This window comes from Ovis aries, chromosome 14 (assembly GCF_016772045.2).
Source record: "Ovis aries strain OAR_USU_Benz2616 breed Rambouillet chromosome 14, ARS-UI_Ramb_v3.0, whole genome shotgun sequence".
Taxonomy (NCBI): Eukaryota; Metazoa; Chordata; class Mammalia; order Artiodactyla; family Bovidae; genus Ovis; species Ovis aries.
The window spans coordinates 61941612-62005627 of record NC_056067.1 but is presented as its reverse complement, the minus strand read 5'-3'; the positions used below and the strand labels follow the sequence as shown (position 1 = coordinate 62005627).

Sequence of the window (64016 nt, the reverse complement as noted above, 5' to 3'; positions counted from 1 at the left end):
GCCGGGAGAAATATCAATAACCTCAGATATGCAGATGACACCACCCTTATGGCAGAAAGTGAAGAGAAGCTAAAATGCCTCTTGATGAAAGTGAAAGAGGAGAGTGAAAACTTTGGCTTAAAGCTCAACATTCAGAAAACGAAGATCATGGCATCCGGTCCCATTACTTCAAGGGAAATAGATGGGGAAACAGTGGAAATAGTGTCAGACTTTATTTTTGGGGCTCGAAAATCACTGCAGATGGTGACTGCAGCCATGAAATTAAAAGACGCTTACTCCTTGGAAGAAAAGTTATGACCAACCTAGATAGCATATTCAAAAGCAGAGACATTACTTTGCCGACTAAGGTCCGTCTAGTCAAGGCTATGGTTTTTCCTGTGGTCATGTATGGATGTGAGATTTGGACTGTGAAGAAGGCTGAGCGCCAAAGAATTGATGCTTTTGAACTGTGGTGCTTGAGAAGACTCTTGAGAGTCCCTTGGACTACAAGGAGATCCAACCAGTCCATTCTGAAGGAGATCAGCCCTGGGATTTCTTTGGAAGGAATGATGCTAAAGTTGAAACTCCAGTACTTTGGCCACCTCATGAGAAGAGTTGACTCACTGGAAAAATCACTGATGCTGGGAGGGATTGGGGGCAGGAGGAGAAGGGGGCAACCGAGGATGAGATGGCTGGATGGCATCACGGACTTGATGGACGTGAGTCTGAGTGAACTCCGGGAGATGGTGATGAACAGGGAGGCCTGGCGTGCTGTGATTCATGGGGTCGTAAAAAGTTGGACATGACTGAGCGACTGAACTGAATTGAACTGAACTGTGGTTCAAAAGGTGGTACGTGTTCTTCTTTTGGCTGGCATCATAATTAGACAAATGGATGAAATAGCAGAGGATATTGAGGCACAATTGTTAGAGGGGATTAATAAGTCACTGTGGTACACAGTTCTGGTTGATGAGTCTACCGATGTTGACAGCAAGGCTTGTTTATGTGCAATTTATTTTTCAGGAGGATGTGCATGAGGATATATTATGTGAACTTCTGTGGGCAACCAACACCACGGTTGCAGAAGTACTCAAGTCTTTGAGTCTTTACAGATCAGGAAAACTGAATTGGTCATTTTGTATTAATATATGCACAGGCAGAGTGGCTGCCGTGACTGTATGGATTTCAGTACTACTGAATGTGGGTCTTTGCACTGTATCCTCCATAGAGAAATGATGGCTAGCCAGAAAATGTCACCTGAACTTAACGTATTGCAGGATGTGATTAAAATCAGGAACCAATTGAATTCATGTGCTTAACTCACATCTATTCACATGGTTCTGTGAGGAGATGCAGAGAGAGCATACATCTTCTTTTATACACAGAAGTGAGAAAGCTGAGTGTAGATCACAGGCCAGCATTTCTGAGTTCTGAGAGCTGCTCCAGAGATTTTTTTTTTTTAAAGAAAAACAGTCACCACTGCTAGCACATTTCAGTGTCACAGAATGGGTCACAAAACTGCCTTACTTATATGACATACTCAATCTGCTTAATGAACTCCATCTGTCACTTCGGAGAAGAATGACAACTGTGTTGAAGTAGGCAGGTAAAGAGGCTGCCTTCAAAGCCCAACTGGAATTACAGGGGCAACTCATGAACATTGGGATTTTTGACGTTTCAAACATTAGCAGAGGTTTTGAAAGAGACTGAATCAGGGCCTTCTTTCCTCCAGCTGGTGCACAATCACCCATGTGAGCTTTCAAGAGTTTGAGCATTATTTCCCAACCACAGAAGACCCCTGAACCGGGAAGGAATGGATCCGTGACTCATTTGTGAGTAAGCCAGGTGAATAGACTTTGTCCCTGCTAGAAGAGGATCAACTGCTTGAGGACACAAATGATGGTGCCCTTAAAAGTATGTTTGAGACAACTTCAAATCTCCATTATGTTCTGGATTAAAGTCAAAGTGGAATATCCTGAGATTGCTGCAAAAGCACTGAAAAAAGTCTGCTTCCATTTCCAACACCCTATCTTTGGGAAGTAGAGTTTTCGGCAGTGACAACAACCAAAATGAGATTATGGAGTAGACTGGACATAAGCAACACACCTAGGGTGTCACTGTCTCCCATCACCCCTAGGTGAGACTGTCTAGTTGCAGGAAAACAAACTCAGGACTCCCACTGATTCTGCATTATGGTGAACTGTGTAATTATTTCATTGTGTATTGCGGTGTAATAATAGCAGAAATGAAGTGCACAGTCAGTGTAATCTCCTTGAATCTTCTCCAAACCATCCTCTCCCATGGAAAAATTGTTGTGGGGCCCTAAATGGGAAACCTTGAAAAAGAAGGGCTAGCTTTGCAGTTTAGAGCTAAGATGGCACCTGGCAGAAGAGATGAGGGGCGGCCTAAGTTGTTTGTCAAAACTTTTGATTGGCTCTCTTGATTTTCATGCAGGTGGACAGCGGGTGATCACCATAGACTCCTGGTACAAGGAAGCTCATGACAACTTGACCTTTAACGTGATTGGTGCAACTATGGTATATTAAGATTTGACCTTTAACATGATTGGTGTAACAATGGTATATTATGATTTGACTTTTAACGTGATTGGTGCAACTATGGCACATGACGATTTGACCTTTAACGTGATTGGTGCAACTATAGAAATTCCCTCGCAAAACCCCCTTGCTTGCCTATATATACCAAGAGTTTGTGGCAATAAAGCAGAACTGCTTAGATGGAACCCCTGTCGCCTGTGATTGTCTCTCACTCGCCAAGGGGCTAGGTTGGCGGACAGCAGGCTCACCTCGCCTCAGGACCCCTCGGTTTTGCTGAGGGAAGTTCCACTGCCTCTCTCTTTCTGCGGAGCACCACTGCAAATTGTCTTCCAGGAAACTGGTCCCTGGTGCCAAAAAGGTTAGGAACTGTAGCTCTAATTAATTCAGGCCAATAACAATAATTTAAAAAACTCCTTTATAACTTACCATGAGACCTACACCCCATCACTTCATGATTTTCATATGAAAGTGAGAGACCAGATTAAGGGAAGGCATTCTCACCCTACAGAAACCCTTCACCACCTTCCTCTCTTCTTCCCAATTTTTCCCTGTATTTTGTTTCTCCTGCAAAATGATCTGGCCAGAACCACTCATAGATTAGACATGGCTTTAAAGACTCATTTTCCATCCCACGTAGTTAAACCAAATATTTTTTCCCAAATAAATATTGCACACTCCCTTTGATAACATCTTGTAAATAAAATTTTCTCCTTCTTGGGATACTTGAAATATTACATATACATGACATTCTTTCATTATCTATCTCATCTAATAATACTGAGCACTTACTGTTTTCCAGACACTGTTTTGGCTACTGGGAAGAAAGTGGTAGTCAAATATTTTGTGGGCTGACTGTGTCTCCTTGCTCTCAAATTCATATGTAGATGTCACCTAGATAGAGTGAACAGTCTTTTTGTAAGTTTTCTTGTTTATCTGAATTTCACTGTTCACTCTGTCTAGGTGTCTTTTACTTCTATTTGCTAAATCTCTCTTCTTGTAACATTAGTGGCACAAGGTAGGACCTCTTCTAATGGCCTTATTTAAGCTTAATTATGTCTTTAAGGTGCTATCACCAAATACAGTCATGTTCTAAGGTCCTCAGAGTTAGGACATCTACATATGAATTTGAGAGCAAGGAGAAGAAAGCTGAGCGCCGAAGAATTGATGCTTTTGAACTGTGGTGCTGGAGAAGACTCTTGAGAGTCCCTTGGACTGCAAGGAGATCCAACCAGTCCATTCTGAAGGAGATCAGCCCTGGGATTTCTTTGGAAGGAATGATGCTAAAGCTGAAACTCCAATAATTTGGCCACCTCACGCGAAGAGTTGACTCATTGGAAAAGACTCTGATGCTGGGAGGGATTGGGGGCAGGAGAACAAGGGGACGACAGAGGATGAGATGGCTGGATGGCATCACTGACTCGATGGACGTGAGTCTGAGTGAACTCTGGGAGTTGGTGATGGACAGGGAGGCCTGGCGTGCTGCAATTCATGGGGGTCGCAAAAAGTCGGACACGACTGAGCGACTGAACTGATGTATATATTATATATGTTTTAATTATACAGTACCTATTTCATTTTATTTTTATTTTTCTGGTCATGCTGTGCAGCATGTGGGATCTTAGTTCCCTGACCTGTGCTCCCTAGATTGAACCTGTGCTCCCTGTAGTGGAAACACAGAGTCTTAACCACTGGACCACCAGAGAGGTTCCAACATATACGTATTTTAATATGCACAGACGCAGGCAAATGTACAGGCACACCTGGCTTTATTATGCTTTGCAAATACTGCATTTTTACAAATTGAAGGTTTATAGCCACATCATGTTGTCAATAGATGCTTAGTATTATTTTGGCAAAAACTTTTTTTTTAAATTAAGGCATATGCATTGCTTTTTGGATAGAATTCTAGGTACACTGAGTAGAATACAGTGTAGTGTGATCATAACTTTTATCCTCACTGGAAAACGAAAAAACCCAAATTTCCTCTTATTGCCAATTCTTTTCATTGGGGAAGTTTGGAACTAAACCAGCAATATCTCCAAGATATGCCTGTATGGGTGATTATCATTTAGTTAATGAGTTACTGTCCCGTTTAGGTCATATCATTTAATTGTTACAGGAACTGCACTACTTTTCTGTCTTGGAGAACTGTCTGTATTCTGGTTTGGCTGATTATGCTTTTAGTTAAAATGTGAATCTATCCCTCATGTCTGCTGTGAGCTGGTGGTTGATCTAGAGGCTTGATGACTTTCTAACTCAACTTTTCATCGGGGCTGTGTTCCGGGTGGTGTTCTGCGTTGCCTGTTATAGCACACTGGGTAGCACGGGATATCTGGTTGTCCCCCAGCCGTAAGGGAAGAACAGCCATCAGGTGATGTCAGCCTCCTCCATCACAGTCTCACCTGACAGTTTCAGCCTCCATTGTTTCCTAAATCTGTAATTTCACTAGGTCCTTCAAGATATTGATTTTCCTAATTCTGTTCATCCTCCTCCATCTGTTTTTTCTTTTTCTCCATCTGGTTTTAATTCATCTAATAACTTTTTATTTCAATATCTTGTCTTCCATCACTCCTTCACCCTACTTCAGGTGTTCGTTCCCACAAACAACACTCTACTCTATTATTACCAACATCTTCAATGTCCATAATCTCAACTTCAAGCATTCTGTCCGACGGTAACAGCTTTTTATATCGTCCCTTCAGTTTCACTTCTTATCTTTTAGTTCCACTCGACTAACCATTTATAACCAACTACTGCTTCCCATCCCTTACTCTTGCCTCTGGCAGTGCAGGGTGTTTCGTTTTTGTTTCTGTTTTCAATGAAGAAGTTTATCTATTCAACTCTACTGTGCAATGCTAAAGTCTGTGACAGAAAAGTAAAGAAAAATGATTATGTACCCAATGATACACTACATCTTGGTAGCCAAGGAAAAAGATAAAAATAATCTTTTCCATTTATCATTATGGAATGATCCACTTTATCTGTTATTTTCTTTTTCTTAAAGTCTACTTTGCATATTAATATGACTGTCTAGGGTTTTTTTTTTTTTTTGTTACTGTTTTCACAATGTATCTCTTACCTTTCTTCTACATCCAATATATTTGTGTCCTAATACATAAAGTGAAACTCTTGACACAATATATAGTTACCTGTGTTTTTTCCCCATGTTGCCATCTCTGTGTTTTTACTGGAAATTGGCACAAGATGCTTCTTATGTGCCAGTTAATATTTTATTTCTTCTGTTGGTTGCAGATTACATTTTTTGGACTTTCTCTGTGAAAATTCATCTTGCTGTATGCTTATGAAACATGGACTTTTCTGTACGTATATTATGCTTTGAAAAGTTTACTTTAAAACTGTATAACATTTAAGTCATTGTGTCCACTAGCAATATATACAGGATTCTAAATGCATCCCACATTCGCACTGCATAGAGGCTCAAAGTGCCCTTTGAACCAGCAGATCTTCCAGGACATGAAGGGATTCCACACAACATCGATGTCCTTTGGTTAAGATGAACCAGCACCGGGGATGTTTTTGTCAAGATTCTGGGAGGTGGAGGCTGGTGGCTGTGGCTCATTGTTCTCCAGGCTGTGTCGGATCCCATATCCTAAGTATATGACAGATCCTAGTAGGGAAATGAGACAGTGAGAAGGGAAAGTAGGTGCTCTTCCCACTTACAAATGCCCAGTAGGTCTCCTTTTATGGTATCTGACACAGTTTAGAAAAGAGGTAGTAGGGAGATGATTGGGTTCAGTCACTTAAGGGGTCTCATTTTCCAAGAAAACCACTTACCAGTCACATTCCAGACTCCAAATAGGGCCCAGGTCCCAGAGGTCATCTGCATCATCGAGTAAATGTTCACAAAGATGCTCACCAGTGGGAGGACAGGCAGAGCAGGGACCTGGTCAGTTCATCCCCGAACACAGCCCAGACGTCTGAAAGACCCTACCCCACGTGGGTGGGACAAGTTCAGTCCAATTCAGGCTGTGTGTTCAGTGCCTACTGAGATAGTGCATGTAGAGCACTGAGTGTGGATCAGGGAAGAATTAATTAGTTTTAATAACTCCCCTCATTCCTGGTCCAGCAAATGATGTTTAGAGTTTGAAGCATGCAGACTTCATTCACTCAAGGTGGACACTTTGGACACATAGGGTCACTTACCCTGAACGGAAGAGGAGAGGGGTCCTGGGGTTGCCTCCAGTTGATGACCTTGACCCCAGTGATGAGCAGCAGCAGCAGCACAGCCACTGTTGTGAGCACGGGGTCTCCAGAGAACACCTGGCTGGGCCACTGGGCCAGGATCACAATCAGGATGGTCAGCAGGAGAACTGCAAGGGTCAAGCAGGAGGAGAACAGGCTGGACCCAGAAGCCAAAGATGTCAGGACCTCGGGTCACTCCCCTCCCCAGGCTGCCCACATCAGGAAGGGACATCATGTCTCTAAGACACCTCAGCTGACAGAAAAGACACATTCCCTCCATGTATCATCAATTTCAGAAAATGACCAAAGGGAAATCAAGCAGGAATGCACATCCACAGACAATGTGGCCAGATTTCTGGGTGGGGGTGATGTGGATAGGGTCACATAGTCTCTTTGGAATCCATGAGGTTCCTGCTTCTGGTACAGGGTCCAAAGAACTTGTGTCATGTTCACAAATCTCAATTTCATTTTTTGCTTTCTCATTCTTGCTTAAGTTCTGGTCTGGCTGGTATCTGAATTAGAGGTATGAAGGCAGTGATAATAGTAGCCCCTACTCATCCAACATCAGACAGTCTAGTCCATCTCTTTCTCAACTTAACCATAGTGGAAAATTCAGAAGGCAGTATGAAGGCAGAAGAGAATTACCTTCCCATCAATCCCCTCAATGTCAGGACCCCCAGTCAAGGTATTGTGGGGTCTCACCTGAGAACAAGAACAGAAAAAGCCACCATGATGTAAGCGAGCAGGATCCCAATTGATGAGAGCTCCACAAGATCACTGAACTCAAAGAGTAAAAACACAGTAAAAAAGAGTAAAAACATAGGGCAAAAACACAGCGAAGAAAGAGTGAGAAACCAGTGGGAATATCCAAGCTAAGAAAACTGATCAAAGAAGGAATGAGCATTATTTACTTACCTGCAAGAATTCCAGAAGCCAAGGTGGCTGTGATGGGGGTACGGGTGCGGGCGTGGGTGCGGGCGTGGATGCGGGCAAGTCCCGGAAAAGGAGCCCGTCATCTGCCATTGAGTAGATCACATGGGGCATGGGGATCAAGGCCCCCACCAGGCTGGAAGAGAAAATGGAAACACGTGGGGACGTGGACCCTGTTCCCTAGTCTTCACACCATTCCCTCTTGTCTCTCAATCCTTAGGGCTAAGATACTTTTTAATTTGGCAGTATATTGAGACAAAGTTTTGGCACTGACCTGGATGAAAGAGCACAGAGGGTGCCAACAGCCACAGCATATCTGGCAGGGCCCCACCCAACATGGAAAAAAGCCTGCGGCAAGGGGCTCACGGGGTGAATCAGGTAGTAGGGCACCATGAGGGTGAGCGCAGCTGAGACTCCAGAGTACGCCAGAAAGCAGATGAAGATGGTGATCAAGATGCTCCAGGGGATGGAACGATGAAGGTTTAGGGCTTCTGCCCCTGCAACAGTGGTGGAGGTCAGTAAAAGCACCGGGGTGAAAACAAAAAATCAATATCTTCTTTCATCTCCAAAAGCTGACTGACCTACTACTAGCCCCTGGGCTCAAGGGCAGCCCACACTATACCCACATCCCTCATGGGACACACAGTGACATGTTACCTGTAGTGGCACTGATGTCAAAACCAAGAAAAGCATAGACACATGTTGCTGCTCCATGGAGAATCCATTCAAAGCCAAAAGGCAGAAACCCTCCAGAACCCAGAGAGTCCAAGCTATGGTGAGAGAAGGAATGAGGAAAAATTTTAGCTGAAGTGTGTCAGCCATCTGTATTGGAATCTTTACTTAATTTTACAGCTTTATTGAGATGTATTTCACGTTTCATTAAATTTATCTTTTCAAAGTGTAAAAAAAATACTAAGGATTATTAATATTAATAATAATAATGATACTTAGTTAATACTAAGTCCTGGGCTCCAGGCCCTCCTTCACAGGATCTGTTATCCCAGGTCTCTTTAGTCCCCATCATAGTCTCAGCTCTGTGTTACCCCCACAAGCACTACTATGGACAAGAGGAACCTCCTAGCCTATAGGTGTCATCGGATCCAGATGTGTTCGATCTGTAGTCCTGTTCTGTGAGCTTCCAGTTGTGCAGGTCTCCCTTAATGAAGCCAGAGATGATGATGAAGCTGAGAACCAAAATGTTGATGCCTGTGAACGGGTTAGTAACCAGGGCTGACTGACGAGCTCCCAGAATCGGTACTCCTGTGGAAAGATGGACTATGAGACACCCAAAATAACCAAATCCATAGACACGGAAAGAAAACTAGTAGTCTTCAGAGGCTTGAGTTTGCGTAGGTGAGAGATGGACAGAGGTTGCTCAGTGGTTACTGCGTTTCCTTTGGTTGTGATGAAAATGTTTGGACCAGAGGGAGATGACGGTTGCGCAAGACTGTGAATGTGGTAAGTGCCACTGAGTTGTGCACTTCCAGATGGTTAATTTCCTACTGTGGCCATCATCTCACAACAAACACATCAATCAAATCATCTCTTTGTACATCTTAAAATTATATAATATTGTATGTCAAAAATAGCTCAATACACTTGGGGGAATATAGTAAAATGGTTCATTTTATTTTGTGTGAATTTCAAACAAACATCTTCAGTCTCAGGACAAGAAAGGAATTTGCAAGTCTAAGTAAAAGATTGCCAGGTGGGGGTGATTTTGTTTCCCAAGAGACATTTGGCAATGTCCGGAGACATTCTGATTGTTGCAGTTTGTGGGGGTCATTATTATCCTGTGAGCAAAGGGCAGGGATGTTATTCAAAATCTGACAATGATTAAAAACCAAACCTAAAATGAACAGGACAGCTCGCTCCCACCAAAGAATGATCCAGCCCAAACTGCTGATATTGCCAAGGGTGGGAAACAACAGTCTGAGTTGTGCCTTCCTTCTTGTCTTCATTCCAGTCCTAATTCCCCCACTAGTCTGGAGCCCCAAGCCTTCTGCAGCCAAGTTCCCAGCTCCCCCCGTTCCACATTCCGCTCTTCCCATCCTACCTCTGACCCCTGTCTCACCCATAAGCAGCAGCACCAGGGCCAATGCCCAAAAGTCTGGGTACGTGGCCAGGTAGGCAGGCATATACTGAGAGGAAACTCTCTATAATGCCTGAGAGATGTGGTTCCCACTGAGGCTGTCCAAGTCCTAGCTCCAGGCCCTGGAAACACTGGCAGGGCCTGCAGTGCTAGAAGAGCGAACATTCATTAACAGATATAAGTTGGACCTTCAGTTTGCATCATGGGATGTATTTTGAGGGAAAAAGTATACAAAATACCAAATCTCAGAGTTTCTTTTCAAGAGTGGGGAGAGTAGACCGAGATGATTCACAAAGTGGATCAACTAGTTAACATGTTGTGCTTCAGTTCAATTTAGTTCAGTCGCTCAGTCATGTCCGACTTTTTGTGACCCCATGAACCACAGCACGCCAGGCCTCCCTGTCCATCACCAGCTCCTGGAGTTTACCCAAACTCATGTCCATTGAGTCGGTGATGCCATCCAACCATCTCATTCTCTGTTCCCTTCTCCTCCTGCCTTCAATCTTTCCCAGCATCAGGGTCTTTTCAAATGAGTCAGTACTTCACATCAGATGGCCAAAATATTGGCGTTTCTGCTTCACCATCAGTCCTTCCAGTGAATATTCAGGTCTGATTTCCTTCAGAATGGACTGGTTGGATCTCCTTGCAGTCCAAGGGACTCTCAAGAGTCTTCTCCAACAGTTCAAAAGCATCAATTCTTCGGTGCTCAGCTTTCTTTATAATCCAACTCTCACATCCATACATGACTACTGGAAAAGTTGTAGCCTTAACTAGATGGACCTTTGTTGGCAAAATAATGTCTCTGCTTTTGAATATGCTATCTTGGTTGGTCATGACTTTTCTTCCAAGGAGTAAGCATCTTTTAATTTTATGGCTGCAATCACCATCTGCAGTGATTTTGGAGCCCCCAAAATAAAAAGTCTGACACTGTTTCCCCATCTATTGCCACGAAGTGATGGGACCAGATGCCATGATCTTAGTTTTCTGAATGTTGAGCTTTTTTCACTCTCCTCTTTCACTTTCATCAAGAGGCTCTTTAGCTCTTCTTCACTTTCTGCCATAAGGGTGGTGTCATCTGCATATCTGAGGTTATTGATATTTCTCCCGGCAATCTTGATTCCAGCTTGTGCTTGATCTAGTCCAGCATTTCTTGTGATGTACTCTGCATATAAGTTAAATAAGCAGGGTGACAATATACAGCCTTGACATACTCCTTTTCCTATTTGGAACCAGTCTGTTGTTCCATGTCCAGTTCTAACTGTTGCTTCCTGACCTGCATACAGATTTCTCAAGAGGAAATGTGCTTGCTTTATAGCTAAGTCGTGTCCAACTCTTTGCCGTGCCATGGACTGTAGCCCACCAGGTTCCTCTGTCCGTGGGATTATCCAGGGAAGAATATTGGAGTGAGTTGCTATTTCTTTCTCCAAGTTAATATGTAAAGAGGAAATTAATGTTGGGCCAGAAAATATAACAGGCAAGTTGAACCAGGAGAGCTGGGAGATGAGGGTTGCAATTTATATCTAGCAATAAAGGAAAATTGCAAGAAGGCAACAGCCTGAGGGGAGGAGCCTGTGGGACACTCCTCCCTCTCACCCATTCAGATTCCTACACCAAAGATCCTGAAACCCGGTAGCTTTCTGTTTCCTTACTCACAGAGTGGCAAAGAATAAGCACTCTGATTTGGGGCAGAATGGGAAGAAATTTGTGGGGAGGGACAGGTTCTAGCCCAGCTCAGTCAAAGTATCAAACCAGAGTGGTCTCCCAGCTGCCTGGAGGGAGGGGGGAACTAACCTTCATTTTGAACCAGAAATGACAGGATTCTGTTTCCTGCTCCTTTGAGGGCGTGAAATGTCTCCTCCCTATACTGCTCTGCAGGGCTAGGCTGGACCCAGAGATTACAAGTCACTATCAGGGGGCTTCCACCCTGGATATGCCAAAGTCACATTTAACATTTTGGTTAAGAACAAGGGGAAAACCCCAGGAAACTATGATTAAAATCTTGGCTCCATCATCACCCCTATGACCCTGAAGAAGTCATTCACTGCCTTGGATCTCTGTTTTCCTCTTGCTCAAATGCTGCTGACGACCACTTGTGCACTGTTAGTAGGAATGTAAAATGTTGCAGCTGCTATAGATAAATTACAGTTGTTCCTCCAAAACTTCAAAGTAAAACTACAATATGATCCAGCAATTCCACTTCTGGGTGTGCACCCAAAAGAACTGAAAATAGAATCTCAAAGAGAAATTTGTACACCCATGTTCATAGCAGCATTATTCATAGTAGCCGAAAGATGGAAGCAAAGCAAATGCTCATCCACAAAGGAATGGGTAAATACAATGTGGTCTAAAGGTGCATCGGAAAATTATTCAGTTTTAAAAAGACAGAAATTCTGACACATGGTACAACGTGGAAGAATCCTGAGAAATTATACTAAGTGTCATAAGCCAGTCACGAAAAGACAAATACTGGATGATTCCACTTCTGTGAAACACCTAAATAGTCAAATTCACAGAGACAGAAAGTAGAATGGTGGCTTCCAGGGGTTGAGGTGAGGTGGACATGGGGACTTACTGTTTAATGGGTCATAGGTTTAGGAGAAGAAAAGTATTCAGAAGACTGATTGTCCAACAATGTAAGCATACTTAACACTACTGAACTGCACACTTAAAAGTGTTAAGCTGGCACGTTCTGTGTCATGTTTTATCACTATTTAAAAAAGTTGCTGCAAATGATGAATAATAGAGCTAGCTTCACCAAATTGCCGGATGTAACAAACCCCAAGATAATTTAATAAAAATCACTATACTGTCATCCTTTGTGGATACTAAAATCCATGGATACTCAAGTCTGTTACAGTCACCCCCCATATCTACAGAGGAGAAACCCCCAAATACAAAGGATTAACAGTAAACAGGAGACTCAAGTCAGTGGTCCACATATCATAAACCCTATATAAGAACTATTTACTATTGTTAGAACACCAATCAAGAAAAGGTATTTCAGTGCTTCTGGGCATGGATGCAATATCCCCAGTCAGTTCAATTCAGTCAGTTCAGCCGCTCAGTTGTGTCTGACTCTTTGCGATCCCATGAATCGCAGCACGCCAGGCTTCCCTGTCCATCACCAACTCCTGGAGTTTACTCAAACTCATGTCCATCGAGGCAGTGATGCCATCCAGCCATCTCATCCTCGGTCATCCCCTTCTCCTCCTGCCCCCAATCCCTCCCAGCATCAAAGTCTTTTCCAATGAGTCAACTCTTCACATGAGGTGGCCAAAGTACTAGAGTTTCAGCTTCAGCATCAGTCCATCTAATGAACACCCAGGACTGATCTTTAGAATGGACTGGTTGGATCTCCTTGCAGTCCAAGGGACTCTCAAGAGTCTTCTCCAACACCACAGTTCAAAAGCATCAATTCTTCGGTGCTCAGCTATCTTCACAGTCCAACTCTTACATTCATACATGACCACTGGAAAAACCATAGCCTTGACTAGATGGACCTTTGTTGGCAAACTAATGTCTCTGCTTTTGAATATACTATCTAGGTTGGTCATAACTTTCATACTCCAAGGAGTAAGCGTCTTTTAATTTATCCCCATCCCCCACCTTTTCTCACAAAATCCTATGTATAACTCCCAGCTCTTTTTGTTTTCATCTGAAAACTGACTCTCTCCATCCTCAGGCTGGAGCTGGGCTGATCCCTGCACTCTGGGATTGCAGAGGTCTCTTTGGGAGGATGTGAACTCAGCTCCCAGTCTCCTACAGGAGAGGGTGACCCGAGACTTACTGGATCCTTGGAGCAGAGACTGGAGCACTGGGTCAGTCAGGGAGGCTGAGGGTAAGTCGTGTGGGGCTGGAGCTGGACATGAATTGAGCAAACTCCTGGAGATGGTGAAGGACGGGGGAGGCTGATGTGCTGCAGTCCATGGGGTCACAAGGAGGTTGGACACAACTTAGTGAGTGAAAAACAAGGGCTGGAGCAATACATCTCTAAAAACTAAAGCAGAAAGTCCCTGTTCACCAAAGACAACTCTTAAGTTAGGGTGGGGATGGATTTGGGTGGGTGGGAAGCCACTGTAGAGTCATTATCAGTCCTTGACTCTTCTGTGGTTACACTTGGAGGGTGTGTCTGGAATGCTTTTTTTTTTTTAAAAATTATGATAAAGTATGGAAAACATAAAATTTACCACTTGAACCATTTTCAAGTTTGCAGTTCCATAGTGCTAAATACATTCATATTTATACAACCAAAGTCCAGACCTTTTTTCATATGACAAAACATCAACTCTGTGCCCACGATCAACAATTTCCCTTTTCTCCTTTCCCAGTTCCTGGCAATTGCCATCGTACTTTAAGTTTCTATTAACCTGACCATTCTAGGTACTTCATGTAAGTGGAATCATATATAGTCTAAAGTCTCTTCCAGTGAGACTTGTTTCACTTAGTAAATGTCCACAAGCTCATCCATGTAGTAGCATGTGTTAGAAATCCTTTCCTTTTAAATGCTGAAGAATACTCTATTATATATAATGTTGGGCTGCAACCCCAGGCCTGCAAGCCTTGTATTTTCTCATCCTCAAGACTGAAGAAAGAGCCCAGAATCATGTTTTAATGAAAAGGGGGAGTCTTACATGTGTGAAGCAAAGTCCTGGAGAGACACCTCAACCATGTTTACCTAGGGTAGGCAGGACATGGTGGTAGTCTTCACTACTGGGGGTAGGGGAGGTGACTAGTTATAGGGGGAATTAACATCAGGTTGGTTCATCGGTTACCAGGGAAACCAGCAGAGGAACAAACCCTTCACTATCTCTTTGATAAGCTATTCAGGTGGACAATTTACAGTTTAGAACAGTTATTCAGTTCAGTTCAGTCGCTCAGTCATGACCAACTCTTTGCAACCCCATGTGGACTTCAGCATGCCAGGCCTCCCTGTCCATCGCCAACTCCTGGAGCCTACTAAAACTCATGTCCATTGAGTCGGTGATGCTATCCAACCGTCTCATCCTCTGTCATCCCCTTCTCCTCCTACCCTCAATCTTTCCCCAAATCAGAGTCTTTTCAAATGAGTCAGTCCTTTGCATCAGGTGGCCAAAGTATTGGAGTTTCAGTTTCAACATCAGTCCTTCCAAAGAATATTCAAGACTGATTTCCTTCAGGATGGACTGTTGGATCTCCTTGCAGTCTAAGGGACTCTCAAGAGTTTTCTCCAACACCACCACTCAAAACATCTATTCTTCAGTGCTCAGCTTTCTTTATAGTTCAACTCTCACATCCACACATGACCACTGGCAAAACCATAGCTTTGACTAGACAGACCTTTGTTGGCAAAGTAATGTCTCTGCTTCTTAATATGCTGTCTAAGTTGGTCATAGCTTTTCTTCTGAGGAGCAAATATCTTTTAATTTCATGGCTGCAATCACTATCTGCAGTGATTTTGGAGCCCAAGAAAATAAAGTATGGATAAAGTATGTAAAGTATGTAGGCATTTACTGATTAGACCATATGATTTAGAGTGAAGTCATACGAGTAGAGTGTAGGTGTACCAGGAATGGGTTGAGTAGGGGTTGTACAGAGAGCAAGAGAACAGCCATCTTGGGTGGCCTGAATCTTACATATACACACCACTATTGGCTTATCCACTTGTTCATCAGTGGGCACTTGGGTTGCTTTCATGTTTTAGCTATTGTGAACAAATGCTGCTGAGAACATGGCTGTACAAACGTCTATTCCAGAGTGTGCTTTCAATTTTGGGATATAGCCTCAGAAATAAATTGCTGGATCACATGGTTCTAAGATTTTTATCTGCTTCTGACAGAGAAAATGTTCACATGTTGAGGAATGGGGAAGTCATTTTGGCTCATCCATGGTTCAGCCTGAACTTTGTGTGAATGAAGACAGCCTGTCCAACTCTCACAGCTCATCTGCTTTAACCAATGAGGTTAAAGTGTGTCTGTTTTGAAAATAAGGATGAGTAACTCCCTTTTCATGGTGTCCTTGTTAGCACTTCCTGGGAGATAAGGTTCCCTCCCCAGACACCAGGGTGCTACTCTGTTGTTGTCTATGTACTGAGTCTGTCTCTTTTGAAACCTTGAAGGAATGCACCCTGTCACATTTGATGTGTGTGCTTTATTTGAATAAGTCATGAGACATGGTAAAAACCATGCTTCAACCGAGCAGTTCCTCAGAGTTATCTGAGAGACTGCCATCAGAGCTATCATCCTATTTGGCTCAAATAAAACTCTCTTCTATTTCAATTATGCACTTCTCTTTTGATAATTTCTGTGGACACTTGAATTTATTCCATCATTAAGGACCCTGAGATGTAGGGGCTGTAAAACTGGAGACCCAACTCACAACCATCCTCACACCCAGTTTCTTTTTTTTTTTTTTAACACTACTTGACTGCACACTCTGCACCTGACCTGAGACACTCCAGTGTGGGTAACCCCCAAGGACAGCTGGATCCCAACCAGAAGAAGGGGAGTTTAACATCTTTGATGTTAATTCAAGCAGCACAAGCATGCAAGAAACACTGTGGCTGTGCCCAGCCTTGCACACGAGGAGGGAAGAGGATAAAGGTGACTTGGTCCTCTTCTTCAAGGAGCTCTGTTTTCTGGGAGACCTGAGCACACAGCCCGAGAAGGGAAAGAGAATGGGAGGGTAATGAGCACTACTCTTCAGAGAAGGAAAAGCCCTGAAGCAAGAATCAGAGTTGGGTGGTTGGGGCGCCAGCTGGTGATGAGTTGGCATGATTACAACACGCATCAAGTGACACACACACTAAAACATTGGACATAAACCACCAACATGGGATCAAAATGTACTAGCTGACTCTTCAGTTCAGTTCAGTCGATCAGTCGTATCCAACTCTTTGCGACCGCATGGATTGTAGCACACCAGGCCTCCCTGTCCATCACCAGCTCCCAGAGTTTACTCAAACTCATGTCCATTGAGTCAGTGATGCCATCCAACCATCTCTTCCTCTGTTGTACCCTTCTCCTCCTGCCTTCAATCTTTCCCAGCATCAGGGTCTTTTCAAGTGAATTAGCTCTTTGCATGAGGTGGCCAAAGTATTGGAGTTTCAGCTTCGCCATCAGTCCTTCCAATGAATATTCAGGACTGATTTCCTTTAGGATGGACTGGTTGGATCTCCTTGCAGTCCAAGGGACTCTCAAGAGTCTTCTCCAACACCACAGCTCAAAAGCTTCAATTCTTCAGCACTTAGCTTTCTTTATAGTCCAGCTCTCACATCCATACATGACTTTTGGAAAAACCAAAGCTTTGACTAGGCAGACCTTTGTTGGCAAAGTAATGTCTCTGCTTTTTAATATTACCACCATCTCTTCCCTAATTTCCCTGACTCATGACCTCTATCTCTCAAATATTGCATGCGTGCATTCATGCTAAGTAGCTTCAGTTATGTCCGAATCTTTGTGACCCCGCAGGCTGTAGCCCACCAGGCTCCTCTCTCCATGGGATTTCCTAGGCAAGAATACTGGAGTGGGTTGCCATTTTCTTCTTCAGGGGATCTTCCACATCCATAAGTTGAACCTGCAACTCCTATGTCTCCTGCATCTATTTTTCGTGTACATCCTCAAGCGTATGAATTTATTACTTAATTTTATAACCATAGTTGAATTTGGGTGCTTTGTATATACATTATATGTGAATATTTTAAATTGACTTGAGATGATTGTGACCTGTGATTCACGATCAGAAGTCTTTCCCAAGTTTTAAGTATTTTAGTCCTTCCAACTTCGCCATCCTTCCTGAGCGTTTTCTGTCTTGAAACACTTCTTTGCCTTCTCTCTGTTTCTCTCTGTGTCTCTATTACTTCATGCCTCTCCCTATACATCCTACTTGTGACACTAACTGGTTTCTGTGCCTTGGATTTGTGGGTACAATGTCCATGTACTGGTTGCATATAGTAAATTGTCCAAATCTCTGAAACCAAGTCAACTCGGCAGAACTGACACTATATCAGAGGGGAGCTGAGGGAAAGACATGTGACAGAGAAGGAGAATAAATATACTCCAAGCCAAGATGAAACAAAAAATTCTTCCACTTACCGGGATACACTGGTAGGGACCCACACGGACACAAAGAATTTTCTACCGTACCTTATCAAATGAAGCATTCAAGAAATAATCAGCTTTGCTGTGTGTGTTATAATCCTTAGTTTATAAACCCTTAATAGTTTTTTTTGTTTTTGATGGTGAACACATTTGGGTACATAAAGGTAGAAATATAATGTTATTTAATGAAACTCATATGTTATAAAACAATGTTGCCTCAATAAAAAAGATCTAAAAATGTTTTTTTGAGTATGACATAAAAAGAAAAAATGCACATGCCATAGTATAGAGATTGATGAGTTTTCACAAATAAACATACTTATATTAAGGCAAAGAGAAAATACTACCAGTATCCCATTACCTACCCTCCCCACGTGCTCCTATCCAGTCCCTATTACTCCAAAAATAATCTCTGTCCTGATTTCCAGTAGCATTTACTGACTTCGTCTCATATAATATAAGGGCTTCCCTGGTAGCTTAGCTGGTAAAGAATCCACCTGCAATGAGGGAGACCCTTGTTTGATTCCTGGGTAGAGAAGATCCCCTGGAGAAGGGATAGGCTACCCACTGCAGGATTCTTGGGCTTCCCTGGTGGCTCAGCTGGTAAGGAATCCACAGTAACCTCATACTATGTGCTCTTTTAGTCTGGCTCTTTCAACTCAGTGTTGTGTTCAGACATACTGTGTAAGGTTGTTGCATATAGCTGAGATGGTCCATACTCATCATCATATTCTACATTTTAAACTCAACCAGAGTTATTTGTGAATTCTATCTCATTAGAGCTGATGCTGAAGCTGAAACTCCAATACTTCGGCCATCTGATGAACAGAGTTGACTCACTGGAAAATACTCTGATGCTGGGAAAGATTGAGGGCAGGAGGAGAAGGGGGTGACAGAGGATGAGATGGTTGGATGGCATCATTGACTCAACGGACATGAATTTGAGCAAATTCCTGGAGATAGTGGAGGACAGGGATGTCTGGTATGCTGGAGTACGTGGGGTCGCAAAGAGTCGGACACAGATGAGGGACTGAACAACAACGAAGCTGGAAAACATCATGTGACTATGTCACAAAGTATTTATCCATTCTAATTTCAATGGGCAACATCACTCTTAGGTGAGACTTGGCTTTAAAGTCCCATTTTCCATTTCAGTTAGTTTCACAAATATTTTTCCCAAAATTAATTCCCCTTGATAACATTTGCTAAATAAAAATTTCTCTATCTTGGGGCACACAAAATATTACTTATGCATGTGATTCTTTTATCATATATATCTTTTATCAGATATAAGTGAACACTTTCTGTATTCCAGGCACTGTTTCAGTTGCTGGGAAGAAAATGGTGTCAAAGTGTTATGAGTTGAATGTATCTCTCTGATGTCAAAGTCATATGTTGACGTCCTACCCCCCAGAACCTCAGAATGTAACTGTATTTGGTGATGGGGAGTCTTAAAGAGGTAATTAAACTTAAATAAGGTCACTAGGGTGGGTCCTAACTCAATATGACTAATGTTCTCATAAGAAAGGTGATTAGATTGTAGAGAGCATACAGAGACAAAGCGGTGAGAGATTTATGAAATAAAAAACAAGACACCTAAATGTAGTGACTTTCATAGAAACAGTGAACATTTAAAAATATATATTTAATACGTATATCTTCAGTTCAGTTCAGTTCAGTCACTCAGTCGTGTCTGACTCTTTGCGACCCCATGAACTGCAGCACACCAGGCCTCCCTGTCCATCACCAACTCCCAGAGTCCACCCAAACCCATGTCCACTGGGTCGGTGATGCCATCCAACCATCTCATCCTCTGTCACCCACTTCTCCTCCTGCCTTCAGTCTTTCCCAGCTTCATGGTCTTTTCAGATGAGTCAGCTCTTCACATAAGGTGGCCGAAGTATTGGAGTTTCAGCTTCAACATCAGTCCTTCCAATGTACACTCAGGACTGAAATCCTTTAGGATGGACTGGTTGGACCTCCTTGCAGTCCAAGGGACTCTGAAGAGCCTTCTCCAACACCACAGTTCAAAAGCATCTTAGATACATATTTTACGCATGTTGATTATACATATATACATATCTTATAATGTACAGATACTTTTACAAGTACACCTGTACCTTACATTTTTGTACTTCAAATATAATGTACTTTTTATAAATTGAAAATTTATGCCCACTGAAGTCATTTTTACCACATTTTAGAAAAATATTTTAAAATCAAATTATGTACATTATTTTTTTACAGAATGCTCTTTCACACTGAGCAGAGTGTTCAGTTCAGTTCAGTCGCTCAGTCGTGTCTGACTCTGCGACCCCATGAATCGCAGCACGCCAGGCCTCTCTGTTCATCACCATCTCCTGGAGTTCACTCAGACTCACGTGCATCGAGTCAATGATGCCATCCAGCCATCTCATCCTCGGTCGTCCCCTTCTCCTCCTGCCCCCAATCCCTCCCAGCATCAGAGTCTTTTCCAATGAGTCAACTCTTCGCATGAGGTGGCCAAAGTACTGGAGCTTCAGCTTTAGCATCATTCCTTCCAAAGTAATCCCCTTCAGAATGGACTGGTTGGATCTTCTTGCAGTCCAAGGGACTCTCAAGAGTCTTCTCCAACATCACAGTTCAAAAGCATCAATTCTTCGGTGCTCAGCCTTCTTCACAGTCCAACTTTCACATCCATACATGGCCATAGAAAAAACCACAGCCTTCACTATACGGACCTTAGTTGGCAAAGTAATGTCTCTGCTTTTGAATATACTATCTAGGCTGGTCATAACTTTTCTTCCAAGGAGTAAGCGTCTTTTAATTTCATGGCTGCAGTCACCATCTGCAGTGATTTTGGAGCCCCCCAAAATAAAGTCTGACATTGTTTCTACTATTTCCCCATCTATTTCCCAGGAAGTGATGGAACCGGATGCCATGATCTTCGTTTTCTGAATGTTGAGCTTTAAGCCAACGTTTTCACTCTCCTCTTTCACTTTCATCAAGAGGCTTTTTAGCACATCTTCACTTTCTGTCATAAGGGTGGTGTCATCTGCATATCTGAGGTTATTGATATTTCTCCCGGCAATCTTGATTCCAGCTTGTGTTTCTTCCAGTCCAGCGTTTCTCATGATGTACTCTGCATAGAAGTTAAATAAGCAGGGTGACAATATACAGCCTTGATGTCCTCCTTTTCCTATTTGGAACCAGTCTGTTGTTCCATGTCCAGTTCTAACTGTTGCTTCCCGATCTGCATACAGATTTCTCAAGAGGCAGGTCAGGTGGTCTGGTATTCCCATCTCTTTCAGAATTTTCCACAGTTGATTGTGATCCACACAGTCAAAGGCTTTGGCCTAGTCAATAAAGCAGAAATAGATGTTTTTCTGGAACACTCTTGCTTTTCCATGATCCAGCGGATGTTGACAATTTGATCTCTGGTTCCTCTGCCTTTTCTAAAACCAGCTTGAACTTCAGGGAGTTCACAGTTCATGTATTGCTGAAGCCTGGCTTGTAGAATTTTGAGCATTACTTTACTAGCATGTGAGATGAGTGCAATTGTGCAGTAGTTTGAGCATTCTTTGGCATTGCCTTTCTTTGGGATTGGAATGAAAACTGACCTTATCCAGTCCTGTGGCCACTGCTGAGTTTTCCAAATTTGCTGGCATATTGAGTGCAGCACTTTCACAGCATCATCTTTCAGGATTTGAAACAGCTCAACTGGAATTCTATCACCTCCACTAGCTTTGTTCATAGTGATGCATTCTAAGGCCCACTTGACTTCACATTTCAAGATGTCTGGCTCTAGATTGGTGATCACATCATCATGATTATCTGGGTCGTGAAGATCTTTTTTGTACAGTTCTTCTGTGTATTCTTGCCACCTCTTCTTAATATCTTCTGGTTCTGTTAGGTCCAGACCATTTCTGTTCTTTATCGAGCCCATCTTTGCATGAAATGTTCCCTTGGTATCTCTAATTTTCTTGAAGAGATCTCTAGTCTTTCCCATTCTGTTGTTTTCCTCTATTTCTTTGCATTGATCGCTGAAGAAGGCTTTCTTATCTCTTCTTGCTATTCTTTGGAACTCTGCATTCAGATGCTTATATCCTTCCTTTTTTCCTTGGCTTTTTGCTTCTCTTCTTTTCACAGCTATTTGTCAGGCCTCCCCAGACAGCCATTTTGCTTTTTTGTATTTCTTTTCCATGGGGATGGTCTTGATCTCTGTCTCCTGTACAATGTCACGAACCTCATTCCATAGTTCATCAGGCACTCTATCTATCAGATCTAGACCCTTAAATCTAATTCTCACTTCCACTGTATAATCATAAGGGATTTGATTTAGGTCATACCTGAATGGTCTAGCGGTTTTTCCTGCTTTCTTCAATTTCAGTCTGAATTTGGTAATGAGGAGTTCATGATCTGAGCCACAGTCTGCTCCTGGTCTTGTTCTTGTTGACTGTGTAGAGCTTCTCCATCTTTTGCTGCAAAGAATGTAACCAATGTGATTTTGGTGTTAACCATCTGGTGATGCTGATGTGTAGAGTCTTCTCTTGTTGGAAGAGGGTGTTTGCTATGATCAGTGCACTATCTTGGCAAAACTCTATTAGTCTTTGCCCTGCTTTATTCTGCATTCCAAGGCCAAATTTGCCTGTTACTCTAGGTGTTTCTTGACTTCCTACTTTTGCATTCCAGTCCCCTATAATGAAAACGACATCTTTTTTGGGTGTTAATTCTAAAAGGTCTTGTAGGTCTTCATAAAACCATTCAACTTCAGCTTCTTCAGCGTTACTGGTTGGGGCATAGACTTGGATAACTGTGATTTTGAATGCTTTGTCTTGGAGATGAATAGAGATCATTCTGTCGTTTTTGAGATTGCATCCAAGTACTGCCTTTAGAACTCTTTTGTTGACCATGATGGCTACTCCATTTCTTCTGAGGGATTCCTGCCCACAGTAGTAGATATAATGGTCATCTGAGTTAAATTCACCCATTCCAGTCCATTTTAGTTTGCTGATTCCTAGAATGTCGACGTTCACCCTTGCCATCTCTTGTTTGACCACTTCCAATTTGCCTTGATTCATGGACCTGAAATTCCAGGTTCCTATGCAATATTGCTCTTTCCAACATCGGATCTTGCTTCTATCACCAGTGACATCCACAGCTGGGTATTGTTTTTGCTTCGGCTCCATCCCTTCATTCTTTCTGGAGTTATTTCTCCACTGATCTCCAGTAGCATATGGGGCACCTAATGAGCTGGGGAGTTCCTCTTTTGGTATCCTATCATTTTGCCTTTTCATAGTGTTCATGGGGTTCTCAAGGCAAGAATACTGAAGTGGCTTGCCATTCCCAGCCAAGAAATTAAAAGATGCTTACTCCTTGGAAGAAAAGTTATGAGCAACCTAGATAGTATATTCAAAAGCAGAGACATTACTTTGCTGACTAAGGTCCATCTAGTCAAGGCTATGGGTTTTCCTTGGCCATGTATGGATGTGAGAGTTGGACTGTGAAGAAGGCTGAGTGCCAAAGAATTGATGCTTTTGAACTGTGGTGTTGGAGAAGACTCTTGAGAGTCCCTTGGACTGCAAGGAGATCCAACCAGTCCATTCTGAAGGAGATCAGCCCTGGGATTTCTTTGGAAGGAATGATGCTAAAGCTGAAACTCCAATCCTTTGACCACCTCATGCGAAGTGTTGACTCACTGGAAAAGACTCTGATGCTGGGAGGGATTGTGGGCAGGAGGAGAAGGGGACGATTGAGGGTGAGATGGCTGGATGGCATCACAGGCTCAATGGACGTGAGTCTGAGTGAACTCCGGTAGATGGTGATGTACAGGGAGGCCTGCCATGCTACGATTCATGGGGTCGCAAAGAGTCGGATATGATTGAGCGACTGAACTAAAGTGAACTTGCCATTCCCTTCTCCAGTGGACCACATTCTGTCAGACCTCTCCACCACGATCCCCCCATCTTGGGTTGCCCTGCAGGCATGGCTTGGTTTCATTAAGTTAGACATGGCTGTGGTCCTAGTGTGATTACATTGACTAGTTTTCTGTGAGTATGGTTTCAGTGCGTCTGCCCTCTGATGCCCTCTTGCAACACCTACCATCTAACTTGGGTTTCTCTTACCTTGGGTGTGGGGTATCTCTTCACGGCTGCTGCAGCAAAGCACAGCCACTGCTCCTTACCTGGGATAAGGGGTATCTCCTTACCGCCGCCATTCCTGACCTTCAATGTGGGATAGCTCCTCTAGACCCTCCTGTGCCTGCGCAGCCACCGCTCCTCGGGATGCTCCTCCCAGCCACTGGCCCTGGCCTCGGGCGTGGGTGGCTCCTCCCAGCTGCCGCCCCTGCCTCGTGCTCCGGATGGCTCCTGAGGGTCACCGCTCCTGGCCTTGGGTGCGAGGTGGCTTCTCCCGGCCGCCCCTGACCTCGGACACGGGGTGTCTCTTCCTGGCTGCCACTGGCCTAGGACGCGGGGTAGCTCCTCTAGGCTGCCGCCCCTGACTTCGGACGTGTAGTATGACATAACTTTTACGTGCACAAGAAAACTAAAAATTTGTGTATGACTCTTATTATTGCCAATTATTTTTATTGGGTCATCTGGACCCAACCAGCTATATTTCCAAAGTATGCCTGTGCAGGTGATAGTATTTGATTAATGAGTGAACCTCCAGTTTGGGTCATATCACTTATTTTATTTTGTTGGTTGTCCTGTGCAGCTTGTGGGATCTTAGTTCACCCATAAGGGACAGAACCCGCAATCCCTGCAGTAGAAGCATGGAGTGCTAACGACCAGACCACCAGGGAGTTCCCCTGGTTCAATAGTTATGAAAATGCACCATTTTCTTTCCTGGAGAATTAATTACCCACATTCTGGTTTCAATTAATGGCGCTTTCACTTGAAATGTGAATCTATCCCTCCTGTCCATTATGAGCTGGTGGTTGATCTGGAGGCTTGACTACATTCTAATTCAACTTTTCATCGAGTCTTGCCTATCACAGTATATGGAGTAGCACAGGATATCTGGTTCTCCCACAGAAGTAAGGGAAGGGTGATAATCAGGTGAGGTCAACCTCTTCCATCAAAGTTTTACCAACAGTTTCAGTCTCCATTACTTGGATCCTATGCCTTTAATTTCATCACGACTCTCAGTTTGGTGATTTTCCTACTTCTGTTCAACCTGCTCCATCTAGTTTAAAAAATATGCTTGCTATTTTTCTTATTTGGCTGCTCCAGGTCTCAGCTGTGGCGCCTGGGGTCCTTCATTGTGGCGTGAAGACTCTCCCTGCGGCAGGCTTCTCTCTAGCAGGGGTGGGCAGGCTCAGTCACCTCCCCAACATATGGGATCTTAGTTCCCTGACCAGGGATCAAACTCATGTCTTCTGCATTGGAGGGTGGATTCTTAACCACTGGACCACTGGGGAAGTCCCCTGTTGCATCTAGTTTTAATTCACCTAATAACTTGCTACTCAGTCTCTTTTTTAAAATTATTATTTTGTTTATTTATTGTTGGCTGTCTGGGTCTGTGTTGATGTGTGGGCTTTTCTGTAGTTGTGATGAGCAGGGGCTCCTCTCCAGTTGTGGTGCACAGGCTCCTCATTGCAGTGGTTTCTTCTGCTGCAGAACATGGGCTCCAGGGCATGCAGGCTTCAGGAGTCCCAGCTCCCAGGTTCTAGAGCACAGGACCAGTAGTTGTGGCCCACAGGCTCCGTTACCCTAAGGCAAGTGGGATCTTCCTGGACCAGGGATTGAATTTGTGTCTCCTGCATTGGCAGGTGGATTCTTTACCTCTGAGCTATAAGAGAAGCCTGCTGATACTTTCTTGACCTCCATCCCTTCTTCACTCTATATCAGTTGCTCAATCCCATGACCAGTCCTCTACTTCATTATTACCAAATGTCTTCAGTGTTCATAATCTCAATATTGAGTATTCTGTCTTGCAACAACTTAATCTTGTCTTTTCAGTTTCACTTCCTATTTTTCAGTTCCACCCAGCCGTAATCATTTATCAACAAACCCTTACTTCCCACCCTGTCTACCCTCCTCTGGCAATGCAAATGTTTTTTCCAGTTAGGAATTTTTCTTGGACTTCCCAGGTGGCTCAGTGGATATCTGCTTGCCAATGCAGAGGACATGGCTTTGACTCCTGGTCCAGGAAGATTCCACGTGCTGCGGAGCAACTAAGCCTGTGTGCCATAAATACTGAAATCTGCGTGTTCTAGGGCCCACAACAAAGAGTAGCCCCCGACTCTCTGCAACTAGAGAAAGCCCTCCTATACCAATGAAGACCTAGCATAGTCATAAAGAAATAAAATTATTAAAAAAATTTTTTTCCTAATCAACTCTACTGTGTAGCTCTAAGAGCCTGAAACAGAAAAGTCAAGAAAAATGATTATTTTCACAATTGACTCTATATCTCAAGAAAGCCACAGGAAAGGTACAAATGAGCATATCCCTTTATCATTATGAAATGATCCACGTCATCTGTTATTACTCTTTTTCTTATAGTCAACTTTGTCTGATATTAATGTAGCTGTGCTAGCTGTCTTGTGTTACTGTTTGCACAATATATTTGTTCTTTTTGTTTTACTGACAATATATTTGTGTCCTAATATTTCAAGTGCAAGACTGGACACATATATTGTTACCTGAGTCTCCTTCCCATGTGGGAGTCTCTGGTGTTTTCACTGAAAAGAGGCAGGAGGAAGAGCTTCTTATGTGCAGTTGAGTATTTCATTTCTTCTTCTGGTTGCTGCTTACTTTGTAATTTCTTTGCGAAAATCATCTTGCTGCACTTTCGTAATCTTTAGAAAGTTTATTTAAAAGTTATACAAAGTTACAGTCACTATGTCCATGAACGATAAATACAAGGCTCTAAGTGCCTCCACCTTCACAGTCCATAGAGGCTCACAGTGTCCTTTGAATCAAAAGATCCTCCAGTGCCTGAAAGGATTCCACGCAGCTTCTACTTCCTGAGGTTAAGATGACTCAGCACCAGGGATGTTTTTGTCAAGTGTCTGGGAGGTGGAGGCTGGTGGCTCTTGATCATTGTTCTCCTCCAGGCTGTGTTGGATCCCATATCCAAAGTATATGACAAATCCTAGTAGGGAAATGAGACAATGAGAAGGAAAATGCCCACTTACAAATGCCAAATAAGCCTCCTGTTATGGTATCTGACAAAGTCTAAGGGAGGTGGTAGGAAGATGGTTGGATTCAGTCACTCAATAAGCCTCTTTATCCCAGAAAACCACTTACCAATGGCATTCCAGATGCCAAATTGGGTCCAAGTCCTCGGGGTCATCAGCATCATCAAGTAAATGTTCACAAAGATGCTCACCAGTGGGAGGACAGGCAGAGCAGGGACCTGTGGGCAGAGTCAGTTTATTCCTGGACACACTTCAGATGTCTGAAAGGGAGACCCTACCCAATGTGGGCAGGACAAGTTCAGTCCAATTCAGGCTGTATGTTCAGTGCCTACTGAGATTGTGTATGTAAAGCACTGAGTGTGGATCAGGGAAGGGTCCATTTGTTTTAGCAACTTGTCTTCTTCTCTGGGCCAGCAGAGGATGTTCGGACCTCAAAGCATGCCGACGTCATTTACCCAAGGTGGACACTTTGGACACATAAGGTCACCTACCCTGAACATTAGAGGAGAAGGGTCCTGAGGCTGCCTCCAGATGATGACTGTGACCCCAGTGATGAGCAGCAGCAGTAGCACAGCCACTGTTGTGAGCCCGGGGTCTCCAGAGAACACCTGGTTGGGCCACTGGGCCAGGATCAGGCTCAGGATGGTCAGCAGGAGAACTGCAAGGGTCAAGGTGGAGGAGAACAGGCTGGACCCAGAAGACAAAGATGTCAGGACCTTGGGTCACACCCCTCCCTGAAACCACCAACATCAGGAAGGGCCATCGTATCTCCATGACTCCTCCTCAACAGCCAAAGACAGAATCCCACCCCATCCTGCAATTTCAGAATGGGACCAAAGAGAAATTCCACCACTCACCAACCAGGAAGGCACATCCATAGACAATCTGGCCAGATTTCTGGATGGGGATGGTGCTGGCAGGGAACCACAGACTCTTTAGAATCCTTGGGGTGCTGGCTACAGGTACAGAGTCCAAAGGATGTTCTTCAACTTCAGGCTCCATTTCAACTTCTTCCTCTGTTTTGTCATTCAGGTTTGGCTGGTACCTGAACAGAGATATTAAGGCAATAATAACAGCAGTGTCTTCTGACAAAACGTGGTCCACTGGAGAAGGGACTGGCAAACCACTTCAGTAGTCTTGCCTTGAGAACCCCATGAACAGTATGAAAAGGCAAAATGATAGGACACTGAAAGAGGAACTCCCCAGGTTAGTAGGTGCCCAATACACTACTGGAGATCAGTGGAGAAATAACTCCAGAAAGAATGAAGGGATGGAGCCAAAACAAAAACAACATCCACTTGTGGATGTGAATGGTGTTGGAAGTAAAGTCTGATGCTGTAAAGAGCAATATTGCATAGGAACCTGGAATGTTAGGTCCATGCTGCTGCTGCTGCTGCTGCTAAGTCGCTTCAGTCATGTCCGACTCTGTGTGACCCCATAGATGGCAGGACCAGGCTCCGCTGTTCCTGGGATTCTCCAGGCAAGAACACTGGAGTGGGTTGCCATTTCCTTCCCCAATGCATGAAAGTGAAAAGTGAAAGTGAAGTCACTGAGTCGTGTCCAACTCTCAGCGACCCCATGGACTGCAGCCTACCAGGCTCTTCTGTCCATGGGAATTTCCAGGCAAGAGTACTGGAGTGGGGTGCCATTGCCTTCTGTGGTTAGGTCCATAAATCAAGGCAAATTGGAAGTGGTCAAACAGGAGATAACAATTGTGAACATTGACATTTTAGAAATCAGCGAACTGAAATGGACTGGAATGGGTGAATTTAACTCAGATGACCGTTATCTCTACTATGTGGGCAAGAATCCCTTAGAAGAAATGGAGTAGCCATCACAGTTGAACAATGAGTCTGAAGTGCAGTACTTGGATGCAATCTCAAAAACGACAGAATGATCTCTGTTCATTTCCAGGCAAACCATTCAATAATCCAAGTCTATGCCCCAACCAGTAATTCTGAAGAAGCTGAAATTGAATGGTTCTATGAAGACCTACAAAACCTTCTAGAACAAATACCCCAAAATGATGTCCCTTTCATTATAGGGGACTGGAATGCAAAAGTAGGAATTCAAGAAACACCTGGAGTACAGGCAAATGTGGCCTTGGAGTACAGAATGAAGCAGGGCAAAGGCTAATAGAGTTTTTCAAAGAGAACACACTGGTCATAGCAAACATCCTCTTCCAACAACACAAGGGAAGACTCTAAACATGGACATCACCAGATGATCAACACTGAAATCAGATTGATTACATTCTTTGCAGCTAAAGATGGAGAAGCTCTATACAGTTAGCAAAAACAAGACCAGGAGCTGACTGTGGCTCAGATTATGAGCTCCTTATTGCCAAATTCAGACTGAAATGTATGAAGGTGGAGAAAACCACTAGACCATTCAGTTATGATCTAAATCAAATCCCTTATGACTGTATCCCAGTATACAGTGGAAGTGAGAAATAGATTCAAGGGATTAGATCTGATAGACCTGGTGCATGAAGAACTATGGACAGAGGTTCCTGACATTGTACAGGAGGCAGGGATAAAGACCATCCCAAGAAAAAGAAATTCAAAAGACAAAATGGTTGTCTGGTGAGGCCTTGAAAATAGCTGTGAAAAGAAGAGAAGTGAAAGGCAAAGGAGAAAAGAAAAGATATACCCATTGGAATGCAGAGTTCCAAAGAATAGCAAGGAGAGATAAGAAAGATTTCCTCAGCGATCAATGCAAAGAAATAGAGGAAAACAATAGAATGGGAAAGACTAGAGATCTCTTCAAGAAAATTAGATATAACAAGGACACATTTAATGCAAAGATGAGCACAATAAAGACAAAAATGGTATGGACCTAACAGAAGCTTAAGATATTAAGAACAGGTGGCAAGAATATACAGAAGAACTATACAGAAAGATTTTCATGACCCAGATAATCACGATGGTGTGATCACTCACCTAGAGCCAGACATCCTGGAATGTGAAGTCAAGTGGGCCTTAGGAAGCATCACTACGAACAAAGCTAGTGGAGGTGATGGAATTCCAGTCGAGCTATTTCAAATCCTAAAAGATGATGCTGTGAAAGTGCTGCACTCAATATGCCAGCAGATTTGGAAAACTCAGCAGTGGCCACAGGACTAGAAAAGATCAGTTTTCATTCCAATCCCAAAGAAAGGCAATGCCAAAGAATGCTGAAACTACTGCACAATTGTAGTCATCTCACACACTGCTAAAGTAATGCTCAAAATTCTCCAAGCCAGGCTTGAATAGGATATGAACCATGAACTTCCAGATATTCAAGCTGGTTTTAGAAAAGGCAGAGGAACCAGAGATCAAATTGCCAACATCCGCTGGATCATGGAAAAAGCAAGAGAGTTCCAGAAAAACATCTGTTTCTTCTTTATTGACTATGCCAAAGCTTTGACTGTGTGGATCACAACAAATTGAGGAAAATTCTTAGAGATAGAAATACCAGGTCTCCTGACCTGCCTCTTGAGCAATCTCTATACAGGTCAAGAAGCAACAGTTAGAACTGGACATGGAAAACCAGACTGGTTCCAAGTAGGAAAAGGAATATGTCAAGGCTGTATAATGTCACCTGCTTATTTAACTTCTATGCAGAGTTCAGTTCAGTTCAGTCACTCAGTCATGTCGGACTCTTGGCGACCCCATGAATCGTAGTGCACCAGGCCTCCCTGTCCATCACCAACTCCTGGAGTTCACTCAGACTCACGCCCATCGGGTCAGTGATGCCATCCAGCCATCTCATCCTCGGTCGTCCCCTTCTACTCCTGCCTCCAATCTCTCCCAGCATCAGAGTCTTTTTCAAGGAGTCAACTCTTCTCACGAGGTGGCCAAAGTACTGGAGTTTCAGCTTTAGCATCATTCCTTCCAAAGAAATCCCAGGGCTGATCTCCTTCAGAATGGACTGGTTGGATCTCCTTGCAGTCCAAGGGACTCTCAAGAGTCTTCTCCAACACCACAGTTCAAAAGCATCAATTCTTCAGCACTCAGCCTTCTTCACAATCCAACTCTCACGTCCACACATGACTACTGGAAAAACCATAGCCTTGACTAGATGGACCTTAGTCAGCAAAGTAATGTCTCTGCTTTTGAATATGCTATATAGGTTGGTCATAACTTTTCTTCCAAGGAGTAAGCATCTTTTAATTTCATGGCTGCAGTCACCATCTGCAGTGATTTTGGAGTCCCCCAAAATAAAGTCTGACACTGTTTCCACTGTTTCCCCTGTTTCTCTGTCTATTTCCCAGGAAGTGATGGGACCGGATGCCACGATCTTCATTTTCTGTATGTGGAGCTTTAAGCCAACTTTTTCAGTCTCCTCTTTTACTTTCATCAAGAGGCTTTTTAGTGACTAACATAGACAGCATCGGAGAAGGCAATGGCTTGGCACATGGCACCCGGAAAATCCCATGGATGGAGGAGCCTGGTAGGCTGCAGTCCATGGGGTCGCTGAGAGTTGGACACGACTCAGTGACTTCACTTTCACTTTTCACTTTCACGCATTGGAGAAGGAAATGACAACCCACTCCAGTGTTCTTGCCTGGAGAATCCCAGGGATGGGGGAGCTTGGTGGGCTGCCATCTATGGGGTCGCACAGAGCCGGACACGACTGAAGCGACTTAGCAGCAGCAGTAGATAGCATATTAAAAAGCAGAGACATTACTTTGCCAACAAAGGTCTGTCTAGTCAAAGCTATGGTTTTCCAGTAGTCATGTATGGATGTCAGAGTTGGACTATAAAGAAAGCTGAGTGTTGAACAATTGATGCTTTTGAATTGTGGTGTTGGAGAAGACTCTTGAGAGTCCCTTGGACTGCAAGGAGATTCAATCAGTCCCTCCTAAGGGAAATCAGTCCTGAATATTCTTTGGAAAGACTGATGTTGAAGCTGAAAATCCAATACTTTGGCCACCTGATGTGAAGGACTGACTCATTTGAAAAGACCCTGATGCTGGGAAAGATTGAAGGCAGGAAAAGGGGATGACAGAGAATGAGATGGTTGGATGGCATCACCGACTCAATGGACATAAGTTTGAGTTAACTCTGGGAGTTAGTGATGTCTCAGGGAGGCATGGCATGCTGCAGTCGATGGGGTCACAAAGAGTTGGACACAACTGAGTGACTGAACTGAACTGAACTACTAACCCAACATCAGACAAACTATTCATCTCTCTCCTCCCTTAAGCAGACCAGGACATATAGAAAGCAATGTTAAACCAGAAGACAATTACCTCCCCATCAACCGCCATGGGTCCAAGGCCCCCAGCCTAGGTATAGTGAGTGGAGCCTCACCTGAGGACAAGCACAGAAAAAGTACCAACGATGTTACTAAATATCATCCCAGTTGACATATGTTCCACAATATGTCGGAGGTCCAAGAGTAACGCCATCATGGCTAGAATGAAGGCACAAAGAAGGTGGAGAAGTGGGTGAGAAATCACTAGAAATATCCAAGTTAGGAAATTGACTGGAGAAGGAGTGTGTTTCATGTATTCACCTGCGAGGTTTACAGAAGACATCACGGCCGTGACAGGGGTGCCTGTGCGGGCATGGATCTGGGCAAGGCCCCGGAAAAGGAGCCCGTCCTTGGCCATTGCACAGATCAACTGAGACATGTAAAACATGGTGCCCAGGAGGCTGGAAGAGAAAATGGAAACACGTGTGGGGACATAGAGAAGAGGGTTAGACTAGGGCATCTCCCCCCTTGTCTACATAGAGTAAGATGTCTTGCTCTCTTGTCCCTCATACCAATGGACAGATGCCTGAGAATCTGACCGTCAGGGAGAAAACCATGGCACTGACCTGTATAAAAGAGCACACAAGAAGACAACAGCCATGACATATCTGGCCGGGTCCCACCCAACGTGGAGAAAAGCCTGCGGTAAGGGGCTGTAAGGATGAATCTGGTAGTAGGGCACCATGAGGGTGACTGATGCCGAGACACCAGAGTACACCAAAAAGCCGATGAAGATGGAGATCACCATGCTCAAAGTGATGGAACGCTGAGGATTTCGGGCTTCTCTCCCTGCAGGTGTGTGGAAGTACTGGGTCAGGAAAACACACTGGAGTGAAGGCAAAAAAAGAAAAAGAAAAAGAAAAAAAAATCCCCTTTCCTCTTGCATCTTCCAAAGCAGGTTAACCATCTGCCAACCCCTGTTCCCAAGGTAGCTGAAACTGTGCCCAAGCCCCTGATGGGACCCGCAATAACCATGTTACCTTTCATGACAATGCCATCAAAACCAACAAATGAGTAGAAGCACAGAGCTGCTCCTCGGAGAATCCCATCAAAGCCAAAGGGCACAAACCCTCCGGAACCCAGAGGGCCCAAGCTATGGTGAGAGAAGGGATGAGGAAGAACATGGGTAGGGTGTGTTCAGTCATCTCTACTGGATTCCTCCCTTCATACCGCAAGTCCTGGGCTCCAGCACCCCCATCATCTGCTCATGTGGATTCACCAGCCCAGATCTCTCTAGTTCCTACCGTATTCCCAGCTCTGCACTGCCCCCTCCCCCACTTCACAAGCATTACTCTGGCCAAGGGTCATAGCCTCCTAACCTATAGATGTCACTGGATCCGGATGTGTTCAGTCTATAGTCCTGTTCTGTGAGCTGCCAGTTGTGCAGGTCTCCCTTACTGAAGCCAGAGATGATCGTGAAGATTGGAACAAAAATGTTGATGCCTGTGAACACTATGATAATCAGCGGTGATGCGTGAGGTCCCAGAAGCATTACTCCTGTGGGATAGATGGACTATGAAACACTCAAAATAAATAAATCCATAGAAACAGAAAGGAGACTAATGGTTGTCAGAGGCGGGAAGTTGCAGACTGCAGCGAGGACACTGACTGCTCAGCAGGTACTGGGAGCAATCTTTCTTTTGGGGAGATGAACATGTTTGGAAGTAGATGGAGGCGATCGTTGCATAACACCGTGAATGTACTAAGTGCCACTGAATCGTACACTTTCAGATGGTTGATTTCGTATCTCACAATACATGTCTATGAAATCATCAGGTTGTATAACTTACACTTATACAGTGCTGTATGTGATATATATCTAAATAAAGCTGGGAGATAATAATAAAATTATTAATTTTATGCTATGAGGACTTCCTTTCAACTGAAAAACAAAGCAATCTTTGATCTCAGTACAGAGGAAGAAGCTTGTTGGTCTAAGTCAATGATTCTCAGAGGGGGTGATTTTGCTTCCCAACCAGTTGGCACTGTCTGGAGACTTCTTCGGTGTCACAGTTTGGGGGCAGGGAGGGCATCAGTGGTGTCTAGTGAGTAAAGACTGGGAATGTTTGCTACTCCACACCCAACACTGATGTTTTAAAAACCTTACAATGCATAGGACAGCCCCCCATACTGAGAATGATCCAGCCCAATTTGTCAACAGTGCCAAGGATAAAAAACAGCAGTGTGTGTCCTCCCCTCCTGCCACCTTTCCTTCCAGTCCTAACCCCCCTCATTCTGCCACCCAAGCGTTTCCCTCCCCAGCTCCTGCTCCACACCCCACTCTTCTCATCCTGTCTCTGTCCCCTTCTCACCAATCATCACCAGCAACAGTGCCAGAGCGACAAAGTCTGGGAACGTGGCCAGGAAAGAGGGCATATACGGAGAGAAAGTCCCCTCTAATGCCTGAGAGATGTGGTTTCCAATCAGGCTGTCAAAGGTGATGCTCCACACTTTGGACAAACTGGCAGTGCCTGCAGAGGCAGAAGAATATTCATTAACAAGCATAAATTGATTCTTGACTATGTGCCATGGGATATATTATGAAAGAAAGACAGAGTACCTAATCTCAAAGAGTTTCTCCTCCTGGGGTGGGAAGGGCAGACCCAAATAACTCACAAAATAGGTCTCACTATTTGGTATAATTAGGAGGAGATCAATGTTATGCAAGAGAAGAACACAGAGAAGTGGGACTAGGGAGGCTGGGAGATGAGAGCTGAAAATTTTAAATCACGTGGTAGAGGAAAATCCCATGAAGACAACAGCTGACCCAAAACTTCAATATGGTGAATGGATGAGCCTTGGGCCACGCCTCCCTCTCACCCACTCCCTACAGTCCCCTTTCCTTCTGGTTTCCTGGATCATCATTTAAGGAAATGGAATAGAGCTGAGTACAATGAAGTTGTGGGGTTTTCCTGCCAATGGTAGCCTCCTCCTCAACAAGGTAGATAACAAAGTGTTTGTGAATGAGAGAAAATCCCAACCCTCCTCCCACCTCACTTCCTGATCTTAAGACCCACACTTTTCCCCACTCCATCATCTCACCAATGACTAAATACAGGATGAGGTTCCAGCCAATGATGAAGGCACACAGTTGTCCCATGGTGACATAGCTGTAGAGATACACAGAACCAGAGCATGGTACTTGGGCCCGTAACTCTGCATAGCAGAGCCCACACATCACACAAGACAGGGCGGCCACCAAGAGGGAGATGATGGTTGCTGGTCCAGCTATGTATTTAGCCACTGCACCAGCCACGATGTACACACTTGCTCCCAAGGTGCTGGCCACACCGAAGCCCACCAGGTCCAGCGTGTTTAGATGAGCCACGGGACTCTCAGACTCCTCTATGGGCTCCAGTGGCCGCCTGTACACCAGCTTCTGACCAAGTTGGTGAACATATTGACGCAGCATCCTTGATGGAGTTGAGGAGGCTACGGTCTGCTGAGGAATGCAAGACACAAAGTCATTAAGAACGTCCATCTTAAACAACAAGGTCTTAACTGTGTAGCCCAGGAAACTCTATTCAATATTATGTGATAAACCAGGGTGGAAAAGAATATGAAAAAGGATGTGTATGTATATATGCATCACTGAATCTGTATAGCAGAAATTTAGCCTATCCTTTCTCCAGTGAATCTTCCCAAACCAGGAATCAACCCAGGGTTTCCCGCATTGCAGGCAGATTCTTTACCAACTGAGCTATCAGGGAAGAGGCTTTAAGCAACACTACTTTAATTAAAAAAAAGTCCCATCTGCCCTTGATCCTGGAAGTCCAATTCCATGGAGCAATGGAGTGAGGGGGAGCAGGTGGTAAAAGGACACATTAATCAAGTTCTCTGTCTCGGAGCTTTGGTTCCTTAAACATAAATACATCTTTTAATATGATTCAAAATTACTGGAAAGGTTGTTTGAAGGAAAGTGAGATGGAGTGGATTCTATCTCCCCAAATGTACCCCTTTGGTGGGTAGACTGTTTTGAGCTGAAGGCAGTTAAGACCCAGCAGACTCTGGAGAAGCTCCTTGCCTCTGCCTTAACTGCTCAAAATAATCGGATTAGGGGACCTAAGCCAGGAAGAGAGCTATTACCGGAGAGAACTTTTTAATCTCAGAAAGTCTTCCCTGCTCGGAGTGGCAAACATTTGTTCACCAAGCGTTTGCTCTTCCCATCTTCCTTTGAGCTGTCTTCCTCCTCTTTGAAGCCCCAGATTTTTCCCTTGTTCTGTTAAACTCATGATACCATATAAGCCTCCCTTGCTTGACTCTCTTGAGCCTCAAGTTTTTATGGGGCTCTCATACATAACAATCCACCTGCAATGCAGGAGACCCTGATTTGATTCCTGGGTCAGAAAGATCTGCTGGAAAAGGGATAGGCTACCCACTCTGGTATTCTTGGGCTTTCCTTGTGGCTTAGCTGGTAAAGAATCTGCCTGCAGTGCAGGAGACCTGGGTTCAATCCCTGGGTTGGGAAGATCCCCTGGAGAAGGGAACAGCTACCCACTCCAGTATTCTGGCCTGGAGAATTCCATGGTCAGTCTATGGGGTTACAAAGAGTTGGACACGACTGAGTGACTTTCACAATTTCACATACATAACAATGTAAATTTGTTGATTTGTCTCACATCAATTTAATTATTAGACCAGCTGAAGAACCTAGATACGTTTTCTGCTTCTTGGGAAGAAAAAGCCTCAAATGCAGCGTTGATACACAGAAGCTGCTTAACTGGTATAAGTTGAGTGGATAAGATGGGCTTCCCATGTGGCTCAGTGGTAAAGTCTCCGCCTGCCAATGCAGGAGATGCAGGAGACAAAATGGCAACCCACTCCAGGATTCTTGTCTGGAAAATCCATGGACAGAGGAGCCCGGGGTCTCTGAGGAGAACCCCAGAGGAGTTCAAGGGGTTGCCAAAAGTCAGACATGACTGAGCATGCATAAATGAATGGTTAAAAATATGATTTTTTAGTTGAAATCAACCAGCTCTGCAACATAATAATTTTTCTGAGTTTTCACAAACTACATACCACCTTTGCCCTCCTTTCCTGTATAATGCAGGGAAAATTGTCATCATCATTATTTCGTCCCCTCTTTGATACTTGTGAAGTGACTGTTTTAGGAGCTTGGTAATCAAAGAGCTCAGTCTCTGCATAATTTTTCACCAAGGATCCTGAAACCTGAGAGTTTCCTGTTTCGTTGCTTGCAGAGTGACATGAAATAAGAACTCTGCTTTGGGGCATAGAGATGGAATTTGTAGGCAGGACAGACTCTAGATTAGCTCAGTCATTGCATCAAACCAGAGAGGTCTCCCAACTGCTTGGAGGGAGGGGGGACCAACCTTCATTCGGAATCAGAAATGACAGGACTCTGTTTCCTGCTCCTTTGAGGCCTGAAATGTCTCCTCACCACATGGCTCTGCAGGGCTAGGATGACCCAGTGACCACGAGCTACCTTCAGGGGGCTCTCTCTTCCAATACTCTTAAGTCCAACCTCAGCATTTTGGTTAAGAGCAAGGTTAAGAACCCAGGAGAATATTATTAGAATATTGGCTTCCTCACCACCCCTGTGTCCTGGAAGAAGTCATTCACTTCTCTGGACCTCCATTTTCTTCTTGATTATGTTCTGCTGATGAATCCTTGTGCATGTTAAATGGTGCATCTGCTCTGGTCGTTCCTCCAAAAGCTAAAAGTGGGTTGATTTACCATATGATCCATTCACCCTATGGGTGTGTACCCCAAAGAATGGAAAATAGGATCTCAAAGAGATAGTTGTACACTCGTGTTCAAAAGAGTGTTATCACAATAGCTGAAAGTTGGAAGCAACCCAAATGTCCTTCCATGAAAGACTGGATCAGCACCATGCGTTCTATATATGCAGTGGAATATTATGCAGCCTTAAAAAGACAGGAAATTCTGATGTGCGCTGCAACATGAAGGGACCTTGAGGATATGATGCTAAGCAACCTATGGCCAATAACAAGACGACGAGCACTGCATGATTCCACTTCTGTGAACTTCCGAGAGGTATCAAATTATAGAGACAGAAAGCAGGATGGTGGTTTTCCAGCGGCTGGAGTGAAGGGTGAAGTGGAGAGTTATCATAAAATGGGGACAAAGTTTTAGTTTTACAAGATGAAAAATGATCTAGAGATTGGCTGCACATCAATGTAAATATACATAACACTATTGAACTGTATACTTAAAAAAATTTTAATTGGAGGATAACTGCTTTACTATGTTGTATTGCTTTCTGCTGCACAACAACACGAATCAGCTGTAACTATATATGCGTTCCTCTCCCTCTTGACCTTCCCTCCCATCCCTCCATCCTACCCCTCTAGGTCATCACAGAGCATCACACTGGGCCCCCCCATGTTACACAGCAGCTTCCTACTAGCTAGCTATTTCACACATGACAGTGTATACATTCAGTGTTACTTCCTCAACCTGCTCCCCCCTCTCCTTCCCCCGCTGTACACTTAAAATTGTTAAGAAGGTTAATTTATGTCATGAGTATCTTACAACCATTTAAGAAATCGCTGCCAATGATAAATAATAGAGCTAGCTTTACAGAGTTCCCAGGAGTAGAAAAACCAAAAATGACTTAATATAAAGTACCATGCAGTAGTCCTCGACACATACCAAAATCCGCAGTTGTTCACATTGATACAGTTGCCCCAATATCCACAGAGGAGGGACCTATAAATTTGGAGGGCCAACAGTATACAGGAGACTGAAATCAGTGATTCACACAATGGAAACCCTATATAAAAGTTTATAATAATAAAATTTTGTAAAAAATTTATTAAAAGTTTATAAAAAATAGTGTTGTGATAGTTTCAGGTGGACTTCAAAACAACTCAACCAAACATATATATACACACATATACATGTATCCATCTCTCCCCAACTCCCCTCCCATCCAGGCTGTTGGTATCAGCTCTTAACTCTTCTCTGGTTACCCTCAGGGTAGGTTGTGAATTTCTTTTATCTTAAAATACATATTGCATTACATTTACAGTTTTAGCCATCTTTGAGTGTGCAGTTTGGCCACGTGAAGTTCATACACATTTTATGTAACCAAACTCCAGGGTTCTTTTTCATTTGGCAAAACTGAATCTCTACCCAGTCAATAAAATGTCCCCTTTCTTCTTTCCCAGTTCCTGTCAATCACCACTCTACTTCCTGTCTCTATGAATATGACCACTTACTTCATTTAAATGGAATCATATAGTATTTGTCATTTCTTGTCACACTTCTTTTGCTTACCACAATGTCCACTAGGTCATTTGCATTGTAGCTTATGTTATAGTCCCTTTTTAAAAAACATTTTTTAACATTTTGGCTGTGCTGAGTCTTTGTTGCAGCTGGCAAGCTTTATTTAGTTGCATCTCTCAGACTTGCTCTGGGGCATGTGGGATCTTAGTTCCCTGACTGGGGATTGAACCCACATCCGCTGCATTGCAAGGAAGATTCTTAACCACTAGACCACCAGGAAAGTCCCTTCTCTTCTTTTTAAATGCTGAATAATACTTTGTTATTGGTATATACCATATTTGGTTTACCTATTCTTTGGTAAATGGATAGTCAGGTTGCTTTCATGATTTAAATACTGTGAATAGAGCTGCTATGAACATGAGTGTACAGATATCTCTTCCAGGGTGTGGTTTCAATTCTTCTGGGTACATCCTCAGATAGAATTGCTGGATCGTATGGTTCTAAGATTTTTATCTGCTTGTGATGGAGAGGATGTTCACATATTAAGGAATGGGGAAGTCATTTTGGCTCATCCATGGTTCAGCCTGAACTGTGTGTGAACTAAGACAGCCTGTCAGACCCTCAAAGCTCATCTGCTTTAACCATTGAGGTAAAGAAAATCTGTTTTGAAGATTAGAATGAGCAAATCTCTTCTCATGGTGTCCGTGTTAACACTCCCTGGAAGATAAGGTTCCCTTCCTAGACACCAGAGTCCTGCTGTCTCACTGTCTATGTACTAAGTCTGTCTCTTGAAACCTTGAAGGAATACATCCTGTTGTGTTGATGTGTGAGCTTGGTTTGCATGAGGTGTAGGACTGTGCTGGAAACCATTCTTCAGCAGAGCAGTTCCTCAGAGCTCTCAGAGAGGCTGCCTCCCCAGCTATAGTTCTCAGTTCAGTTCAGTTCAGTCAATCAGTTGTGTCCGACTCTTTGCGACCCCATGAACGGCAGCACACCAGGCCCCCCTGCCCATCACCAACTCCCGGAGTCCACCCAAACCCATGTCCATTGAGTCAGTGATGCCATCCAACCATCTTATCCTGTCGTCCCCTTCTCCTCCTGCTCTCAATCTTTCCCAGCATCAGGGTCTTTTCAAATGAGTCAGTTCTTCGCACCAGGTGGCCAAAGTATTGGAGTTTCAGCTTCACCATCAGTCCTTCCAATGAATATTCAGGACTGATGTCCTTTAGGATGGACTGGTTGGATCTCCTCGAAGTTCAAGGGACTCTCAAGAGTCCTCTCCAACACCACACACAATTCAAAAGCATCAATTCTTCAGTGCTCAGCTTTCTTTATAGTCCAGCTCTCACATCCATACATGACCACTGGAAAAAACAGCCTTGACTAGATGGGCCTTTGTTGACAAAGTAATGCCTCTGCTTTTCAATATGCTATCTAGGTTGGTCATAACTTTCCTTCCAAGGAGTAAGCATCTTTTAATTTCATGGCTGCAATCACCATCTGCAATGATTTTGGAGGCAAGAAAAATAAAGTCAGCCACTGCTTCCACTGTTTGCCCATCTATTTGCCATGAAGTGATGGGACTGGATGCCATGATCTTAGTTTTCTGAATGTTGAGCTTTAAGCCAAATTTTTAACTTTACTCTTTCACTTTCATCAAGAGGCTGTTTAGCTCTTCTTCACTTTCTGCCATAAGGGTGGTGTCATCTGCATATCTGAGGTTATTGATATTTCTCCCAGCTGTCTTGATTCCAGCTTGTGCTTCCTCCAGCTCAGCGTTTCTCATGATGTACTCTGCATAGAAGTTGAATAAGCAGGGTAACAACATACAGCCTTGATGTACTAATTTTCCTATTTAGGACCACTCTGTTGCTCCATGTCCAGTTCTAGCTGTTGCTTCCTGACTTGCATACAAATTTCTCAAGAGGCAGGTCAGGTGGTCTGGTATTCCCATTTCTTTCAGAATTTTCCACACTTTATTGTGATTCACATAGTCAAAGGCTTTGGAATAGTCAATAAAGCAGAAACAAATGTTTTTCTGGAACTCTCTCGCTTTTTCCATGATCCATCAGATGTTGAAATTTGATCTCTGATTCCTCTGCCTTTTCTAAAACCAGCTTGAACATCTGGAAGTTCATGGTTCAAGTATTGCTGAAGCCAGGCTTGGAGAATTTCATGCATTACTTTACTAGCATATGTTCAGTTCAGCTGAGTCGCTCAGTCGTGTCCGACTGTTTGCGACCCCATGAATCACAGCACGCCACCCCTCCCTGTCCATCACCATCTCCTGGAGTTCACTCAGAGTCACGTCCATCGAGTCCGTGATGCCATCCAGCCATCTCATCCTCGGTTGTCCCTTCTCCTCCTGCCCTCAATCCCTCCAAGCATCAGAGTCTTTTCCAGTGAGTCAACTCTTCGCATGAGGTGGCCATAGTACTGGAGCTTCAGCTGTAGCATAATTCCTTCCAAACAAATCCCAGGGTTGATCTCCTTCAGAATGGACTGGTTGGATCTCCTTGCAGTCCAAGGGACTCTCAAGAGTCTTCTCCAACACTACAGTTCAAAAGCATCAATTCTTTAGCGCTCAGCCTTCTTCACAGTCCAACTCTCATGTCCATACATGACCACAGGAAAAACAATAGCCTTGGCTAGACGGACCTTAGTTGGCAAAGTAATGTCTCTGCTTTTCAATATACTATCTAGGTTGGTCATAACTTTTCTTCCAAGGAGTAAGTGTGTTTTAATTTCATGGCTGCAATCACCATCTGCAGTGATTTTGGAGCCCCCAAATAATACAGTCTGACACTGTTTCCACTGTTTCCCCATCTATTTCCCATGAAGTGATGGGACCAGATGCCATGATCTTCATTTTCTTAATGTTGAGCTTTTAAGCCAACTTTTTCGCTCTCCTCTTTCACTTACATCAAGAGGCTTTTTAGTTCCTCTTCACTTTCTGCCATAGGGGTGGTGTCATCTGCATATCTGAGGTTATTGATATTTCTTCCAGCAATCTTGATTCCAGCTTGTGTTTCTTCCAGTCCAGCGTTTCTCATGATGTACTCTGCATAGAAGTTAAATAAGCAGGGTGACAATATACAGCCTTGATGTACTCCTTTTCCTATTTGGAACCAGTCTGTTGTTCCATGCCTAGTTCTAACTGTTGCTTCCTGACCTGCATACAGATTTCTCCAGAGACAGGTTAGGTGGTCTGGTATTCCCATCTCTTCCAGAATTTTCCACAGTTTCTTGTGATCCACAATGTCAAAGGCTTTGGCATAGTCAATAAAGCAGAAATAGGTGTTTTTTTCTGGAACTCTCTTGCTTTTTCCATGATCCAGTGGATGTTGGCCATTTGATCTCTGGTTCCTCTGCCTTTTCTAAAACCAGCTTGAACTTCAGGGAGTTCACAGTTCATGTATTGCTGAAGCCTGGCTTGGAGAATTTTGAGCATTACTTTACTAGCGTGTGAGATGAGTGCAATTGTGTGGTAGTTTGAGCATTCTTTGGCATTGCTTTTCTTTGGAATTGGAATGAAAACTGACCTTTTCCAGTCCTGTGGCCACTGCTGAATTTTCCAAATTTGCTGGCATATTGAGATGAGTTCAATTGTGCGGTAGTTTGAGCATTCTTTCACATTGCCTTTCTTTGGGATTGGAATGAAAACTGACCTTTTCCAGTCTTGTGGCCACTGCTGAGTTTTCCAAATTTGCTGCCGTATTGAGTGCAGTGCTTTCACAGCATCATCTTTTAGGATTTGAAGTAGCTCAAGTGGAATTCCGCCAGCTACAGTAGCTTTGTTCATAGTGATGCTTCCTAAGGCCCACTTGACTTCACATTCCAGGATGTCTGGCTCTAGGTGAGTGATCACACCATCGTGATTCTCTGGGTCATGAAGATCATTTTGGTACAGTTCTGTGTACCAAACAGAACAGTTCTGGTACCTCTTCTTAATATCTTCTGCTTCTGTTAGGTCCATATCATTTCTGTCCTTTATTCAGCCCATTTTTGCATGAAATGTTCCCTTGGTATCTCTAATTTTCTTGAAAAGATCTCTAGTTTTTCTCATACGATTGTTCTATTTCTTTGCATTGATCGCTGAGGAAGGCTTTCTTATCTCTCCTTGCTATTCTTTGGAACTCTGCATTCAAATGGGTATATGCTTCCTTTTCTCCTTTGCTTTTCACTTCCCTTCTTTTCACAACTATTTGTAAGGCCTCCTCAGACAGCCATTTTGTTTTGTTGCATTTCTTTTTCTTGGGGATGGTCTCCTATACAATATCATGAACCTCTGTCCATAGTTCATCAGGCACTCTGTCTGTCAGATCTAGTCCCTTAAATCTATTTCTCACTTCCACTGTATAATCATAAGGGATTTGATTTAGGTCATAACTGAATGGTCTAGTGGTTTTCCCTACTTTCTTCAATTTCAGTCTGACTTTGGCAATAAGGAGCTCATGATCTGAGACACAGTCAGCTTCCTGTCTTGTTTTGCTGACTGTATAGAGCTTCTCCATCTTTGGTTGCAAAGAATATAATCAATCTGATTTCACTGTTTACCATCTGGTGACACCCATGTGTAGAGTCTTCACTTGTGTTGCTGGAAGAGGGTGTTTGCTATGACCAGTGCGTTCTCTTGGCAGAACTCTATTAGCCTTTGCCCTGGTTCATTCTATACTCCAAGGCCAAATTTGCCTGTTACTACAGATGTTTCTTGACTTCTTGCTTTTGTATTCCAGTCCCCTATAATTTAAAGGACATCTTTTTGGGGTGTTAATTCTAGAAGGTCTCGTAGGTCTTTATAGAACTGTTCAACTTCAGCTTCTTCAGTGTTACTGGTCAGGGCATAGACTTCGATTACTATGATATTGAATGGTTTGCCTTGGAAATGAACAGAGATCCTTCTGTCGTTTTTGAGAGTGCATCCAAGTACTGCATTTCAGACTCTTTTGTTGACTGTGATGGCTACTCCATTTCTTCTAAGGGATTCCTGCCTGCAGTAGTAGATATAATAGTCATCTGAGTTCAATTCACCCATTCCAGTCCATCTTAGTTCACTGATTCCTAGAATGTCGAAGTTCACTCTTGTCATTTCCTGTTTGACCAGTTCCAATTTGTTTCATGGACCTAACATTCTCACCCCCTTAAATCTCTGGTGGTTAACTTCAACTGGGGTACTGTTGTTTCATGGTGGAGTTATTTTCTGGGATTTTCTCTGTCTTTATATCAGTACGCTTATTTCACTGATCTCACACTCTTTCTGTTCCCTCTTGTGGAATAATTCTTTTTAATAATTTTAGATTAATTGATTAAGCGTGTCTGCCCTGGATCTTGGCTACTGCAGAGTCCTTCCCTGGTTGTGGTGCACGGGCTTCTCACTGCGGTGGCTTCTCTTGTTGCAGAGCCTGTGCTTCAGTAGTTGCGGTGTGTGGGCTTAGCTGCCCTGTGGCATATGGGGTCCTCTCAGACCAGGGAGTGAACCTGGGTCCTCTGCCTTAGCAGGAGGATTCTTTACCACTGAACCACCAGGGCGGCCTTGTGGGAGAATACTTAAGCTTTTCTGTCTGGTCTGCCCTGACAACCCACCAGGCTGCCTCCTGGAAACCTGTCTCTGGATTTCCAGAAGGTGGCTCTAGAGCTCCAGTCTGCGGGTGCCCTCCTCCAGAGCAGGGGCTGGTTTTCTGAGCCTGCTCCTTTTCTACCCAAGTTCCCCTGAGTGCTGCAGAAGGAAGGTCCCACAAGGAGACCCCGGAGAGTGGGAGGAGGTGTGGGTCCAGCACGTGGGACATTGAGGGTGCCCAGGGACCCAGGAGGGAGATTCCTGGGTGTGGAACTCCCAGAGGCATGCGATTGGACTCCTTGAGAAAAGCAATCCCTTTCATGCCCTTTGACATGTTTATCTGCGTCTTTCCAAATATTTTTCCTCTCCCTCCTCATGGAGGTCCTGGCTCAGGTCTCTGGTGCTGCTGCGGATCTCCTTCTCAGGTGCCCCCTGCGATGTCTTGCAGAACTAGGGTAGCTGAGCGCTCACTCATCAGTCCCCTTTTCTGTGGGGGGATGTTTCCTTGTGTGGGGGAGGCGAAAGATTCTCTCACCTCCAGCTTTGCTTTGACCAGAGTTGTTTTTATTTTTTTGGAGTGTCAGAACCTCCCTGCAGGAAAGCTGACTTTCTGCAAGTTTTCTCTCACACCGGAATCTGCCCGGGTCAGAACCCGTGTCTCCTGCTTTGGCAGGCAGAGTTACCACTGGGCCACCAAAGAAGCCCCAAATGAAATATTTTTTGACCTCTAGCTATTCTGGGGATTTTTCACAGAGCCCCGAAAACATCTCAAAAATGATGCTGACCTCATTACAATTAGGCATACTGGCACATATAATTACGTGGGTATCATCAGTAGATCCTGTGGAAGAGGGCAGGACAACCCACTCCAGTGTTCTTGCTAGGAGAATCCCATGGACAGAGGAGCCTGTCGGCCTATCGTCTGTTGGGTCTCAAAGAGTCGGACATGACTGAAGTGACTAAGCACCCACGTGTTGTCAAATAAGTGATGATAAACCTTCTTAGGTTATATTGGAAGGATAAGTGTTATTAACATGTGTTCTAAAAATTATATGAAATTCCTAAAAAGCTCGTATGACCTAGTAAATTATCAGTCACAATACAAGATATTATCTTTAAAATCTGAATGTTACAGAAATAACCAAATTCTCTCTTCCTTTTTTTTTTTTTACTTTGATTGTTATTTAATTTTCCATCAACAGAGTCAAACACCTCAGCTCTGAAATTCCCATCTTATATAGGTTATGTAAGGACTCATCCTGTGTCTTATTTCTCCATTTCTTTGCCAAGCCTTTAGAGGGTTAGAGGGAAGGTTAGGTGACGTGTCCAGGCTCACGTGGCCAGTAAAGTGGGGAGGCATTGGATGGGGGGAGAGGAATGTGTAAAGCATGGAGGGTGTCCATGTTTTACCCTTGTCCCTGGAAAGACAGCAGACCCTCAGTCATCTCCCAAACCCCTTCCTCACCTTCTTGCCCTGCTCACAACCACTCACTGGCTTCCTGCGATCTGTGGGAACCACCCATTTAAATAACACATTCATGGAATGACACACTCATGATATGCTCTTTCTCCTTCTTCTGCCAACTGTTTCTCTCCTCATCAATCTACACCAAGAATAATCATTTTAAAAATCTTTCTTTCCGTGAGATGCTTATCTACATCAATCACTTCATGATTTTCATATGAAAGTGAGATCAGATCAAGGGAAGAGGTTCTCATCTCACAGAACCCTTCACCCCCTTCTCCTCACCCCCCTTTTCTCTCCCCTTCTCCCCAACTCTTCTCCGCATTTTTTCTCTCCTGTGAAATGATCTAGCCGGCACCAGCTATAGACATTGCTGTTGTTTAGTCTCTAAGTCGTGTCTGACTCTTTTCAATCCCCTGGACTGTAACCCTCCAGGCTCCTCTGTCCATGGGATTTTCCAGGCAAGAACACTGGAAACAGTTGCTATCTCTTCCTCTAGGGAATCTTCCCAATCGAGGGGTTGAACGTGTCTCCTGCATTGGCAGGTGGATTCTTTACCCTGGAGCCACCAGGGAAGACCAGTCATAGATTAGACATGGCCTTAAAGTCTCATTTTCTGTCCAAGTTGTTTAACAAAATATCATTTTCCCAAACAAATACTGTGGTCTCCCTTTGATAATTACTGGTAAATAAAAAGTTCCCTATCTTGGGTCATGTAAAATATTACATGTACATATGATTCTTTCATTAAATATCTCATCAAATATAACTGAGCATTTATTGTATTCCAGACACTGTTTTAGCTACTGGGAAGCAAATTGTGATCAAAAGTGTGAAGAAGTGAATGCATCTCCCTTTTTTCAAATTCATATGTTGAATTCCAGATCCCCAGGACTTCAGAATGTGGGTGTATTTTGTGGGGGGCCTTAAAGAGGTAATTAAGAATAATGAGGTCATGAGGATGGGCCCTAACGAAGTTTGACTATACCCATATGTCAAGAGGCTATTAAAATGCGGGGAACATACACAGACACCAAGAGGTGACAGATATAGCAAATAGCATTACAGGACAACTAGATACATTGATTTTAGATCAACAGTGAACCTTAATACATATACTTTAATACACATATTACATATACATCTTTTGTGCACATTAGCTATACATCTTTCAATATACACATACACCTGTACAAGCAGATATCATTTTATTGTGCTTTGCATATGCTGCAGTTTTTTGCAAACTGAGGGTTTGTGGCAACTCTGAGTTGTCAGATGACAGCTAGCATTTTTCAGCAACAAAGTACTTTTAAGTTAAAGTATGTACATTTTTTAGACAGAATATGCAGCACACTGAATAGACTACAGTGTAGTGTGAACATGTTTATATGCACTCAGTTCAGTTCAGTCACTCAGTTGTGTCCGACTTTTTGCCATCCCATGAACCGCAGGAAGCCAGGCCTCCTTGTCCATCACCAACTCCCGGAGTCCACCCAAACCCAGGTCCATTGAGTTGGTGAAATAAAAAAAATTGTGCGACTCTCTTTATTACCAGTTCTCTTTACTATGGTAGTCTGGAATCAAACCAGGAATATCTCAGCAGCATGCCTGCAAGGTCCTGTTGTGGTTGTTCAGTTGTTAAGTCGTGTACAAATCTTTGTGACCCCATGGAATGCAGCACACCAGGCTACTCTATCCTCCACTATCTCCTGGAGATGTCCATTGAGTCAGTGATGCTATCTAAACATAACATCGTCTGTTCCCTCTTCTCCTCCTGCCCTCAGTCTTTCCCAGAATCAGGGTCTTTCCCTTGAGTCAGTTCTGCATGTAATGTGGCCAAAGTATTGGAGCTTCAACTTCAGCATCAGTCCTTCCAATAAATATTCAGGGTTGATTTTCTTTAGGGTTTTCTGGTTTGATCGCCTTGCAGTACAAGGGACTCTCAAGAGTCTTCCCAAGCACCACAGTTTTCAAAAGCATCAATTCTGCAGTGTTCAGCCTTCTTTATGGCTGAACTCTCACATCTGTACATGACTACTGGAAAAACCATAGCTTTGACTGGACAGACCTTTGTCAGCAAAGTAATCTCTCTGTTTTTTAATATGCTGTCTAGGTTTGTGATAGGTTTCTTTTCAAGGAACAAGTGTTTTTTAATTTCATGGCTACAGCCGTTGTCTGCAGTGATTTTGGAGCTGAAGGAAAGAAAATCTGTCACTGTTTCCACTTTTCCCTCTTTTATTTGCCAGGAAGTAATGGGACCAGATAGTATGGTCTTAGTATTTTTGAATGTTGAGTGTTAAGCCAGGCTTTTTGCTCTCCTCTTTATCCTTCATCAAGAGGCTCTTTATTTCCTCTTCACTTTCTGTCATTAGGATGGTATCATCTTAGGTTGTTGATACTTCTCCTGGTAATCTTGATTCCAGCTTGTGATTCATCCAGCCCAGCATTTTGCATGATGTACTCTGCATATAATTTAAATAAGAGGGGAACAATATATAGCCTTATCATACTCCCTTGCCAGTTTTGAACCAGTCCACTGTTCCATGTCTGATTCTAACTGTTGCTTCTTGACCTGCATACAGGTTTCTCAGGAGATAGGTAAGATGGTCTGGTATTCTCATTTCTTTAAGGATATTCCACAGTTTGTTGTGATCCACACAGTCAAAGGTTTTGGCATAGTTAATGAAGCAGAAGTTGATGTCTTTCTGGAATTCCCTTGCTTTCTTTGTGATCCAACAAATGTAGGCAATTTGATCTCAAGTTCATCTACCTTTTCTAAGCCCAGCTTGTATCTGGAAGCTGTCAGTTCATGTACGGCCGAAGTCTAGCTTATGATTTTGAGCATTATCTTGCTAGGCTGTGAAATGAGCACAGTTGTTTAGTAGTTTGAACATTCTTTGGCATTATCTTTCTTTGGATTGGAATGAAAACTGACTTTTTACTTCAACCTTATGGATGACCTTACATTTAAAGTGTCAATCTTACACAATATAGGATTGCCAATGCTTCCTCCCCAAGTGGCCAGCTCTGTGCTCACGCTGGAGATGGGAACAGAAGTTGTTTCTCAGGTGCCAGTTAACATTTTCTTTCTCCCGCTGGTTAGGTTGTTGTACTTTCTTTGTGAAAATTGGTCTTGGTACACACTTAAGAAGCATGTATTTTTCTGTATGTACATCATGCTTTGAAAACGTACTTAAAAATTAGACAACATTAAGGTCACTTTGTCCACTGGCAATAAAGACAGGGTTGTAGATGCGTACACTTTCACACTCCATAGTGGCTGAGAGTGTTCATGTAGAAGAAGACACCTTCTATGTATACAGGGATTCTACACAGCATCTATGACCTATGTTTAAGATGACTCAGGATTAGGGGTGTTCTTGTCAAGAGTCTGGGAAGTGGAAGCTGGTTGTTGTCGCTCATTGTTCTCCAAGCTGTGTCGGATCCCATATCCAAAGTATATGAGAAATCCTAGTAAGGAAATGAGAAAATGAGACGGATAAGTTGGACTTTTCCTGGTTACAAACATCCAATAGGCTTCCTAATATGGTGGCCAAGAAGTTTAGGGTTGCTCAGTTTGGGATCAGTCACTCAAGGTGTCTCTTTATGCCAGAAAGCCACTTACCAATCACATTCCAGATGCCAAATATGGCCCAGGTCTGAGAAGTTATCTGCATCATCAAGTAAAGGTTCACGAAGATGCTCACCAGTGGGAGGACAGGCAGAGCAGGGACCTGTGGGCAGAGTCAGTCCAACCCTGAATGAGAGATTCTACCCCACGTGGGCAGGAAGACCACCCTTCAGACTGTGTATCCAGTGCCTACTCAGACTGTGTATGTAAAGTACTGAGTGGGGATCAGGGAAGAGTCCATTGGTTTTAGCAGTTCCCCTCACTCCCTGGATGTTTAGACAGTGAGGCATGTTCACTCCAGGTGGACAGTTTGGGCACATAAGGACACTTACCTTAAAATAAAGGTGAGACCGAGGGCTCTGTGGCTGCCTCCAGATGATGACCGTGACCCCAATGATGAACAGCAGCAGCAGCACAGCCCCTGGTGTGTACCCGGAGTCTCCAGAGAACCCCTGACTGGACCACTGGACCAGGATCACGCTCAAGATTATCATCAGGAGAACTACAGGGGTCAAGGTGGAGGAGAACAGGTTCAACTTCAGAAGCTGAAGATGTCAAGACCTTGGGTCACACCTCTCCCCAGGCTGCCCACCTCAGCAAGGACCCTCATGTCACCAAGACTCCTCAATGGACAAAATACACACTCCAACACCATACTGTCAATTTCAGAAAACGACCAAAGAGAAATTCCACTGCTCACCGAGTAGTGAGGCACATCCATAAACAATCTGGCCAGATTTCCTAGTGGGGATGGTGCTGATAGGGAACCACAGACTCTTTAGAATGTTTGAGTTTCTTGCTTCAGGTTCAGAGTCCAACTGATGTTCATCAGGGACAGGCACCTCCATTTCCTCCTCTGTATTCTCATTCTTGCTTAAATTCTGATCTGGCTGGTACCTGAATTAGAGGTTTTAAGGCAATATTAACAGCAGTCCCTACTTAGCCAACATCACACAACCTATTCCACATTTGTCCTGTGTTAAGCAGAGCAGGACATTTAGAAGATAGCATGAAGGCAGAAGACGTTTACCTCCCAGCTAATCTCCAAGACTCCCTACCGAGGTGCAGTGGGGTCTCACCTGAGAACAAGAATAGAAAAAGCTACCAGGGAGTAAACGAGCAGGGTGCCGACTGAGACGAGATCCACAAGATTTGTGAACGTGAAGAGTAACGCCATGAGCCCTAGAATGAGGGCACAAACAAGGTGAGGAAGGGAGTGAGAAACAGCTGGAAATATGTAAGTTAAAGCGTGGGTTTCAAATTTTTTTTTTTTTTTTTTTTACCTGTAAGATTTCTAGCAGACATGATGGCCACGACACGGGTGTCTGTGCGGCCATGGATCCGAGTAAGTACCCGGAAAAGGAGCCCGTCCTCTGCCATCGCGTAGATCAAAGCAGGCATTCTGAACATGGAACTATAGAGTCTGGAAGAGAGAATGGAAACATGTAAGAATGTGGAGAAGCAGGACAGACCGGGGCTTCTGCTCTCTTGTTGGCTTGGGGTAAGGTGTCTCTCTGTCTTCTCTACCAATTCTAGGGGTTGGGAGATCTGAGCATCTGACAGTAGACAGGGAGAAAACCATAGCACTGACCTGGATATAAGAGCACAGAGGGTGCCGACAGCCACGAAGTATCTGGCAGGGAGCCACAAACTATGGAGAATGGCTTGTGGCAATGGGTCGTGAGGCTGAATCTGGTGGTAGGGCATCATGAGGGTGAGTGCCGCTGAGACACCAGAATAAGCCAAAAAGCAGATGAAAATCGTGATTACGATGCTCCAGGGGATGGAACGATGAGGATTTATAGCTTCTACCCCTGCAGAAAGGGAAGAAGTATTGGGTCAGGAAAACACTCGGGTGAAATCACAAAATCCCCTTCCTTTTTGCACTCAACAATCAGGTTTCCCCTTAGCCAGGGGCAGCCAGTCTGTTCCCAAACCCCAGATGGGACACACAGTGGCCATGTTACCTTTAGTGGCAACAGCATCAATACCAAAAAAAATAGTAGAAACATGTAGCTGCTCCCTGGAGAATCCCTTCAAAGCCGAAAGGTGCAAATCCTCCAGAACCCATAAGACCCAAGCTACGGTGAGAGAAAGAGAGAGAAAGAATGCAGGTGAGGTGTGTTCTGCCATCTCTACTGAGCTTCTCCCTTCATACCTCAAGTCCTGGGCTCCAGGACTCGCTTCATCTGGATCCATCAGCCCAGATATCTTTAGTCCACACTATACCAGCTCTGCATACTCTTCACCCATACGTTATGGCCAATATTACCTTCCTGAGCCGTAGATGTCACTGGATCCAGATGTGTTCAGTTTGTAGTCCTGTTCTGTGAGCCTCCAGTTATGCAGATCTCCCTTAACGAAGCCAGTGATGATAATGAAGATGAGAACCAAAAGGTTGGTTCCTATGGATATTTTGGTAACCAGGATTGATTCACGAGCTCCCAGAACCAGTAGTCCTGTGAGAAAGATGTAATATGAAACACTCGAACTATTGATACATTGATAGATACAGAAAGCAGGACACACTGGTCATAGAAACACCCTTTTCCAACAAAACAAGAGACAACTCCTCACATGGACATCACCAGAAGGTCAATACTGAAATCAGAATTGATTGTATTCTTCATAGCTGAAGATGGAGAAGCTCTATACCGTCAGCAAAAACAAGACCAGGAGGTGACTGTGGCTAAGATCACCAGCTCCTTTTTGCAAAATTCAGGCTTAAACTGAAGAAAGTAGGGAAAACCACTAGACAATTCAGGTATGACCTAAATAAAATCCATTATGATTATACAGTGGAAGTGACAAATAGATTCAAGGGATTAGATCTGGTAGGAAGACTGCCTGAAGAACTGTGGACAGAGGTTCCTAACATTGTACAGGAGGCAATGACCAAAACCATCCCCAAGGAAAAGAAATGCAAGAAGGCAGAAAGTCTGTCTGACATACAGATGGCTAACAAACACAGGAAAAGATGCTCAACATCACTTATCATCAGAGAAATGCAAATCAAAACCACAATGAGCTATCATCTCACGCTGGTCAGAATGGCTGCCATCAAAAAGTCTACAAACAATAAATGCTGGAGAGGGTGTGGAGAAAAGGGAACCCTCTTACACTGTTGTTGGGAATACAAACTACTACAGCCACTATGGACAGCAGTGTAGAGATTCCTTAAAAACTGGAAATAGAATTGCCATATGACCCAGCAATCCCACTGCTGGGCATACACACCGAGGAAACCAGAATTGAAAGAGACACATGTGCCCTAACTTTCATTGCAGCACTGTTTACAATAGCCAGGACATGGAAGCAACCTAGATGTCCACCAGCAGATGAATGGATAAGAAAGTTGTGATACATATACACAATGGAATATTACTCAGCTATTAAAAAGAAAGCATTTGAGTCAGTTCTAATGAGGTGGATGAAAGTGGAACCTATCATACAGAGTGAAGTAAGTCAGAAAGAAAAAGGTCAATACTGTATATTAACGCATGCATATGGAATTTAGAAAGATGGTAACAATGACCCTCTATGCGAGACAGCAAAAGAGACACAGATGTAAAAAACAGACTCTTGGACTCTGTGGGAGAAGGCGAGGGTGGGATGATTTGAGTGAATATCACTGAAACATGTATATTACCATATGCGAAATAGATGACCAATGTGCTTGATGCATGAAACAGTGCACTCAAACACAGTGCCCTGGGACAGCCCTGAGGGATGGGCTGGGGAGTGAGGTGGAAAGGGGGTTCAGGATGGGGGGACACATGTATACCCGTGGCTGATTCAGGTCAATGTATGGCAAAACCCACCACAATATTGTAATTAGCCTCCAATTAAAATAAATAAATAAATGTAAAAAATGGCTGTCTGAGGAGTCTTTACAAATAGCTGAGGGAAGATGAGAAATGAAAGGCAAAGGAGAAAGGGAAACATATATCCAACTGAATGCAGAATTCCAGAGAATAGCAGGGAGAGTCAAGAAAGTGGTCTTAAGTGAACAATGCAAAGAAATAGAGGAAAACAATAGAATGGGAAAGACTAGAGATCTCTTCAAGAAAACTGGAGATATTAAGGAGACACTTCATGAAAGGATAGGCATGATAAAGGACAGAAATGTTAAGGACCTAACAGAAGCAAGAGATTAAGAAGTGGGGGCAAGAATACCTAGAACTATACAAAAAAGGTCTTAGTGGCCCAGAAAACCATGATGGTGTGGTCATTCACCTAGAATCAGACAGCCTGGAGTGTGAAGTCAAGTGGCCTTTAGGAAGAATTACTACAAACAAAGCTAGTGAAGGTGATGGAATTCCAGCTGAGCTATTTCAAATCCTAAAAGATGATGCTGTGGAAGTGCTGAATTCAGTATGTCAGCAAATCTGGGAAACTCAGCAGTGGCTACAGTATTAGAAAATATCAGTTTTTCCAATCCCAAAGAAGGGTAATGCCAAAGAATGTTCAAACTACTATACAATTGCACTCATTTCAATGATAGCAATGTTATGCTCAAAATCCTTCAAGTTAGGCTTCAGCAATATGTGAACCAAGAACTTTCAGATATACAGCTGAGTTAAGAAAATGCAAAGGAACCAGAGATCAAATTTCCAACATTCACTGGATTATAGAGAAAGCAGGGGAATACAGAAAAATCATCTAATTCTGCTTTATTGACTACGCCAAAGCCTTTGACTGTGTGGATCACAACAAACTGTGGAAAATTCTTCAAGAGATGGGAATACCAGACCACTGTACCTGTGTCTTCAAAAATCTGTATGCAGGTCAAGGAGCACCAGTGAGATCTGGACATGGAATGATGGACTGGTTCCAAATTAGGAAAGGAGTATGTCAAGGCTGTATATTGTCACCCTGCTTATTTAACTTATATGCAGAGTACATCATGTGAAATGCTTGGCTGGATGAAGCACAAAAATCATGATTGCCAGGAGAAATACCAACAATCTCAGATATACAGATGATACCACCCTAATGACAGATAGTGAAGAAAAACTAAAGAGCCTCTTGATGAAAGTGAAAGAGGAGAGTGAAAAAGCTGGCTTAAAAGTCAGCATGCAAAAAGCTAAGATCATAGCATCTGGTTCCATCACTTCCTGGTGAATAGAAGAGGAAAAAGTGGAAGCAGTGACAGATTTTCTTTTCTTGGGCTCCAAAATCATAGCAGACAGTGATTGCAGCCATGAAATTAAAAGATGCTTGCTCCTTGGCAGGAAAGCTATGACAAATCTAGATAGCATATTGAAAAACAGACATCACTTTGCTGACAAAGGTCTGTATAGTCAAAGCTACAGTTTTTCCAATAGTCATGTATGGATGTGAGAGTTGGACCATAAGGAAGGCTGAGCGGTGAAGAATTGATGCTTTTGAGTTGTGCTGGAGATGACTCTTGAGATTCCACTGGGCAGAAAGGGGATCAAATCAGTCAATCCTAAAGGTTATCATCCCTGAATATTCATTGGAAGGACTGATGTTGAAACTCCAAAACTTTGATCACCTGATGGGCAGAGCCGACTCATTGGAAAAGATTCTGATGCTGGGTAAGATTGAGGGCAGGAGCAGAAGAGGGTGACAGAGTTGGATAGTATCACTGACTCAATGGACTTAAACTTGAGCAAATTCCAGAAGATAGTGGAGGACAGAGGAGCTTGGCATACTGTAATCCATGGGGTTGCAAAGAGTTGGCTATGACTTAGTGACCGAACAACAACAGCAAGCAGACAAATAGTTGCCCAGGGCTGGCAGTTGGCAGTGGTGGACAAACAGACAGTGCTCACTGGGTAAAGGGTTTCCTTTTGAGGTGATGAGTGTGTTTGGAACTAGATGGAAGTGATGGTTGCCCAATGTTACAGATGTACTAAATGATTGTACACTTTGAGATGGTTAATTATTGTGGCAATCTTCTCAGAATACAAGTCTAACAAATCAAGATGCTGTACACCTTAATCTTACACAATGTTGTATGTCAATTATACCTCAATGAAGCTGGGAAAAATAACGAAGTGGTTAATTCTATGCTACGTGAAAAAAAGTGAATGTGAAATTCCTCTCAACTAAAATAAAAATCTTTGGCCTCAGTACAGAGTATGATTTGTTGGTCTAAGTAAATGATTCTCAGCTGGGGTGTAATTTTGTTCCCCAAGGGACACAATTGCCCAATCTCCAAGGGATTGGCACCATATGGAGACACCCTGATTGCCACAGTTTGGGGTGGGTAGATGCCGCTGGTATCTAGTGAGCAAAGGTCAAGGAAGATACTCAACACTCAATAATGATAAAAACAAAAACAAAACTAAAATTCACAGATAGCCCCTGCACACCAAAGAATGATAAGCCCAAATTGTCGATAGTGCCAAGGGTGGAACACAATGGTTTATGTCTTAGCTTCTGTCTCTAAGCTGTTCTTTCTATTTCTAATCCCCCACCATTCTGCCATGTCATGCCTTTCCTACACCAGCTCCCACTCCACAGCCTGCTCTCCCCATCCGATTGTTGAGCCCTTTCTCACCTGTCATCAGCAGTACCAGGCCCAGGGCAAAAAAGTCTGCATATGTGGCCAGGGAATAAAGCAGGTGCAGAGAGAAAGTTTCCTGTAATGCCTGAGAGATTTGATTCCCAATCAGGCTGTCAAAGATGTAACTCGAAGCCCTGGCCAAGCTGGCAGTGCCTGCAGAGGCAGAAGGAGTATTCATTGACAAATAAGAATTGATGTGCCATAGGATCTAAAAACACAGATAAAATATCTGTATATACAAAAAGCCTATATATACAAATACCTGCTAAAAATACAAAATATCAAACAGTTTCTTTTCATGGGCTAGGGAGAGTAGATCCAAATTATTCACCAAAATGTCAGGTGTTTTAATATGTTAGGAGCTGATCAATGTTATACAAGAACAGAAAACACGTAAGTGGGACTGGGAGGGCTGGGATAAGGCATGGAATTTGAAATCAAGTGGTAAAGAAAAATCCCAGGAAGGCAACAACTGAGCAAAGACTTCACTATGGTCAGGGGATGAGCCTGTGGGACACACCTCCCTCTCACCCACTCCCTACAGCTCCCTTTCCTTCTGGGTTCATGGTCCATCATTTAAGGACACAGGATAGAACTGAGTTGAATGTAGTTGTGGGGTCTTCCTGACACTATTATCAACTTCCCTCCAGGAGGCCAAGAATGAAGTGCTCATAAGTGACTGAGAACCCAGTCCTTCAACATAGTTTCCCAGTCTTAAGCCCCACACCATTCGCTGCCCCATCATCTCACCAATGACTAAGGGAAGTATGGAGTTCCAGCCAATGATGAAGGCATAGAGCTGACCCATCGTGACATAGCTGTAGAGGTACGCAGAACCAGGGTGTGGTACCCAGGCCGCAAATTCAGCATAGCAGAATCCAGAAAACATAGAAAACAGGGCAGCTACCAAGAACGAGATGATGGTTGCTGGTCCAGCTATGTACTTGGCCACTGTACCAGCCACAAGGTACATGGCACCTCTCAGCATCCTGCCCACACCCAAGATCACCAGGTTTTGGATGTTCAGAAGAACCTCGGGTCTCTTAGACTCATCTATGGTTTTCAGCGGCTGCTTGCGGATGAGCTTCTGACCAAACTGGTGAACGAACTGAAGCAACATCCTAGATGTAGTTGAGGAGGCTACAGTGTGCTGAGAAAAGAAGACAGAAAGCCATTAAGAATGTCCATCCACTCTTGGCACTGGGGATCCAATTCTATGGAGTATGGAAGTGATGGGGAGCAGGTGGTAAAGGACACATTGGGCAAGCTCACCATCTCTGAGATTTGGTTTCCGCATTTATAGAGAAGACTTCGAATTTGTCTCAAAGTTGCTGGAAAGTTTGCTTGAAAAGAAGTGAGATGGAGTGGATTGTCTCCCCAAATGTGCCCCTTTGACGGGTAAATTGTTTTGAGCTAAAGTTAATTAAGACCCGTAAGACTCAGGAGAAGCTCTTTACCTCTCCCATAACTGTTCAAAATAATGCAGGTTAGGGGACCTATGCCGGGAAGAGAGCTATTACCACAGAGAACTTTCTAATCTCAGAAAGACTTACCTGCTTGGAGTGGGCAAACATTTGTTCACCAGGCACTTGCTCTTCTCATCCTTCTGTGCATGGTCTTCCTCCCATTTGAAGCCCCAGATCCCCATCCCTCTCTCCTTAACTCAGGGGCTCATATAAGCCTCAATTGTCTGACAGTCTTTGAGCCTCAAAAATATTTATGGGGCTCCTGTACATATTAAACTAACTGTGTTCATCTGTCTTATGTCAACTGAATTGTTAGCCCAGCTGAAGAATCTAGAAAGCCAAGTCTTCTGCCCCTACTGAAGGAAAAGCTTCCAACACAGAGCCTGGCACACCATAGGTGCTTAATTGGTATAGTTGGATGGATAAGAATGCTGACTTTTGAATTGAAATCAACCAGCCCTGCTTGTCTGATTTTTCTGAAACTACATTTCATCTTTGTTCTCCTTTGCCCCACAATACAGGGCAAATTATCATTATTCCCTCCTCTTTTTGACAGGGGTGAAGTGACTCATTTTGGGGCTTGCTGATCAGAGCGCTCAGACTCTACACTTTTTTCCACCAAGGATCCTGAAACCTGGACACTTTCTGTTTCATTGTTTGCAGAGTGACATGGAATAGGAACTCTGCTCTGGGGCAGAAAGAGATGACATTTGATGGGAGGCACAGACTCTAGCCCAGCTCAGTCAAAGCATCAAACTAGAGTGGCCTCCCAACTGCCTGGAGAGAGAGGGACCAACATTCATTCTGAATCAGAAATGACAGGACTGTGTTCCCTGCTGCTTTGGGGGCATGAACTGTCTCCTCACTACGCTGCTCAGCAAGACTAGGCTGACCCAGTGACCACCAGTTATTGTGAGGGGGGCTTCCACTCCTGATATTCCAAAGTCCAAGTTTAACATTTTGATGAAGAGCAAGCAATCAAAGAGCCAGGAAACTATGAATACAACCTTGGTTCTGCAAACACTGTGGCACTCTTGAACAAGTCATATACTTCTCTGGACTGTTTTGTTTGTGCTCAAATGCTGCTGCTGAACCTTCTGCACTGTGAGTAGGAATGCAGAATGGGACAGCAGCTCTGGATGCAGTGTGGTGGTTCCTCAAAAATGAAAAATACACTTACCACATGATCCAGTCATGCCATGTTGGGTGTATACCCCAAAGGATTGAAAATAGGGTTCAAAGACATATTTGTACACCTGTGTTCCTTAGTAGCATTATTCATAATAGCTGAAAGTTGGAAGCAACCCAGATGTCCATCCATGAAAGAATGGATTAACACAATGTGATCTGTACACACCATGGAATATTATTCAGCCTTAAACAGATAGGAAATTCATTTTTTTTTCCAAATATATTTTTAAAAATTTATTTTTCATTGGCGGATGATTGCTTTGCACTGTTGTGTTGGTTTCTGCCATACATCAGCATGAATCAGCCACAGGCATGCATATGTCCCCTCCCTCTCGACCCCTCCCATCCCCCTACTCCATCCCACCCTTCTAGGTCGTCACAGAGCACCGGGTTGAGCTCCCTGCATTACATAGCAAATTCCTACTGGTGATCTCTTTCACATATGGTAGCATATATGTTTCAATGCCACTCTCTCAATTCATCCCACCATCTCCCTCCCCCTCTGGGTCCACAAGTCTGTTCTCTAAAAGAGACAGGAAATTCTGATGGATGCTATAATGTGGAGGAACACTGAGGACATTATGCTCAGTGACATAATCCAGTCACAAAAAAACATGCTATGACTCCATGTCCATGAAGTACTGAGAGGAGTCAACTTCTTAGAGACAAAGTAGAATGGTGGTTTGCCAGAGGCTCGAATGAAGGGTGAAGCTGTTTATTGTTAACAGAGATGCAGTTTTAGTTTTCTTCTTAGGAAAGAAGAGAAAAAAGATGTGAAAGAGTTATTGAGATTGGTTGCATGACAATATAAATATACCTAACATCACTGAACAGTATACTTAAAAATGGTTAAGATGGTAAATTTTAAGCTATATGTAATTTACCACCATATTTTAAAATTACTGCCAAGAATAAGAAATAGAGTCAACTTCACAGAGTTGCAGGGTTAGCAAACCAATGGTGACTTAATATAAATCAACACACAGCCCTCCTCTGAGGACACCAAAATCCATGGATGCTCAACAACCTTACAATCACTGGGCATCCACAGAGGAGGAACCTACAGAATTAGGGGGTCAACACTACACAAGAGACTGACATCAGTGGTCCTCACACTGTAAACCCTGTTCCAGGGGAATCTTGATACTGTTTGAGCCTCAGTCAAAAAAAAATGAGTCTTAGAATCTCCATGGTTTGATCCAACCCCCTGCATCACCAATTCCCACATAAACCTGACAATTCCCAGCTCCTGTTTTCATCTGGAAAATGGGTCTCTCCACCCTCAGTCAGAGCCGGGCTGACTACCTCCACTCGAGGACTGCAGAGGTCTCTTTGGGAAGATGTGAACTCAGCACCCAGTCTCTTACAGAAGAGGGTGACCCAAGACTTACTGGATCCTTGGAGCAGAGCCTGGAGCACTGGATCAGTCAGGGAGGCTGAGGTTAAGTCATGCCGGACTGGAGCCGAGACATCTCTAAGGACCAAAGTGGGGAGTCCTGAGCACAGAAGATGGCCGTTACCCTCTGCGTTGTTAGGGTGGAGATGAAGCTGGGCGGGCCGGGAGCATCTGCCATATAGCTATCAGCCTTGACCCTTCTGTGGTTAGTCTCAGGGAGTGGTTCTGAGATGATTTTTTTAAAATTTTATGTTATTATTCATAACATAAAATTGACCATTTTAGTTATCTTTAAGACTTCCCTGGAGGCTCAAACAGTAAAATGTCTGCCATGTTCAATCTCTGGATCTGGAAAATCCCCTGGAAAAGAAAATGGCAACCCACTCCAGTACTCTTGCCTGGACGGAGGAGCCTAGTAGGCTACAGTCCATAGGGTCGCAAAGAGTTGAACATGACTAAGCGACTTCACTTTCACTTTCAATTGTCCATTTCAGTAGAATTAAATACGTTTGCATTTTTTGCAACCAAACTCCAGAACTTTTTTCTCCTTGCAAAATATCAACTCTGTACCCATTCAACAACAATCCTGCCTTTCTCCTTTCTGAGTTCCTGCCAATCTGTGTCCTACTTTCTCTAAATCTGAGCACTCTAGGTGCCTCATTTCAGTGGAATCAAACATTATTTATCCCTTCCTGTCAGGCTTATTTTGCTTAGTAGAATGGGTACTAGATTCCTCTATGTTGTAGCATGGGTTATATTCCTCTCCTTTTTAATGCTGAATAATACTCTAGTATAGGCACACACCACATGAACAGCGATTCTTTGATCAGCGGGTACTTGGTTGCTTTCCTGTTTTAGTTATTGTGAATAATGCTGCTGTGAACAAGGATGTAGAAATATCTCTTCCGGAGTGTGCTTTCAATTCTTTTGGGCACAACCTCAAAGGTAGAATTGCTGGATCATAAGGTTCTAACATTTTTATGTCCTGTGATGGAGAAGATGTTCACATATTGAGGAATGGGGAAGTCATTTTGGCTTATCCATGGTTCAGGCTGCACTGTGTGTGAACTAAGACGGTCTGTCCAACTCTCACAGCACATCTTTAACCTTGAGGTGTAGAACATCTGTTTTGAAGATAAGAATGAATAACTCCTTCTCATGGCCTCCATGTTAACACTCCTTCCAAGATAAGGTTCCCTTCCCAGACACCAGGGTCCTGCTGTCTCACTGTCTATGTACTAAGTCTGTTTCTTTGGAAACTTTAAGGAACACACCCTGTCATGTTGATGTGTGTGCTTTGTTTGGATGAGGTATAAGATTGTGCTTCAGTGGAGCAGTTCCTCAGGGCTATCCGAGAGGGTGCCCCCAAGCTATAGCCCTCCGTTTGGGTCAAATAAAACGTTCCCATTTCTCTGGTGTTTCTTGAATATTTTCCTGGACAGTTGAATTCATTGATCAGCAAGGACACTGAAGTAGAAAGAGTGTAAACCTAGGGGACCCAGCTGCCAACCCTCCTCCCTCCCAGTAATTAACTGATTTGTTTTCGGCTGCACTAGGCCTTTGTTGCTGAGCCCTGTCTTTCTCAGCTGCAGTGAGTGGGGGCTGCTCTCTAGCTGTCGTGCACTCTGCAGTTGCATTGTGTGGGCTTGTCACTGCACGTGCTTTAGTCATAGACTGCCTTTACTCAGTGCTAAGTCTTGGCTGATTCTTTCGTGACCCCATGGACTGTAGCCCACCAGGCTCCAATGTCCATGAGATTCTCCAGGCAATAATGGAGTGGGTTGCCACTTCCCCCTCCAGGGGATCTTCCCAATCCATGGGTCAAACCCACATTTCTTGCATTGACAGGCAGATTCTTTGCTGTTGAGCCACCAGGGAAGCCCAGTGATAGACATGGCAATAAAATCTAATTTTCCTCTCCAAGTAGTTTAACAAGATTATTTTTCCCAATCAAATACTGTTGTCTCCCTTTAATAAGTTTTGGTAAATAAAATGTTCCCCATCTTGGGTCATGTAAATTATTACATGTATGTGTGGTTCTTTTGTTATGCAGCTCATGAAATATACCTGAGCACTTATTGTATTCCAGACACTGTTTTAGGTGCTACAAAGCCAATGGTAGTCAGAAGTGTGATGGGACTGAATGTATCTCCCCACTTTCAAATTCATATATTGAAGTACTAAACCCTAGGACCTTGGAATATGACTCTATTTGGTGGTGAGAGGGTAACAGGCAGGAAGGCCAGGGGTCTCCAAATGGAGGAAATAGGCTGAAAGTGTCAGACTTTTTTTTTTTTAATCTCTCTCTTAAGTGACAGGAGGAAGACTACAAGTGTCAGATTTTTTCCCCCTTGTCTATACAAATTTAAAAGGAGGTTTCTTTTAAAATTCTGTGTTGCCATGACAACACCTGATTCCACCTGAACTTATCTTTTGTCAAACCTTTAGCTGAGGGATGCATTTTTCTTATGGAAATGTTTTTCTTACACTATGTTAATAAACTATGTATTGACCTTAAACCTTGTCTTTCTTCAAGTCAGTTCCAGCTAAGACTCAGAACTGATAATGGCTCAGCAAACCAGTATGTTTTACTCATACAATTATTCTCCTCTGTTATGGAAAGTATATATTTGATTGGAAATCTTCCCTCCTTCAAGATTCATGCCAATCATTTTATGGCCCAGCATAACTGACATTGTGCCAATGTTATCTCAAAATGCATTTTGTGGATGAGGGGCCTGGTACTACTCTGAATTTTGAGACATTTCCTTTCTCTGATTAGCAACCTGCTAGTAGCTATATAACTTCCTGCTAAAGACTAGCAGGGGGGCACTCTTTCTGCCCCTTTCTGATGTCTATGTCAAAAGTTTTGTCTATTTCTTTTATACTTTAATAAAAGTTTATCACACAAAAGCTCTGAGCGATCAAGCCTTGTCTCTGGCCTGGGATGGAATTCCTCTCCTCCAGAGGAGAAGAACCCTGGCATCTTTCACGGTTCGGCAACAACCTTTCAGTGGTAGTGTTGCAGGAAGGGGGATTCCTTCCAGGGCCCAAAACTGGGCTCTTGTCTAACACGTGGAAAAGAATTGTCTGAGGAGACACGTGCTGACAAAGCAAGAGATTTTATTGGGAAGGGCACCCGGGTGGAGAGCAGTGAGGTAAGGGAACCCAGGAGAACTGCTCTGCCATGTGGCTCACAGTCTTGGGGTTTATGGTGATGGGATTCATTTCCGGGTGGTCTTTGGTCAATCATTTTAACTCAGAGTCTTTCTTGGTGGTGCACGCATCGCTCAGCCAAGATGGATGCTAGTGAGAGGAATTCTGGGAAGTGGACAGACATGTGGTGTCTCCTTTGGACTTCTCA

At 43.6% G+C, this 64016-nt stretch overlaps 2 protein-coding genes across 2 annotated transcripts; both read right to left on the bottom strand.

The window, feature by feature from the left end:
- Positions 1 to 26615: 26615 nt before the first annotated feature.
- On the bottom strand, positions 26616 to 38956 carry LOC101114898 (cationic amino acid transporter 3-like). The gene is made up of 11 exons (XM_015100360.4): positions 35245 to 38956; positions 34515 to 34673; positions 33522 to 33699; positions 33183 to 33295; positions 32769 to 32991; positions 32464 to 32603; positions 32259 to 32361; positions 27819 to 28006; positions 27453 to 27619; positions 27071 to 27179; positions 26616 to 26915 (listed from the first exon to the last, which is right to left on the bottom strand). Exons 1-11 carry the CDS (start codon positions 35681 to 35683, stop codon positions 26794 to 26796), a joined length of 1941 nt encoding a protein of 646 aa, XP_014955846.3. The 5' UTR covers positions 35684 to 38956; the 3' UTR covers positions 26616 to 26793.
- An 8577-nt stretch (positions 38957 to 47533) lies between these two features.
- LOC101115153 (cationic amino acid transporter 3-like) lies at positions 47534 to 60781 on the bottom strand. Its single transcript, XM_060399225.1, is given in 13 exon segments — positions 47534 to 49904; positions 50059 to 50167; positions 50397 to 50566; positions 50765 to 50961; positions 51144 to 51246; positions 51348 to 51487; positions 51656 to 51878; positions 52032 to 52065; positions 52067 to 52145; positions 52337 to 52523; positions 56594 to 56752; positions 57350 to 57749; positions 60648 to 60781. Coding segments are annotated over 12 exon segments (1890 nt in total). The 5' UTR covers positions 57720 to 57749; positions 60648 to 60781; the 3' UTR covers positions 47534 to 49785.
- Between the last annotated feature and the right edge of the window lie 3235 nt (positions 60782 to 64016).

Coding starts and splice junctions, on each gene's coding strand:
- LOC101114898 (XM_015100360.4), bottom strand. CDS start 35,683: ATGGACGTTCTTAATGACTTTGTGTCTTGCATTCCTCAGCAGACCGTA. Junction 34,674..35,244: donor CATCCTGTATTTAGTCATTG/GTGAGATGATGG, acceptor CTGCCTCTGCAG/GCACTGCCAGTTTGTCCAAA. Junction 33,296..33,521: donor GGATCCAGTGACATCTATAG/GTTAGGAGGCTA, acceptor CTCTCACCATAG/CTTGGGCCCTCTGGGTTCCG.